This window comes from Coregonus lavaretus (assembly GCF_964263955.1).
Source record: "Coregonus lavaretus genome assembly, chromosome: 10".
NCBI classification, from domain to species: domain Eukaryota; kingdom Metazoa; phylum Chordata; class Actinopteri; order Salmoniformes; family Salmonidae; genus Coregonus; species Coregonus lavaretus.
The window spans coordinates 17,309,968-17,373,547 of NC_139997.1; the positions used below are offsets into that span (position 1 = coordinate 17,309,968).

The 63,580-nt window shown below is 43.6% G+C and overlaps 2 protein-coding genes across 3 annotated transcripts; both read right to left on the reverse strand.

The window, feature by feature from the left end:
- Nucleotides 1-4,520: 4,520 nt before the first annotated feature.
- Nucleotides 4,521-12,672, reverse strand: LOC311136032 (hepatic and glial cell adhesion molecule-like; the record flags this gene model as incomplete). The annotated part of the gene is made up of 7 exons (XM_084170095.1): nucleotides 12,574-12,672; nucleotides 7,675-8,019; nucleotides 6,666-6,947; nucleotides 5,804-5,897; nucleotides 5,302-5,396; nucleotides 5,152-5,222; nucleotides 4,521-4,856 (listed from the first exon to the last, which is right to left on the reverse strand). The coding sequence occupies exons 1-7, from the start codon at nucleotides 12,659-12,661 to the stop codon at nucleotides 4,521-4,523; spliced, it is 1,311 nt and encodes a 436-aa protein (XP_084026221.1). The 5' UTR covers nucleotides 12,662-12,672.
- A 15,069-nt stretch (nucleotides 12,673-27,741) lies between these two features.
- Nucleotides 27,742-41,146, reverse strand: nrgna (neurogranin (protein kinase C substrate, RC3) a). 2 transcript variants are annotated; one of them, XM_084169908.1, is made up of 3 exons: nucleotides 40,994-41,146; nucleotides 33,649-33,795; nucleotides 27,742-28,547 (listed from the first exon to the last, which is right to left on the reverse strand). In XM_084169908.1, exons 1-3 carry the CDS (start codon nucleotides 41,006-41,008, stop codon nucleotides 28,527-28,529), a joined length of 183 nt encoding a protein of 60 aa, XP_084026034.1. In that variant the 5' UTR covers nucleotides 41,009-41,146; the 3' UTR covers nucleotides 27,742-28,526. The 2 variants fall into 2 exon arrangements, with proteins under 2 accessions (XP_084026034.1, XP_084026033.1); XM_084169907.1 differs by lacking the exon at nucleotides 40,994-41,146 and adding an exon at nucleotides 38,371-38,447.
- Nucleotides 41,147-63,580: the final 22,434 nt, after the last annotated feature.

Below are 63,580 nucleotides of genomic sequence, written 5' to 3' on the forward strand. Positions count from 1 at the left end.
ACCCTTTGCCTTGATGACAGCTTTGCATACTCTTGGCATTCTCTCAACCAGCTTCATCAGGAAGTCACCTGGAATGCATTTCAATTAACAGGTGTGCCTTCTAAAAAGTTCATTTCCTTCTTAATGCATTTGAGCCAATCAGTTGTATTGTAACAAGGGGGGGGGGGGGTATACAGAAGATAGCCCTATTTGGTAAAAGACCAAATCCATATTATGGCAAGAACAGCTCAAATAAGCAAAGAGAAATTGCAGTCAATCATTACTTTAAGACATGAAAGTCAGTCAATACGGAACATTTCAAGAAACTGAACGTTTCTTAAAGTGCAGTCGCAAAAACCATCAAGTGCTATGATGAAACTGGCTCTCATGAGGACCGCCACGTGAATGGAAGACCCAGAGTTACCTCTGCTGCAGAGGATAAGTTCACTACAGTTACATCAATGTGTAAGTCGCTCTGGATAAGAGTGTCTGCTAAATAATGTAAATGTAAATGTAAATGTTACCAGCCTCAGAAATTGCATCCCAAATAAATGCTTTGCAGAGTTCAGGTCACAGACACAGCTCAACATCAACTGTTCAGAGGGGACTGTGGGAATCAGGCCTTCATGGTTGAATTGCTGCAAAGAAACCACTACTACAGGACACCAATAAGAAGAAGAGACCTGTTTGGGCCAAGAAACACGAGCAATGGACATTAGACCGGTGGAAATTTGTCCTTTGGTCTGGAGTCCAAATTGGAGATTTTTCGTTCCAACCGCCATGTCTTTGTGAGACACGGTGTGGGTGAACAGATTATCTCTGCATGTGTAGTTACCATCGTAAAGCATGGAGGAGGAGGTGTTAGGGTGTGGGGATGCTTTCCTGGTGACACTGTCTGTGATTTATTTAGAATTCAAGGCACACTTAAACAGCATGGCTACCTCAGCATTCTGGAGCGATACGCCATCCAATCTGGTTTGGGCTTAGTGGGAGTATCATTTGTTTTTCAACAGGACAATGACCAAACATACCTCCAAGCTGTATAAGGGCTATTTTACCAAGAAGGAGAGTGATGGAGTTCTGCATCAGACGACCTGGCCTCCACAATCCCCCGACCACAACCCAATTGAGATGGTTTGGGATGAGTCGGACGGCAGATTGAAGGGAAAGCAGCCAACAAGTGCTCAGCATATGTGGAAACTCCTTCAAGACTGTTGGAAAAGCATTCCAGGTGAAGCTGGTTAAGAGAATGCCAAGGTTGTGCAAAGCTGTCATAAAGGCAAAGGGTGGCTATTTGAAGAATCTCAAATATAAAATATATTTTCATTTGTTTAACACTTTTTTTGGTTACTACATGATTCCACATGTGTTATTTCAAAGTTTTGATATATTCACTATTATTCTACAATGTAAAAAAATAAAATAAAGAAAAACCCTTGAATGAGTTGGTGTGTCAAAGCTTTTGACTGGTACTGTATATATCCCAACCAGAAGCCTTGGATTAGAGGTAACATCCGCACCGAGCTAAAGGCTAGAGCACCCGCTTTCAAGGAGCGGGACACTAATCCGGACTCTTATAAGAAATCCCGCTATGCCCTCAGACAAACCATCAAACAGGCAAAGCGTCAATACAGGACTAAGATTGAATCCTACTACACTCGTCGGATGTGGCAGGGCTTGCAAACGATCACGGACTGCAAAGGGAAACACAGCCGCGAGCTACCCAGTGACACGAGCCTACCAGACGAGCTAAATGCCTTTTATGCTCGCTTTGAGGCAAGCAGCACTGAAGCATGCATGAGAGCACCAGCTGTTCCGGACGACTGTATGATCACGCTCTCCGTAGCCGATGTGAGCAAGACCTTTAAACAGGTCAACATTCACAAGGCTGCGGGGCCAGACGGATTACCAGGACATGTACTCAGAGCATGCGCGGACCAACTGGCAAGTGTCTTCACTGACATTTTCAACGTCTCCCTGACAGAGTCTGTAATACCTACATGTTTCAAGCAGACCACCATAGTCCCTGTGCCCAAGAAAGTGAAGATAACCTGCCACGCTGATCCTCAACACGGGGGCCCCTCAGGGGTGTGTGCTTAGTCCCCTCCTGTACTCCCTGTTCACCAATGACAGCGTGGCCAAGCATGACTCCAACACCATCATTAAGTTTGCTGATGACACAACAGTGGTAGGCCTGATCACCATCAACGATGAGACAGCCTATAGTGGATTGGATCGAGAGTTTCAAGTTCCTTGATGTCCACATCACCAACAAACTATCATGGTCCAAACACACCAAGACAGTTGTTAAGAGGGCACGACAACACCTTTTCTCCCTCAGGAGACTGAAAAGATTTGGCATGGGTCCCCAGATCCTCAAAAGGTTCTACAGCAGCACCATCGAGAGCATCCTGACCGGTTGCATCACCGCCTGGTATATCGCCAAAGTCATAGACTATTCTCTCTGCTACCGCATGGCAAGCGGTAACAGAGCGCCAAGTCTAGGTCCAAAAGGCTCCTTAACAGCTTCTACCCCCAAGCGATAAGACTGCTGAACAATTAATAAAATGGCCACCCGGACTATTTACATTGAAACACCCCCCCCGACTAACCTGTACCCCCGCACATTGACTCGGTACCGGTACCCCCTGTATATAGCCTCGGTATTGTTATTTTATTGTGTAACTTTTTTATTTATTTTATTATTTATGAAATATTTTCTTAACTCTATTTCTTGAACTGCATTGTTGGTTAAGGGCTTGTAAGTAAGCATTCCCAGACTGCCTCCAATCTTTAAAATGTTCCTTAAGGTATCTAGTATTAGTGTACCAAGTTTGATACTTGTATCATGAAATGGAACAATTACAGTATTTCACATGTCTGCTGGACTATACTCAGAGAGTGGAGGAATGTAAGCAGTGCATGTGCCAGTACCCGAGGCCCGGGCTTTTGCGGTACAGGTCATGACCATAGGGTTGTGATGCTTTGCTCTGCGCTACAGTCCCCCATTTCAGCTGTTGTCACTCTCTCTACACTGGTCGGCTACAAATTCATTTAGTCAAACTCTTCTCCAGTAGCTGAATCAAGCTAGATTGGCTTGAAATACTTTTGCAGATAAATTGCTCATTTACATATATGGAAATAGGCTGTTTGATTTAGGCCCACTGAAAAGTCCAAGTACAGGGAGTGACATCGTTTTCTAGTGAGAATACATGGTAACAACACGTAATTGTTATCCAGGCATGTGATAATCTGTCCCTGTTCTGTGGACAAATTGTGTAATGTCTCCACTCTCCAATTTATACATTAATGTATATGTTGGGATAGGCAGATGAATCACTTTCTTTCTTCTCCATGCCTCAACTACACAGCCGTAGTGGTCACTGAACAGGCATGCTATTGTCCTCTTGGTGAAACTGTGAATCAGCAAACAGATTCTCTCTGTGTGTGTGAGAACAGATTGAGGAGCATTAGACAAAAAGGAACAAATTACATAAAGCTTGTACTGTACTGTGTTGAAAGTATGTCCCCTCTGTTTTATTGCAGGGCACAACCATTCTCTGTGAACAGAGATTAAGAGATTGCATTGATGTCGACCACGATGGGTGCAGTCTACCACTGTCTGAGGAAACCCCATGTAAGCTGCATGGATAAATGACAAAAATGCATGCTCGCCTCGAGTCACCTGAACATACAAAACCAACAATATTGAGGACAGTGTCTGAAACATTCAACATTTCACTAAAGTTTAACTTTAAGTAAAACAAATGTAGAAATGACAACAAATATTTCCTCATCATACGTTTATTGAACATCTCTACTGATATGTACAATGCATCCTTTGATTTTCTTAACAATTCTATGAATCTATACAAAGGAAAACAAATATTGAATGATTATTCAACTATGATACCCAAGAACACAGACAATTATTAGTTAAATTACAAACATCCACACCATACAAAATGTACTAACAAGGAACTTGTATCTTTAAAGAGAGGTTTTATACATTTTACAGTTTAGGTCTTAAGAATGGGACATAATTAAATGTAACATAAAGAAATAGGCTAATGTGTCAGAACTTAAAAACTAAAACTGACCCATACAGCTGTAGAGGATGACAGTGTATTTACAAACCCATTGAGGAGAGAATGCACTATAACGTCATAAAAAAGTATTTACATACATACAGTCACCATGTGAGCATACAGAAATATACACATCTCTCTGCAGCACCAAGGCATGGAGGGGGGAAAGCATGTAGGCCAGGGTGGACAACAGGGGCCACAGTGTGTGCCAGCTTTTTTCCTGGCCCAACTTCAACACACCAGGGTCGTTTTCATTAGGGCACTGAAAATTAACTGTTTTAAAACCTTTTGCAACGAAAAAATAAAATGAATGTCCAGTTTGTTCCCTTTGGTGCCTAATGAATACGATCCTGTTTCAACTAATCATGGACTTAAATTTAGACCAGATGTGTTAGTGCTGGGCTGAAACTAAAGCCAGCACACACTATCCCTCCAGGACTTGCATATAGACAATCAGGGCTGAGTGGTGCTGTTGCTCTCCAGTGTGGGGGCGGGCTCTTCCAACTGAGGGGCAGGCAGTATGCCCACTGGGGCGCGGAACATGCGCCTGGAGCTTCGAGTGTGGGGGGGGGACGGGGTGTAGGATTTGTTCTGCACCTTGTTATTGTGATGTGAGGGGGGGGAGCTGACTGGGGTGCGGGGGTACCTGCGAGAAGAGCGGGCAGGGGGGTCAGGGGAGCGTGTGAAGGGGGGCAGGGAGCTGCTGTAGCTGGGGGGGCTTCTGGGTGGTTCAGAGTGGGGGCCCAGGCCTATGTTGCCGGGTGAGTCATGGTCTTCCTGAGGGGAATCCTACAAAGAGGGAACCCAGTCAATACTCACACATACACACACAATGCTCTCTGAACAGGTCCAAACAATACCTAAGGTGTATTGGCTGTATTATTTTCTAAATTGAGATATTGTAGTTATCCTAACAGCTGAATGAGGGTTGAGAAATATACACCTATAAACCCCCACAGTATCTATGGGCATTTTATCGATTTATAAAATGTACATTTATTCAGACAAGGGTATATTTAGTTATGTTTTGAGTCAGATACTGATGGTAACAGCTTTATATCTTTTTAGTTATTTAGAGAGGTACCTTTTTGAGGATGTAGAGTGCCACTGGATTCTTGCGTTCATGTTCAGTCATAATTTTTGGTAAAACTCTAACTGAACAGGATGAAAAAGACATTGGATGAACACCATTTCAAAATTATTAAAAATAAATAGTTATTATTAGGTTTCTTACCTGCATGACTGATTTGGGAATAATCAGGGTGTTCTATTAAATGCTTTGGCAGCACTGCCAAACCTCTGGGCTTCATTTGGCGTTTCTGCCGTTCTCTGCACAATAAACGTACAATATACGTGAGGAGGGGGGGCATTACTGCTATTAGCCAATAGAAACTCATTGAATAACAGATTCACTTCATGGAACAACAGATAGTCCAAAACAAAATAAAAAAGAAGTTTGTTCTGAAGTGTCTGTCCTATATCTTACATGTATTTATCCCCTTATTTTAGGCACTAAACTATCTCCATATATACCCGCATAAGTTTTTTAAACTGGTACCGGGAACCTTCAGATGAGTCTTGTGAGGCTTGTGGGCCTTAATGAAATTGACTATCAATATGCTTCTGCCTTTTACCGCTCTTCTCACTGTTTTCCCCACCCATAGGACCATGTACAGACAGAGAAGCACCCAGAAACATGTAGAGAGTGAGACAAACGTCAATAAGCCAGTTCCTACTTCTTGGATGGCCCCCAGCAGGCGCACACCGTAACCAAGGTGATGAGGAGAAAAATACCCCCGGTGGAGAGAATGATGTAGAGGGAACTCCTCCCTGTGGGGGGAACATAGGAGGGTCAGGAGGATAGTAGTGTCACAGGTTGTGTCCCAAATGGCACGTTTCCCTATTCAGTACACTACTTTTGACCAGGACCCATAAGGCTCTGGTCAAAAGTAGTGCACTTTATAGGGAATAGGGTGCCATTTGGGTGGTAACCACATAGGAAAACAAATGGCACAGTAGAGCTACTTAACAGTATGTTCAAGCAGAATTACAGTGTGTACTTTCTCCCCCGTCCTCCCACCTACACACTCATGTCTCTGTGATGTAGTCATGTACTGTATGTATAGCCAGTGATCGACTTCCCTCCCACTCATTATCTGTTTGCTGATGGTACATTACAATTAGGTTTTTTCCCCATCTAGGGTGAGGGCTTTGTTTTTATTTTATTTTACAGAAACTATCTATAGCTTGCATTTGCCTTTTTTTCACCCTTTCCCTCACGTACAAGAACTTGCTTTTCAGGGAAGGATTTGTTTCATGCCCTAGGCTTGAACCACTGACTTGTACACCTAAGAAAGCACTCTGAGATGAAATAATGAAAATAATTAAAATTTTATTTAGTGAGTACTTACTAAAGAAGCCTATATCATGGGTTAGAGATCGCGAGAGTATTACAGGAGTTAGCTAAATTTCTCCAGCCCGATCCCTCAACTTTATAGCAAAGCAAGTGGTGTGGATGCATTTGATAGAAAACCATATTGCAGATTGTGGCTTTAAATTGCCACTGGTTCAAGCCTATAGTACCACTGTATAGCCTACTGTAGATAGTGAGTTTAATGGGCAGGCTCTTCATGCTGCCAATAGGGTTCTCCACCACGCAGCCGTAGATGTCATCATCCACCATCAGCACCCGCACGATTGTCAAGAGCTTCTGGTCAGGTGACAGTTGCAGGCGCGTCTCATTGGTCAGCGGTTTACCGCCTTTCTGCCAGCTGTACTTGGCATTGGTTCCGTTGTCGTGGGAGCAGTTGAGGGTAAAGCGCTCGCTGAGCTCCAGCACTGAAGAGGCCTCCATGTGGACATAAGGCCTGGATATGGGCTCTATGGAGAAGAAGTATAGTAGTCAGACATGTCAAGACATGTCTCTGAAATACCCCCAATGAAAAGATTAGGATCTCTTGTTCATTCAGGGTCAAAGGTTATGCTGATATGATGGTTTAAATATATATATATATATATATATATATGTGAGTCACACATGAGCTAATGAACTCGGGTGTACATAAACAACTTCTCAGGTGACCCTTCTCAGGTGACCATGTGACAATGACTTTACAGGAACAACACTGTTTGGACTATTGTCCCCTGCACTTTCCTTGACAATTCAGACAATTCATACAAATTCAGCCCATTCATACAATTCAGCCCAGTCACACAAATGAGAAATATAAACAAAAAGGGCAAAAAGCCTTAGGTTTTATCACAGACAACGCCAGCAGTCCCTGCAAGCAGCGCCTCTTTAATGCAAGTCATTTCATAGAAGACTATTCACCAACCAACTTAGTGACCTTAGTGTCCACCCTGAAATTGGTAGAGTCATACCAAAGACTAAAAATGGTAGTCGATGCCTCTCTGCTTGGCACTCAGCATTAAGGAGAAGGATTAGAGATAAGGTCCTGCGATAGACTAGCGTCCTGTCCAGGGGGCGTACTTATACATCAAACTGCCTAACGCTACAGAATAAGGACATAGGCTACTACCCTATGGTCCGTTATGGCATGGACAAGGCTTACTTTTCCAAGGCTTACTTACACTATGAACCACCTACCATCCACAGTCAGGTCGATACTCCCCTCTCCAGTGAATGTATCATCCGTAATGGAGATCTCCACTTCGTAGGTGCCCTCGTCAGAGAGCTTGAGGTTGTGGAGCAGGAGGGTGCCATTCTCAAACACCAGGATGCGGTCCCGGTACTCTGGCCTCAGGTTCCCAATGATCTCGGTGCCGATGGACTGGACCACGGTGACAGGCTTGTCGTCCCTCTTCAGCTGCCACTTGATGACAGGCGCGTCGGGGCTGGAGCTGCTGTAGCGGACGGAGAGGAGTGCCTCCCCGCCCAACGTGCCTCGGATCAGGGAGCCAGGGCTGGTGATGTTGACCCCCTCGACACTTCCTGGTCATAGAGGAGATGGAACAGACTGGATGTATAAGATCCACTTTATTGTATCTAGTCAATTTATTCAGGTTATAGTATGTGTAAGCACCACCATACATATTATATTTAGCATATTTCTATTCATATTTCTATTCTTTATCTAATCAGATTAGCGTCTCTGTTTATACGAATGGAACTTACACGCATGTGAGACATAGATAAACTGATACATTAAACCACAATAGGGCACAGGTGTATCCTACCTGCAATGCCACTTCAGGATGCTACAAGTGTCTTTTAAATAGGCCTAGTAGCAAACTATCTGTCACGATCATTGGAGGAAGTGGACCAATGCGCAGCGTGATGAGTGAACATACTTTAATTATTTTCCACCACACGAACAAAACAACAAAACGATACGTGAAGTCCTTGGTTTACAGACACAAACCATACACGTGCGGGGAGCAGGAACAGGCCGGGTCGGGCTGGCTGCGCGCACCATTGGCTTGGTGCGGGGAGCAGGAACAGGCCGGGCCGGGCTGGCGACGCGCACCGTAGGCTTGGTGCGAGGGGCAGGAACAGGCCGGGCCGGGCTGGCGACGCGCACCATTGGCTTGGTGCGGGGAGCAGGAACAGGCCGGGCCGGGCTGGCGACGCGCACCGTAGGCTTGGTGCGAGGGAAAGGAACAGGCCGGGCCGGGCTGGCGACGCGCACCGTAGGCTTGGTGCGGGGAGCAGGAACAGGCCGGGCCGGGCTGGCGACGCGCACCGTAGGCTTGGTGCGAGGGAAAGGAACAGGCCGGGCCGGGCTGGCAACGCGCACCGCAGGCTTGGTGCGAGGGGCAGGAACAGGCCGGGCCGGGCTGGCGACGCGCACCGTAGGCTTGGTGCGAGGGACAGGAACAGGCCGGACTGTACTGGGAACACACACCACTGGCCTTACACGGGGATCAGGAACAGGCCGGGCCGGGCTGGCGACGCGCACCGTAGGCTTGGTGCGAGGGAAAGGAACAGGCCGGGCCGGGCTGGTGACGCGCACCGTAGGCTTGGTGCGAGGGGCAGGAACAGGCCGGGCCGGGCTGGCGACGCGCACCGTAGGCTTGGTGCGAGGGACAGGAACAGGCCGGACCGTACTGGGAACACACACCACTGGCCTTACACGGGGTTCAGGAACGGGCCGGACCGGACTGGCAATAAACCTCAGTACCTCTCGCCGTGCCTCTACATCTTCCTTCCCTCTTCTCACCAATGGCTCCCGTAACCCGGTGGCCTTCTCTCCTCGTCCACGAACTCGCCCCTTATCTGCCTCCAGCAGCCCCGTCGTCCATGCCATGGGCCCCCCCCTAAAAATGTATTGGGGGTACCTCTCGCCTGTCCGACCACGGCCCGGTTGGCGCCGCTTCTCCTCTCCTGCCTGGGTCTCCCCCTTCATAGCCCTCCGGCAACGGACGGCCTCCTCCTCCGTGATCTGCCCCCAACCGAGGAGGACATCCACCAACGTCACCTCCTGCGTGTGCTCCTGGACACGCTGCTTGGTCCTGTTTTGGTGGGATCTTCTGTCTCGATCGTTGGAGGAAGTGGACCAATGCGCAGCGTGATGAGTGAACATACTTTAATTATTTTCCACCACACAAACAAAACAACAAAACGATACGTGAAGTCCTTGGTTTACAGACACAAACCATACACGGAACAAGATCCCACAACACACTGTGGAAAACAGGCTGCCTAAGTATGGTTCCCAATCAGAGACAACAAGCAACAGCTGATTCACGTTGCCTCTGATTGAGAACCACACCGGCCAACATAGAAACAAATGAACTAGATAAACAACCTAGCACACAAAACATATAGAAACAACACACCCTGGCTCAACATAACAGAGTCCCAGAGCCAGGGCGTGACACTATCCAACAACAAGCTTTATCCAGATTGTGTACCCAAGGAGACTTGGCCCACTTCATGATGGAAATGTACTGCCTTTCCTATTCCATTACTCTGTGAATGTTAATATTCTGAAGAATATTGGACTGTCCACAATCTCCACACCAATACCAGCCGTGACTAGACCTTTGTTGATAAATTGGTATGCTTTTATTAATTGTAAACAGGTCATTGTCCAGGCATATGCTAAGCTTCCTCCTCTCAGCCCCTTAGCTAGTTCAACAGCATATTTCAAACAGTCTAACTTATGGCCAACAGATTTTGTAGCAATACTTTCAGAGTTCATTGACCAGAGGTTTCTTCTCTACAGTATGTGTTCAGATTGGGCTTATAAAGTGAGAGCCAAATGACTAGCTAGTTCTGCTGGCTGTTGTTGTGGGCGGTAGGCTGCTGATGACTCGACTGTGGGCACCGGGCCCCCTCCTCCATTGGGGGAGAGTGTGCTGGAGCGAGCCTGCGTGGCAGCACTGCACCGCCGTGGTAATGGCTCGCAGTTCTCTGGGACGGCTGGGATGAGCTGACAAAAGGCGGAATTGTTTGGACCAATTTCCTCCCTGGCAGTCCATGAAAAGAGCCCTCAGAGCAACACAAGCTCCCCGATTGGCTGAGCCCGGAGACAGGGGCCCCAGTGATTCTGCTGATGACAACACAACCGCACCTCTTTCTATGTTTGTGTCTGCACACCTAATGTACAGTTAGAATTATATATTTACAAAAGTATAGATTCTTCGTATAGCTTTCCTTTTATGTTTCTAGGTCGCACCTCAATACCCTGAGCTCAGGTCCTTTGCCAACCTCGTACCAACCAACATCTGCCCTCTCACCATGATCCTCTCTGCTTGGAGGATCCTCTGATTGTGCCATTCTCACAGAGCAGTTTGGCTCCATGACATCAGCATTCATACTGGTGGAGGACTTTGGCTAACCTGCTAAACCATCCGGAAGACATCTGAGTAGTGTAGTGCCCACATGGGCTCTACAGAGGTCAAATACAAACACTTAAACTCTCTAAAGTCTAAACCTTGTGGGCTGGTTTCCTAAACCCAGATTAAGCCATCCTGGACAAAAAATAGTTCTCAACAGAGAATGTCCATTGAAAGTACATTTTACTCCAGGACTTTATCTTGGTCCCATTGTGACTGCTTTCTGCCAAATAATATATCTTCATCAATCTCTTATTAAATCCACAGATTATGTGTCGTATTATGAGTGTCATCAGCTTGACCACAAAATGGTTTTCTAGTCATTTAGGATTAGTAATATAACGAGATGTACTGTGTGGCATTGTGCAGTCAGATTGAACGTTTTAAATAGGTTTTTATCTGAATATACACAGAGTGTACAAATAATTAGGAACACCTTCCTAATATTGTGTTGCACCCCCTTTTGCCATCAGGGGGGCATGGACTCAACAAGGTGTCAAAAGCGTTCCACATGGATGCTGGCCCATGTTGACTCCAATGCTTCCCACAGTTGTGTCAAATTTGCTGGATGTCCTTTGGGTGGTGGACCATTCTTGATACATACGGGAAACTGTTGAGCGTGAAAAACCCAGCAGCGTTGCAGTTCTTGACACACTCAAACCTGTGTGCCTGGCACCTAACTGCATACCACAGGAGGTTGGTGGCACCTTAATTGACAGACATACACAATCCATGTCTGAATTGTCTCAAGGCTTAAAAATCCTTCTTTTACCTGTCTCCTCCCCTTTATCTACACTGATTGAAGTGGATTTCACAAGTGACATCGTTAAGGGTTCATAGCTTTCAACTGGATTCACCTAGTCAGTCTCTGTCATGGAAAGAGCAGGGGTTCCTAATTTTTATTTATTTAACCTTTATTTTATCAGGGAGTCATACTGATACTGAGACCAAGGTCTCTTTTACAGAAGAACCCTGAATTACATGAATTACAGAAAATACACACATCAAAATATAAATACAAAATGCAAGCAGAAAGAAAGAAAGAAAAACGGTCATAAAAAACAAACACATTCATCAGTAACAAGGTCATCAATCAGCTTTCTGAATTGGCCTAGAGTCACCAAAACATCAAATTTAAGAACGTTTTGAAGATTGTTCCACAGATAACATGCAAAACAACTTAAAGCAGAATTACCTAAGTCAGTAGAGACCAAAGGAAACCAAAGGATTGTTATGTACACTCAGTGTAAGCTAGTATACAATAAGGAAATGTTTATTTGCTTGTTTGACATGGAAATTGTGTTTAATGTAATAGTTTTTTGTAACTTATATGGTACTAATGCATTAATGATAATCGAATTAATGAATATTCAGAAACATGTAGATTCATAATAGGGGCCTTAATTGGCTGCTGTTGAATTACTTGGAAAATCATATTTTTAATTGAATATATGCATTTACATAAACACATTTACAAGCAAAAGTAGGCATAATTTAACATATTTTTGCAAGTAGGACATGAAAAACACAAAATGTATGTGTCCAACCTATCAGACAAACAAATCTCTCAGTCACAAACCGTTTACTTGTCCACTCCATTCCAAATACCTCCCACCCACATTGCCTTGCCTTGCAAGTGTACACTACACATTGCTTTAAGTCAGCACAGATGTGTTTCCCAAAAACAGGGGAAAGTTTTCCTTACCTGACTGGGACAGAACAAGGAGACACCAGAGCAGCAAAAGTTGAGGAGCGGCTATGGCTTTGGAGAGAGCTTCCCTCTCTGCCTTCATCTTGGGTCTAACGCTCTGTTTCTGTCCCAGACAATTAGCATGATTTGTTCACTCTGGCCACGTCCCCCAAGAGAGCGCACAGCCATTCCTCCAAGGCAGGGCTCCACTAGGACTGGGTGCACTGCACAACAAAGTAACGCACCAGCAGGCAAGACAGAGCGATGTGTGTGGGTTGGTTCTTCTACCCTTGTGGGGACCTAAAATCCCCAAAAGTCCCCACAAGGATAGTAAAACAAGGAACGTTTGCCCTCGTGGGGACATTTCCCACATCCCCATGTGGACAAAGGCTATTTTAAGCTTAGGGGCTAGGTTTAGGGTTAGGGGTTAGGGTTAGTGTTATGGTAAGGGTAAGGGTTAGGGTTAGGGTTAGGGTTAGGGTTAGGGTTAGGGTTAGGGTTAGATTTAGTGTTAGGGAGAATATAATTTTTTATGGAAATACATTTCAGTTCCCTACGAGGATAGAAGAACATAACATGTGTGTATGTGCGTGTTTAGTAGAACAATCGTACAGAAAACAAAGCACACATCTTGTTAATTTTCTGTGCAATTCTGGATTTGCAGTTAAACTACTTTTAAAACTTGCATAGTAAGCTACTCCAGTGGACAATTTGCAACATGCAACTTCCAACCACGAAAACACGACAAGTGTCTACTACCTACACTCAAAAGAAGCAAAACAGCATAAGTGAAATTCCAAGTACATTACATTAATGAATACATACATTTAGAATTTAGAACAGCACTTGAACTTGTTCAAATACTCCTGAAATGGATATGGCCAAAATGAGCTGACAATGCTAAGGGGAGACCTAGGCTATGGGGAGACCTAGGCTATGGGGAGACCTAGGCTATGGGGAGACCTAGGCTATGCACTACAGGCTTTACTGGAGCCACTGAACGCTCTGCCTCTGTCTGGAGCCACTTGTTGTTGTTCCTCTGCTCTCAATATAAGGGAAAGACAAGGTCTACATCCCAAATGACAACCTATTCCCTATATATACTGAACAAAAATATAAACTTAACATGCAACAATTTCAATGATTTTACTGAGTGACAGTTCATATAAGGAAATCAGTCAATTGAAATAAATAAATTAGGCCCTAATCTATGGATTTGACATGATTGAGCAGGGGTGTAGCCATGGGTGGGCCTGGGAGGGCATAGGCCTACCCACTGGGGAGCCAGGCCCAGCCAATCAGAATTAGTTCTTCCCCACAAAAGGTCTTTATTACAGACATAAATAATCCTCAATTTCATCAGCTGTCCGAGTGGCTGGTCTCAGACGATTCTGCAGGTGAAGAAGCCGGATGTGGTCTGCGGTTGTGAGGTCGGTTGGACGTACTTCCAAATTCTCTAAAACGACGTTGGAGGCAGTTTATGGTAGAGAAATTAACATTCAATTATCTGGCAACAGCTCTGGTGGACATTCCTGCTGTCAGCATGACAATTGTACGCTCCCTCAAAACTTGAGAAATCTGTGGCATTGTGTTGTGTGACAAAACGGCACATTTTAAAGTGGCCTTTTATTGTCCCCAGCACTAGGTGCACCTGTGTAATGATCATGCTGTTTAATCAGCTTCTTGATATGCCACACCAGTCAGGTGGATGGATTATCTTGGCAAAGCAGAAATGCTCACTAATATTGATGTAAACAATTTTTATTTCAGCTCATGAAACATGGGACCAACATTTTACATGTTGCGTTTATATTTTTGTTCAGGATAGTTCACTACTTTTGAGCAGGGCCCATGGACAAAAGTAGTGCACTATATAGGGAATAGGGTGCCATTTGGGACACAGCCAGGGTTTATGGGCCAAATACACTTCATGGGGAAAGGGGATTTTTGATTTTAAAAAAAAAATTAAACTCAAAAATGCCATCTGTAGTTTTTGAGGATAATAAATATTATTCTGTCTGGTATTTGGACGTCAACATGGTTTATGGGTGGTGGCGAGAGGTATGCTAGTAAAATCGGAAAGCCTGAGAAAACTGAACAGGAGGCACTATCCTTTGTTGTTTTGACTGTTCTCATTTACATTTCTAGACCCAATTTGTCCATCATCTGTATAAAAAAGAGCACTTCTGTTAGCCCCCACATCCATTCTCACTAAACACAGACAACAGCATTCTTGATGAATGGAAGGGGGATTGATAGCATTTGAAGGTGGGTTGTTAAATGGCATTTATTTGCAAAATAATCTAGGTATGTGAGAGAGATTTGGTTGCCTTAAAGGGACATTTCACTCATAAATGGAAATATTTTCATACCTCAAAAGTAGAGTAATGTCAAGTTGAAACCATATCCCACAACATTAGAATACATTAGAGGTCTGAAAACATCTGACAAACTTTTAATGTCCCTTCATGTAGCCTACTCATTACATTAAGTGCTCATCAAATAAACTATGATTACAGTAGTACAGATTAAGGTCAGAGGTGATAGAAAATGGTTAAAGTTATAGAGAAGTGTTAATGTTGCAGTTTCAATCCGCTGAGGAGCTGCAAGGGCATCAAGTGTTCTTACTAATCAATCACTGATGCAGAAACTGATTGTAAGGACAGGGTGTTGTGAATGAATGCCTAAAAAGTCAGCGGCGATGCGTTGCGCTACAAGTCACAGCCAATGTGCTGCACACCACACACACACTCCTCCTCCCAGACCCACACACACTCCTCCTCCCAGACCCACACACACACACTCCTCCTCCCAGACCCACACACACACTCCTCCTCCCAGACCCACACACACACGCCTCCTCCCAGACCCACACACACACTCCTCCTCCCAGACCCACACACACACTCCTCCTCCCAGACCCACACACACACTCCTCCTCCCAGACCCACACACACACTCCTCCTCCCAGACCCACACACACACTCCTCCTCCCAGACCCACACACACACACACTCCTCCTCCCAGACCCACACACACACACTCCTCCTCCCAGACCCACACACACACTCCTCCTCCCAGACCCACACACACACTCCTCCTCCCAGACCCACACACACACTCCTCCTCCCAGACCCACACACACACTCCTCCTCCCAGACCCACACACACACTCCTCCTCCCAGACCCACACACACACTCCTCCTCCCAGACCCACACACACACACACTCCTCCTCCCAGACCCACACACACACTCCTCCTCCCAGACCCACACACACACTCCTCCTCCCAGACCCACACACACACTCCTCCTCCCAGACCCACACACACACTCCTCCTCCCAGACCCACACACACACTCCTCCTCCCAGACCCACACACACACACACTCCTCCTCCCAGACCCACACACACACTCCTCCTCCCAGACCCACACACACACTCCTCCTCCCAGACCCACACACACACTCCTCCTCCCAGACCCACACACACACACACTCCTCCTCCCAGACCCACACACACACTCCTCCTCCCAGACCCACACACACACGCCTCCTTCCAGACCCACACACACACACACTCCTCCTCCCAGACCCACACACACACTCCTCCTCCCAGACCCACACACACACTCCTCCTCCCAGACCGACACCCACACCCAAACATGAGCCAGCCAGAGCACTGTATCATATCATCACTAATGGCACTGACTGACTCTTCTACCGGACTGAAAGTTTAAACAAGCTTTAGGCGAAATATCCATGCCATTTTTTGGTTCCAACGGTCATTGCTGTGGCCTACAGAAAATGTGATGTCGGTTGTCAAAAAGTTATAAGACAAAGGATTCACATGTGGGTATAAATAAGTACTAAAGGACAATAAGACACACAAGCAAGTACAAATGAGTCAACAGTTGAGTTATCTATATACAGTGAGGGAAAAAAGTATTTGATCCCCTGCTGATTTTGTACGTTTGCCCACTGACAAAGAAATGATCAGTCTATAATTTTAATGGTAGGTTTATTTGAACAGTGCGGAAAAAAAAACTTATGTCAAAAATGTTATAAATTGATTTGCATTTTAATGAGGGAAATAAGTATTTGACCCCTCTGCAAAACATGACTTAGTACTTGGTGGCAAAACCCTTGTTGGCAATCACAGAGGTCAGACGTTTCTTTTATTGGCCACCAGGTTTGCACACATCTCAGGAGGGATTTTGTCCCACTCCTCTTTGCAGATCTTCTCCAAGTCATTAAGGTTTCGAGGCTGATGTTTGGCAACTTGAACCTTCAGCTCCTCCACAGATTTTCTATGGGATTAAGGTCTGGAGACTGGCTAGGCCACTCCAGGACCTTAATGTGCTTCTTCTTGAGCCACTCCTTTGTTGCCTTGGCCGTGTGTTTTGGGTCATTGTCATGCTGGAATACCCATCCACGACCCATTTTCAATGCCCTGGCTGAGGGAAGGAGGTTCTCACCCAAGATTTGACTGTACATGGCCCCGTCCATCGTCGCTTTGATGCTGTGAAGTTGTCCTGTCCCCTTAGCAGAAACCCCCACCCCCAAAGCATAATGTTTCCACCTCCATGTTTGACGGTGGGGATGGTGTTCTTGGGGTCATAGGCAGCATTCCTCCTCCTCCAAACATGGCGAGTTGAGTTGATGCCAAAGAGCTCCATTTTGGTCTCATCTGACCACAACACTTTCACCCAGTTCTCCTCTGAATCGTTCAGATGTTCATTGGCAAACTTCAGACGGGCATGTATATGTGCTTTCTTGAGCAGGGGGACCTTGCGGGCACTGCAGGATTTCAGTCCTTCACGGTGTAGTGTGTTACCAATTGTTTTCTTGGTGGCTATGGTCCCAGCTGCCTTGAGATCATTGACAAGATCCTCCCGTGTAGTTCTGGGCTGATTCCTCACCATTCTCATGATCATTGCAACTCCACGAGGTGAGATCGTGCATGGAGTCCCAGGCCAAGGAGATTGACAGTCTTTTGTGTTTCTTCCATTTGCGAATAATCGCAACAACTGTTGTCACCTTCTCACCAAGCTGCTTGGCCATGGTCTTGTAGCCCATTCCAGCATTGTGTAGGTCTACAATCTTGTCCCTGACATCCTTGGAGAACTCTTTGGTCTTGGCCATGGTGGAGAGTTTTGAATCTGATTGATTGCTTCTGTGGACAGGTGTCTTTTATACAGGTAACAAACTGAGATTAGGAGCACTCCCTTTAAGAGTGTGCTCCTAATCTCAGCTCTTTACCTGTATAAAAGACACCTGGGAGCCAGAAATCTTTCTGATTGAGAGGGGGTCAAATACTTATTTCCCTCATTAAAATGTAAATCAATTAATAACATTTTTGACATGCGTTTTTTCTGGATTTTTTTGTTGTTATTCTGTCTCTCACTGTTCAAATAAACCTACCATTAAAATTATAGACTGATAATTTCTTTGTCAGTTGGCAAATGTACTAAATCAGCAGGGGATCAAATACTTTTTTCCCTCACTGTATATACTTTACGAAATTACAGCCTGATGCGCTCACATCTGTGAATTCAACCGCTGCTTTCTTGTGTCCCATTTACCACCTGCAGTAGAGGGAAAGTGTACAGACACATGTGCAACAAAACACCATGCAAAGGAGAAACATGTAGGCCTATTACAGCAACATTTGAGCAGTAGGTTAAGCTGGCTACTCAACTACAATACATTTTGACTGCACAATACAGCAGAGGACGCTGGTGGGAGGAGCTATAGGAGGACATGCTCATTGTAATGGCTGGAATGGAATTACTGTAAGTATCACACAGTGGTGGAAAAAGTACCCAATTGTCATACTTGAGTAAAAGTAAAGATATCTTATTAGAAAATGACTCAAGTAAAAGTAAAAGTCAGTAAAATACTACTTGAGTAAAAGTCTAAAAATATTTGGTTTTAAATATACTTAAGTATCAAAAGTCAATGTAATTTCAAAAATATACTTAAGTATCAAAAGTATAAGTATAAATCATTTCAAATTTCTTACATTAAGCAAACCAGAAGGCAGAATTTTCTTGTTTTTTATTTTATATACAGATAGCCAGGTGCACACTCCAACACCCAGACATTTTTAAAAAACGAAGCAAGTGTGTTTAGTGAGTCTGCCAGATCAGAGGCAGTAGGGATGACCAGGGATGTTCTCTTGATAAGTGCGTGAATTTGACAATTTTTCTGTCCTGCTAAGCATTCAAAATGTAACGAGTACTTTTGGGTGTCAGGGAAAATGTATGGAGTAAAAAGTACATTATTTTCTTTGGGAATGTAGTGTAGTAAAAGTAAAAGTTGTCAAAAACTTAAATAGTCAAGTCAAGTACAGATACCCCAAAAAACTACTTAAGTAGTACTTTAAAATATTTTTACTTAAGTATTTTACAGCACTGCAAACACATCAAACATATGGAAACCACATTTGACTCTGTTCCATTTATTCCATTACAACCACGACAATGAGCCTGTCCTCCTATAGCGCCTCCCACCAGCCTCCACTGCCATACAGCAACGCTGCATTCAACCTTACAGGTGATCCATGATAGTGCAAAGAAATTAAAACATGTTTTAAGTTTAGATGTTACAACAACCTAGCTCCGTTTTTGTTATTTGGAGTTATGAAATACTTTTTGATTAGGGTCACAGCATATAATGCACATCTGCAAGCATAGCAGCAAAGGCTGGACAACAATTATTTATCTCTTATTTTTGCTTTAATATGTTAAAAATGTGCATTCGGAAAGTATTCAGACCCCTTGATTGTTTCCACATTTTGTTACGTTACAGCCTTATTCTAAAATGGATGAAATTGTTTTCCCCCCCCCTCCTCAATCTACACACAATACCCTATAATGACAAAGCATAAACAGGTTTTCAGAAATGTTTGCAATTTTTTTTTTTTTTAAGACAGGAAAAAAAGGAAATTACATTTACTTTACTCAGTACTTTGTTGAAGCACCTTTGGAAGTGATTACAGCCTTGAGTCTTCGTGAGTATAACACTACAAGCTTGACACACCTGTGTTTGGGGAGTTTCTCCCATTCTTCTCTGCAGATCCTCTCAAGCTCTGTCAGGTTGGATGGGGAGCGTAGCTGCACAGCTATTTTCAGGTCTCTCCAGAGATGTTCGATCAGGTTCAAGTCCGGGATCTGGCTGGGCTACTCAAGGACATTCAGAGACTTGTCCCGAAGCCACTCCTGCGTTGTCTTGGCTGTGTGCTTAGGGTTGTTGTCATGTTGGAAGGTGAACCTTCCCCCCAGTCTGAGTTCCTGAGTGCTTAGGAGCAGGTTTTCATCAAGGATCTCTCTGTACTTTGCTCTGTTAATCTTTCCCTCGATCCTGAATAGTCTCCCAGTCCCTGCCGCTGAAAAACATCCCCACAGCATTAACTGCCAACACCATGCTTCACCGTAGGGATGGTGCCAGGTTTGCACACTTGGCATTCAGGCCAAAGAGTTCAATCTTGGTTTCATCAGACCAGAGAATCTTTGCTTCTCATGGTCTGAGAGTCTTTAGGTGCCTTTTGGCAAACTCCAAGTGGGCTGTCATGTGCCTTTTACTGAGGAGTGGCTTCCGTCTGGCCACTCTACCATAAAGGCCTGATTGGTGGAGTGCTGCAGAGATGGTTGACCTTCTGGAAGGTTCTCCCATCTCCACAGAGGAACTCTGGAGCTCTGTCAGCGTGACCATCGGGTTCTTGGTCACCTCCCTAAACAAGGCCCTTCTCCCCGATTGCTCAGTTTGGCCGGGCGGCCAGCTCTAGGAAGAGTCTTGGTGGTTCCAAACTTCTTCCATTTAAGAGAGATGGAGGCCACTGTGTTCTTGGGGACCATCTTTTTATTTTATTTCATTTATTTAACCTTTATTTAAGTCAATGCTACAGAAGGTTTTTGGTACCCTTCCCGAGATCTGTCCCTCGACACAATCCTGTCTCGGAGCTCTACGGACAATTCCTTCGACTTCATGGCTTGGTTTCTGCTCTGACATGCACTGTCAACTGTGGGACCTTATATAGACAGGTGTGTGCCTTTCCAAATCATGTCCAATCAACTGCATTTACCACAGGTGGACTCCAATCAAGTTGTAGAAACATCTCAAGGATGATCAATGGAAACAGGATGCACCTGAGCTCAATTTCGAGTCTCATAGCAAAGGGTCTGAATACTTATGTAAATAAGGTATTTATGTTTTTTATTTTTAATACATTTGCAAAACATTCTAAAAACCAGTTTTTGCTGTAACACTCTGGCTCCGGGACTTTTGTATTTGAGCCAGGGTGTATTGTGTTTTGTTGGGTTTTGGGTGATTTTCTATGTTGGTAGTTCTGTTGTGTGTGTTTCTAGGTTTGGTCATTGACTCCCAATCGGAGGTAACGAGTGTCAGCTGTCGGCTCGTTATCTCTGATTGGGAGCCATATTTATTCTGTATGTTTTCTTGTGGGCATTGTGGGTTATTGTTCTGTTCCTGTTTAGTCTTTGTCACTATTGGACTTCACATTCGTCGCTTTGATTTGTTGTTTTGTCGTGCTTTAACTTAATAAAGTACCATGTTCGTTTCACACGCTGCGCCTTGGTCTCCTTCACTCCTCGACGATCGTGACAGAATAACCCACCTTAAAAGGACCAAGCAGCGCGTCCAGGAGCAAAGGGTCTGGACATGGATGGAACTGTTGGACGGTAAAGGGTCCTGGACTTGGGAGGAGATCCTGGATGGTATGGATCGCCGACCATGGAACGAGACGGTGGAGAGGCGACGGCGAGAGGAGCAACGGCATCGGCAGGGCCATCGTCGGAAGGACGAGAGGCAACCCCAAAAAGTTTTTTGGGGGGGGCACATGGCTTGGGCGACTGAGCAGCAGGAGGCTGCCACAAGGCAGATTCAGAAGGCTACCAGGTTAAGGGGGCTGACGGAGGCAGAGAAGGGACGGATTCAGGAGGCTACCAGGTTAAGGGGGCGACTGGGAAAGGCAGGGAAGGAAGGTGTAGAGGCACGGCGAGAGGTACTGGGGTGTGTAACCAGTCCGGTCCGGCCCGTTCCTAATCCCGAGGTACAGCCAGTAGTGTGTGTCCCCAGTACGGTACGGCCTGTTCCGGCCCCTCGCACTAAGTGTACGGTGCGCGTCGCCAGCCCAGCCCGGCCTGTTCCTGAGCCTCATACGAAGCCTACGGTGCGCGTCGCCAGCCCAGCCCGGCCTGTTCCGGCCACTCGCACCAGGGATACGGTGCGCGTCGCCAGCCCAGCCCGGCCTGTTCCTACTCCACGCACCAGGGATACGGTGCGCTTCGCCAGCCCGGCCCGGCCTGTTCCGGCCACTCGCACCAGGGATACGGTGCGCGTCGCCAGCCCAGCCCGGCCTGTTCCTACTCCACGCACCAGGGATACGGTGCGCTTCGCCAGCCCGGCCCGGCCTGTTCCGGCCTCTCGCACCAGAGATACGGTGCGCGTCGCCAGCCCAGCCCGGCCTGTTCCTGCTCTCCGCACTAGGCCTTATGTGCGTCCCCAGGGCCAAGCATGCCCTGTTGCTTCTCCCCGCACTAGCCCTGAGATGCGTGTCCTCAGCCCGGTACCTCCAGTTCCGGCACCACGCATCAGGCCTACGGTGCGTCCCCAGGGCCAAGCATGCCCTGTTGCTTCTCCCCGCACTAGCCCTGAGATGCGTGTCCTCAGCCCAGTACCTCCAGTTCCGGCACCACGCACCAGGCCTACGGTGCGCCTCAGACGGCCAGAGTCTGCCGTCTGCCCAACGGGGCCTGAACTGTCCGTCTGCCCAACGCCGCCTGAACTGCCCGTCTGCCTAAAGCCTGCAAAGCCGCCCGTCTGCCATGAGCCATCAGAGCCGTCCGCCAGACCAGAGCCGCTAGAGCCTTCCGCCAGACAGGATCAGCCAGAGCCTTCTGCCAGACAGGATCAGCCAGAGCCTTCTGCCAGACAGGATCAGCCAGAGCCTTCTGCCAGACAGGATCAGCCAGAGCCTTCCGCCAGACAGGATCAGCCAGAGCCTTCCGCCAGCCATGAGCAGCCAGATCCGTCGGCCAGCCATGAGCAGCCAGATCCGTCGGCCAGCCATGAGCAGCCAGATCCGTCGGCCAGCCATGAGCAGCCAGATCCGTCAGCCAGCCATGAGCAGCCAGATCCGTCAGCCAGCCATGAGCAGCCAGATCCTTCAGCCTGCCATGAGCCGTCCAGCCAGGATCCGCCAGAGCCAGCCAGCCAGGATCCGCCCCTTAGCCAGGTGCTGTCCCTTAGCCCGGTGCTGCCCCTAAATCCAGGTGGAGTAAGTTGGAGGGTGGTCATGTGGAGGAGGCTAGGGAAGCGGGTGGTGACTAAGGTGGGGTGGGGACCACGACCAGGGCCAGAACCGCCACCGTGGACAGACGCCCACCCAGACCCTCCCCGAGACTGTATGCTGGTGCGCCCGGAGTGCGCACCTTTAGGGGGGGGTACTGTAACACTCTGGCTCCGGGACTTTTGTATTTGAGCCAGGGTGTATTGTGTTTTGTTGGGTTTTGGGTGATTTTCTATGTTGGTAGTTCTGTTGTGTGTGTTTCTAGGTTTGGTCATTGACTCCCAATCGGAGGTAACGAGTGTCAGCTGTCGGCTCGTTATCTCTGATTGGGAGCCATATTTATTCTGTATGTTTTCTTGTGGGCATTGTGGGTTATTGTTCTGTTCCTGTTTAGTCTTTGTCACTATTGGACTTCACATTCGTCGCTTTGATTTGTTGTTTTGTCGTGCTTTAACTTAATAAAGTACCATGTTCGTTTCACACGCTGCGCCTTGGTCTCCTTCACTCCTCGACGATCGTGACATTTGCTTTGTGGTTATAGGGTATTGTGTGTAGATTGATGAGGATTTTTATTTATTTAATCTATTTTAGAATAGGTCTGTAACGTAACAAAATGTGGAAAATGGAAGGGGTCTCAATACTTTCCGAATGCACATAAGTGGACATTATAAAGGGCCATATTTCTTTTTAATGAAACAATGGGCAGTTTGGGTCACAGTTGTATGCACCTTTTTTAATAAAAACTAACATAATAGGCTATGTCCGCGAATTTGTTGTGTTTTTTCAATATGGCCCTTGCGCTGATTGAGTTTGACACCCCTGATCTACAGTACCTGTAAATAAATGTAAACAAAATTAATTAATTAATGCGTTTGAGCCAATCCGTTGTGTTGTGACAAGGTAAGGGTGGTATACAGAAGATAGCACTATTTGGTAAAATACCATATTATGGCAGAACAGCTCAAATAAGCAAAAATAAATGACAGTCCATCATTACTTTAAGAAATGAAGGTCAGTCAGTACGGAACATTTCAAGAACTTTTAAAGTTTCTTCAAGTGCAGTCGCAAAAACTATCAAGCGCTATGATGAAACTGGCTCTCATGAGGACCGCCACAGGAATGGAAGACCCAGAGTTACCTCTCCTGCAGAGCATAAGTTCATTAGAGTTACCAGCCTCAGAAATTGCAGCCCAAATAAATGCTTTGCAGAGTTCAAGTAACAGACACATCTCAACATCAACTGTTCAGAGGAGACTGTGTGAATTAGGCCTTCATGTTCGAGTTGCTGCAAAGAAACCACTACTAAAGGACACAAATAATAATAAGAGACTTGCTTGAGCCAAGAAACACGAGCAATGGACATTAGACCAGTGGACATTTTTCCTTTGGTCTGGAGTCCAAATTTTTGGTTCCAACTGCCGTGTCTTTGTGAGACACGGTGTGGGTGAACGGATGATCTCTGCATTTGTATTTCCCACCATAAAGCATGGAGGAGGAGGTGATATGGTGTGGGGATGCTTTCCTGGTGACACTGTCTGTGATTTATTTATAATTCAAGGCACACTTAACCAGCATGGCTACCACAGCATTCTGCAGCGATACACCATCACATCTGGTTTGGGCTTAGTGGGACTATCATTTGTTTTTCAACAGGACAATGACCCAACACACCTCCAGGCTGTGTAAGGGCAATTTTACCAAGAAGGAGAGTGATGGAGTGCTGCATCAGTTGACCTGGCCTCCACAATCCCCCGAACTCAACCAAATTGAGATGGTTTGGGATGAGTCGGACCACAGAGTGAAGGAAAAGCAGCCAACAAGTGCTCAGCATATGTGGGAACTCCTTCAAGACTGTTGGAAAAACACTCCAGGTGAAGCTGGTTGAGAGAATGCCAAGAGTGTGCAAAGCTGTCATCAAGGCAATGGGTGGCTATTTGAAGAATCTCAAATCTCAAATATATTTGAATATGTTTAACACTTTTTTGGTTTTTACATGATTCCATAGGTGTTATTTCATAGTTTTGATGTCGTCACTATTATTCTACAATGCAGAGGAAAAGAAAAACCTTTGAATGAGTAGGTGTTCTAAAACCTTTGACCGGTAGTGTATATCAATTAATTTACATTTCACAGATCCATGGGTGTAAGACCTCTGGGTTACTCTATTTGGTTGTCTTCATCTATCTTCTCTGGCACTTATCACTTTTCTTATGCTCTGATGACACCCCCTGCTGTTCACTTTACACCATAGAAAGTGACCATTTACATTTTCATTTTCTGTTTATTAAATGCTTTGCTAATGTGTGCGTTAATGAATGCCAATCTGCTGTTCACTTTACACCATAGCAAGCTCAAGTGGCCACGACTAGCTACACGAATAGTGGCCAATAGTGACAAAACCAAACATTTTAATTGTAGAAATGTAGAAAACAAGGGAAAACAACAACAAATCCCACAATGTGTCTCCTTATAGAAATATCTGACTCTGATGTTTATAATTAGACACATTGTGTGATTTTTTGTTGTTGTTTTCTTAGTTTTCTACATTTCTACAATGAAAATGTTTAGTTCCCAGTGAATATGACACAGTACTTTGTGTGCACTTAGTAGCCTTGCCTATAAGGGGCTTAGATTGGGATTTTGTAGGTTGTGGTGCTTTTTAATGATAACTCTATTGTAAACGGTTCCATTTCCATTGTGTGGGGTCTCGCAACCTGGAGTGGTACAATTCATTCCATTACACCCCACCCCCATGCTAACTCCTGCAGATACTCTGCACAGGAGTGTGTTTGGCTGTGTCAGTGCTTGTCTGTGTTTTAACATGCTTCAAGTGCCCTGCCTACTGTAGCCATTGACAGGCTCTTCCCATTTGTGGTAGTGGGTGAGTGAGGCCTGAGAGGGGACACCATTATAAACTGTTCCCGAGATACCATCTAGTCTAGCTCGAAACCCACTTTATCCACCTTGACAAATGAGAATAAGCACAATATTAAGCCTTTACTTTTTAATTAGGCTTAATACACACATCCATTGGGATCCATTGTACTGTTCAATGCTACTGTCAAACATTATAAGGCCCTATGGTAAGGGTGCAGTTGTGTTGCTCCACTCATTCCCTCTCTGTTCCTCTCAATACTCACCTCAACCTTCATAAATCCTTCATATGCCCCACCACATCTCAGCAAACGTGCTACGATGACTCTCTTTAAAAATGTGTGTTAATTCACTAAACATGAGCTATACTCACTCGTTCTCCACAACTCCAAGTGGCGTGTTTCAAACCGACAAGACCAGAGGAGGAGGAGTAAAATAACAGTGGCTGTGGTGATTTGCAATTGCAATTGAACTCCCACCTCGGTGAGTCGAGTCTGCATTAGCATCCCAGAGCTGATTCCCACTCCATGGCAGTGAGTGGGAGCCTACGTGGGCGGCCGTTGGGCTCCAAGCGGCTCGAGTGCAAGTCTACATGGGAGGGTTCAACTTCAAGAAGTGCAACATGAAAATATCTGATGTGTGGTTACACGGTGTACGGCTGGGGCTGTTGTGTCTCTGCTATCTTGGTATCTGAGGTTTAGGGTTAAAATTCAAATGGAAAAACTGGCTACATGAGCTATAGTTAGTAATGAGGATATTTTAATGAATATGTTGTGCTGCTTAGTCTGTGGCTATACGCTACAGTGTCTATTTCATGGTGGGGGTTCTGGTTCAGAAATGGAAACACTTGAGGCAATCACCAGCAAACTATTCTTATCCTCGAGAATGAGCAAAGAAACGGTTGCAAAGCTAGGTCACATTTTGTACATCCAAGCATTCCTTGACTGAGATGGCTACCCCAAAAGAAATGGTGATAAAATACACAGCAACTTGGCTTTTTTAGACAACTATCAACCACCAACTCCAGCAACTACAAAGCAACCACCACCACCACAATCAATAGCACCGCAATGATCGGTCTCACTTAACAGTTGCTGATGTGGCTGTATCGGTAGTGTGCTTCAGCATTTGCCCTTTTAGCTGGCGTTAAATATAACTGAGGTTGCTACTGTCAGGAGAGAAGACAGGACGAGATAATTACCACACGCTCCAGTTTCTCTTGTCCTCCCTTTACCATTGTGATTTGTGCATAGTAATTAAAACATGAGAGCTGCTGGTATAAAGTTGCACACAGTGTGTATTAGCTTAGGGAAGGTGCAATGTGTTTGGGAGTGGGTCTTAACATTGCTGTTCTCATGTACATCAGTGGAGGCTGCTGAGGGGAGGATGGCTCATAATAATGGCTGGAACAGAGTAAATGGAATGGCATCAAACACATGGAAACCATGTGTTTGATGTATTTGATACCATTCCACCAATTCTGCACCAGCCATTACCATGAGCCCGTCCTCCCCAATTAAGGTGCCACCAACCTCCTGTGATGTACATTCAGTATGTGTGTGTTGGGGGGGGGGTGTCTATATGTGTGTGTGTGTGTGTGTGTGTGTGTGTGTGTGTGTGTGTGTGTGTGTGTGTGTGTGTGTGTGTGTGTGTGTGTGAGTGTGCGTGTGTGTGTGCGTGTGTGTGTGTGTGAGAGAGACACGGGGAAATAACAAGAGATAAAGAGAGACAGTGAGAAAAAAAAGGGGTGGGCGGTCGTGCATACCTTTGTTGCAGTACGAGCCATATCCTCCAAAAAGCTTTCCAAACAGATTAATCCAAACATGCAGTGTAAATGTGTTATTCTGCAAGACTGCACATAGCGAGTGCATTTCACTGTACACATTTTTAACCAGCATCAGTTCTACATGGGAGACACATTTACTAGATTTAAAAGATTGACAGTCACAACACAAGGAAAGGAAATCAAGCTACGGCAAGAAGAAGGTAACAAACTTGCTTCAATCGTTATTCCTCTATTTATTCATTTTTCACAGCAATCAAGCCAGCCAAACACCATACAGACTTTCACACTTAGCAGTTGTCCCTATATATACAGGGACAACCAAAGAAAGAAAGTCAAAGAAAAGAGTAAGTGCAAAGAAAATGGTTCCATTGGGTCTTCCCGCCATAAATAATGAAACATTAACATAAATGAATATGTTACATACTGAGCAGTTCTATCAATTCTACTTCAATCAATTTCACTTTATTAGAGTGACACAAAACACAAACATAAAAAAAGTTATTGAACTGTCAGATTAGAAAATGCATACTTTTATATTGTAAAATGTATACGATTATATAGCCAGTTAAGTGAGCACAAACATACATTTCCCCAAATCAACTGTCCACACCTTGCCATTACCTTACCACCTTGCCATTACACTTGCTCTGGAAGGAGCAAAGTCCCACTTCACCCTTCATCAAACATACTTTTCACTTGAGTGCACAAAAAAAAATCATGCTGTGAAATATTATTTTGGGTCAGAGACATCTACCCTGATACTAGTGGAGGAAAGGGAGTGTGTTTGTGAACAAGAGAGTGCGTGTGAGTGTGTGTGTGTTAGAGAGAAGGAGAGAGTTCACTGATCAGTGGGGGTACTCCAAACCTACATCTAGTTAGTTCTATTTGTGTGGTACGGTGACGTTTTTTCTCTTCATGATAAGAGGTCTTGATATTGTAGTAGCGTGTGTGTTTCTGCCAGGATCCACGACCTCACAGTAGAGGCACCTCTCTCTCCTCTACTTCTGCTCCCGTCGCTTCTGAAAAGTATGCACACACATGCATGCACACACACACACACACACACACACACACACACACACACACACACACACACACACACACAGACACAGCATTACATGGTGGAATGGCAGGATATGAATGGTCCAAACTCATTAGCATAATGATGGTGATCTAAAAGACAGCTTTTAAACGGTTCACTGGATGATGAGAGCATATAACCACCAGTACTTTAGCAAAAAAACAAACAAACAAACAAACAAACAAACAAAAGAAAGAAAGAAAGAAAGAAAGAAAGAAAGAAAGAAAGAAAGAAAGAAAGAAAGAAAGAAAGAAAGAAAGAAAGAAAGAAAGAAAGAAAGAAAGAAAGAAAGAAAGAAAGAAAGAAAAAAAGAAAGAAAGAAAGAAAGCTTTTTTGAACATGAATGACACAGGTCAATCCTAGATGCGCACATTTAAATCTGTAGTGCTAAAAGTTGTGAGGAGAGGACATTATGACACCAAAAGTGCAGCATGTCCAAAGAAAATGATATACTAAATATCCACTCTATTATAACTAACCATCATGAATGGTGCCTTATCAAATGTTATGAAGTAAATAATATTATGGAAAACTTTCAGACATGATGTTATAACTTAAATTATAGAAAATACTGTATGTGCAAAACTCCTCTTTGTCTTCAAATGTACAGTATGTGACTGGTGTGAGTGTTCATTACTCAGTGGAGATCTTGCACTCTCATGACATTAACTCGATGCCATCTGTATTATTGCCTAGCAACATGCAATTAAGTCTGCATCGCTCTGAAAGCTTTTTTTCCCCATCTGGGGATTGGGCGATAGGAGGCTGGCTGGGTTACTGATTCCTTGGGGAACACACACAGCAGATGTGTCATGCCCATAGGGGGCACAAGGGCACGTGCCCCCTCATATTTTCCCTGTTTTGGAATTTTTCTGATGTCAAATGAATTATTTTATCATAATTATTTATAAAAGATCTGTCAGATGTATTTTGCAGAGGGTGCACACTGATTGGACCAGGCAAAGAGTACCCCCCCCCCATTCTCCCTAAGTAAGTTGTTCCTTCTAAGGTGCACCACAGAGCAAAGCAAAGATATGCTAGGCAGGACGCTAGACACTCTAGTGCGTGCAGACAGTATCGTCAGTGGAGGAGGAGAGAGAATGTAGAGTGACACACACATCATTTGATTTGATTTTAGCTGACGGTGATGGGCAGGACTCGCAGGAGGTATATTTGTAAATGAATTTGATCAAGCTATGTAGCCTATTGATTCCTTCTTGATGAATAAATAAAATTTTATGAAGTTGGCTTTAGCTAGCCCAGATAGGTTCCCAATCTCCCAACCTCATAACTAGCTACCAAGAAGCCATTTCAGGCTGTCAATCAGGTTAGAGTAGCTAGCTTGTCTAACTATCTTAGCTGGCATGCCTGCTGGCAAGGTTGGTAGATTTACAAAAGCAAGCAATTACTAAATGTATTGAATAAGACTCACATTCCTTTCCAACTTTCACCCAGATTTTAGCAGAGATGCAGAGAAGCATATTTAGTTTATTAGAAAAAAAATAACCACCAGTCAGGAGGATACAGACAGCTTAAGGGGTATGCTTAGATATGCAAAAGATACTTCGTTTAAATGTAATCTGGCAACTTATGATAATCATGATATTTGTGTATTAATTATGATGCCATGATAAGTGCCTGTATTGATGATGTGTGTTATGATCCCATGTACTGTGTTGTAATTTGGATGTAATATCCTAGGCATGTTAGTGCAGTATATTGACATATGTGATTTACAACAGTCAGAATGACACCCTCATTAAAATGACAATTGAACAGAGGTATGCTTAGATAACATATGCAGAAAAATAGACATACTTTTTTTTCATAGAATTAGGCATAATGATTATGGCTCTAGAATGCAGGAAAAAGCAGTTTCAGGTTCTGGAAAAATGCACAATTCTCTAACTTCCACCAATAACTGACTTTGGTGCAGGTCATGTTCTTCACATTACCGTCTCTGGTAAACACATACTATATAAAATCAAAGTTGATTTGTCACTTCAAAATCAAATCAAATCCAATTTTATTTCCCACATGCGCCGAATACAACAGGTGTAGACCTTACAGTGAAATCCTTACTTACAAGCCCTTAACTAACAATGCAGTTTTAAGAAAAATAAGTGTTCACTTCTAACGATCGGACCCTTTTTTCAATTTTCGCCTTAAATTACATACTCAAATGTAACTGCCTGTAGCTCAGGACCTGAAGCAAGGATATGCATATTCTTGATACCATTTGAAAGGAAACACTTTGAAGCTTGTGGAAATGTGAAATTAATGTAGGAGAAATATAACACATTAGATCTGGTAAAAGATAATACAAACAAAAAAACATGCATTGTTTTTTTGTGTTTTTTTGTTTTCTTCATCGTCTTTAAAATGCAAGAGTATGGAAAATGTATGCACTCACTAACTGTAAGTCGCTCTGGATAAGAGTGTCTGCTAAATGACTAAAATGTAAATGTAAATGTAAGAGAAAGTAGTAGTTATAGTTGATAGTTATGCACGTTCAAGTTCTGTTTTTTTGTCTTTTTGGTTGTTTGTCTTACCCCAAAAAATATTTTGCATCTTCAAAGTGGTAGGCATGTTGTGTAAATCAAATGATCCAAACCCCCAAAAATCAATTTTAATTCCAGGTTGTAAGGCAACAAAATAGGAAAAATGCCAAAGGGGGTGAATACTTTCACAAGCCACTGTAACTATAGAGAACATACAAAAATGATATGGTAATACAAAATGTACATTTACACACTCCCAGGAATGTCATACATGATGGATTATTAGCTTATACACTAACTTTCTATCTAGATGGCTGGGCGTGGTGGGTGTGGAGCCAGAGACAGCAGGGGTTCAAACTGTAGAACCCAGTGCCTACATTTGAATATAAAAATTGATTTTATCAAAAAAAAATATGCTACATTTTATCTCTGGGACCCTTAGGATGACAAATCAGAGCAAGATGACTGAATGTAAGTACATTGTTTACCTTCAGAGGTGAATGTATCAAACCAGTTGCCGTGATACGTTTTTTGTTGTTGTGCCCTCTCCTCAAACAATAGCATGGTCTTTTTTCACTGTAATAGCTACTGTAAATTGGACAGTGCAGTTAGATTAACAAGAATTTAAGCTTTCTGCCCATATAAGAAATGTCTATGTCCTGGAAAGTTTGCTGTTACTTACAACAATGCTAATCACATTAGCGCACGTTAGCTCAACCGTCCCGTACACGGGACACCGATCCCGTAGAGGTTAAGTAAAAAATTGATAAGTAAAAAAAAAAAAAAAATACACTTAAAAAAAAAAGTTTAATAACAGTAGGGAGGCTATATACAGGGGGTACCAGTACAGAGTCAATGTGCGGGGGCACTGGTTAGTCGAGGTAATTGAGGTAATATGTACATGTGGGTAGAGTTAAAGTGACTATGCATAGATAATAAACAGAGTAGCAGCAGTGTAAAAGAGGGGGTGGGGTGGGGTGGGGTGGGGTGGGGCAGGGGGGACAATGCAAATAGTCCGGGTAGCCATGATTAGCTGTTCAGGAGTCTTATGGCTTGGGGGTAGAAGCTGTTAAGAAGCCTTGCACAGGATACAAAAGGTGTACTGAAATGGTTACTTACATAGTAGAGTATTTTGTTTAGACATGTAGCTAGCTAGCTAAACAATTAACCATAATCCCAACTCATAACATTACCACCCTGCATGAATCTGCAGTTAGCTAACCAACCAGGTTCATTGTTAGCTAGCTAGCTAACATTAGGCTATAACTAGTAATGCAAATGGCTCTGAGATACGAATTATATTACTACACAGATCATACACGTAACGTTAGCTAGCGAGCCAGCCAGCTAACATTAGCCAGCTAGCTAACAGTAGGCTTTATCTTGAAATGAAAACAACTTTTTGACAAAATTTGAAACGTATAATATCTGAAAATGTAGCTAGCTAGACAATCTTACCCGTATACATGGATGGATGCGTCTCCCTCTCTGTCACAGATGCCATGGTTGCCCTTAGTTTGAAGATGTAATCCAGGGACAGGTGTTTTATACAATAGCCTTCTGTGTGTTCTCTTTTCAACTCCCTCTGCATATCTACAATCAAACGGCATAATTTTCTACATCTCCTTAGCTATCGTACTCTAATTCCACCAGGCAATCCATTGATTTCAAAACTCGGTCCTCCAGAAAGTGGAGAACAACACTTTTGCAGCTCTACTACATGATATCTTTCAAAAAAGCCACGTTAGAAAGGATTACCTACATACTGACCAGCTCATGCTGTAGACAGAAGCGTGCTACATGGCAGACCAATCCGAACTCATCTCTCGACATGTCCAGCCCATCCATTATCTCAGCCAATCATGGCTAGTGGGAAGGTTCCTGTCTCTTTCCGTGGCTAAACCAATTAGGCTCGTAATTTAACCATTTTATTCGTATATACAGATGGCATACAAATATGTTATTAAGGCACATGAGAGTTCACATGTTACAGAAGGCATTTCTGCCAAAAAAATAGCATTTTGATAAATAAAGAAAAGTGCCTGATTCAGAGGGGTTGGGTTAAATGCGGAAGACACATTTCAGTTGAATGCATTCAGTTGTACAACTGACTAGGTATCCCCCTTTCCCTTTCTCTCCTGTGAAGTAGCGACATATGCCTATTTTCCTAAACAAGTCACAATTTCGCTACTGAAGGATTAATGACTAGTTTCTCTACCACCTAAATTCTTACAACAATAGTAAATAAACACCTAAACCACTGAAGCCCCATTCCTTATAAGAACAACTGTTGAGCCAAAATGGACGCTCAATACACCCTCAGTTTCCCTCCTAAGACCAAAGTTCTTAACCTTATCCCTCTCTCTTACAGCTCTTGTGACAACTTGTACTACACACATACACATTTCTATTAACATTGTTGATGGCAATTACAGTTTTTATTTCTGATTCTGATTAGGGTTACAAAATTCTGGTAACTTTCCCAGAATTCCCATGGTTACCAGCATTTTGCAAACCTAATTCTGCTAAAGCTCTCACCTCCTCCCTGGGTTTGTCTTCCTTCATTTTCTTGCGAGTCATGTGACCACGGAAGCTGGCCTGGATCTTGGCAGCAGCCTTGTTGGCCTCAGGGTCATCCAAGGGGATGTCCATGATGTCCTCCTCGTGGGTCTTGGGACACCCGTCCTGCGGGGGACAAACAACAGTGTTGGGGTCAGTTCCATTTCAATTCAGTCAACTGAAATTCCAATTCATTTTTTTAAATAATTTAAACAAGAAGGCCAATATCAGCTGTTCTCATCCCATTCACTGATTGAATGTTGTACAATGTGAAAGCCAGCCTGGGTGCCAGCCTGTCTCTGCTTTAGCCAAGCCATACAATTGAGGCAATGTGTAATTCTGAATAGAGTAACAGATACCCAGGCTATAAAAAAAGCTATTTTTATTTGGCGAACCAAGTTGTCTATACAGTTGTGGCAAAATATATTGACACCATTGCACTTTCCTTAAGTAATTCCCTATTTCTTCTAAAATAAGTTGAAATTTAAAAAGATATATTTTGGTCACCACAACTTGTTATTGCATTTTCAACATTGTAGAACCAATTGTATTTTTCTAAACTTAAGTTTACAATTTAAATTAAACAAATAAGAAGAGTTTATTTCCGAAACGCGATATCCACAAATGTTTTACGTGTTTTTTCCATCAGCTTATGGGTACCTTAATTTGTGTGTAAAATATGACTGTTCTCAGGTGTTTTATTCATAGTTTTAACATGTGTATGAAAATATGTTTTTTTTGCAAAACACTATACCTTTAGCCATTGTTTAGCTGGAATGGAATGTTAATGTCCTGTACATTTGACTGTGATATGTGGTTGTCTCACCTAGCTATCTTAAGATGAATGCACTTACTGTACAGTGGCTTGCGAAAGTATTCACCCCCTTGGCATTTTTCCTATTTTGTTGCCTTACAACCTGGAATTAAAATTGATTTTTGGGGGGTTTGTATCATTTGATTTACACAACATGCCTACCACTTTGAAGACGCAAAATATTTTTTGCTTGTGAAACAAACAAGAAAAAAGACAAAGAAAACAGAAAACTTGAGCGTGCATAGCTATTCATCCCCCCAAGGTCAATACTTTGTAGAGCCACCTTTTGCAGCAATTACAGCTGCAAGTCTCTTGGGGTATGTCTCTATAAGTTTGGCACATCTAGCCACTGGGATTTTTGTCCATTCTTCAAGGCAAAACTGCTCCAGCTCCTTCAAGTTGGATGGGTTCCGCTGGTGTCCAGCAATCTTTAAGTCATACCACAGATTCTCAATTGGATTGAGGTCTGGGCTTTGACTAGGCCATTCCAAGACATTTAAATGTTTCCCCTTAAATCACTTGAGTGTTGCTTTGGCAGTATGCTTAGGATCATTGTCCTGTTGGAAGGTGAACCTCCGTCCCAGTCTCAAATCTCTGGAAGACTGAAACAGGTTTCCCTCATCCATCATTCCTTCAGTTCTGACCAGTTTCCCAGTCCCTGCCGATGAAAAACATCCCCACAGCATGATGCTGCCATCACCATGCTTCACTGTGGGGATGGTGTTCTCGGGGTGATGAGAGGTATTGGGTTTGCGCCAGACATAGCGTTTTCCTTGATGGCCAAAAAGCTCAATTTTAGTCTCATCTGACCAGAGGACCTTCTTCCATATGTTTGGGGAGTCTCCCACATGCCTTTTGGCGAAAACCAAACGTGTTTGCTTATTTTTTTCTTTAAGCAATGGCTTTATTCTGGCCACTCTTCAGTAAAGGCCAGCTCTGTGGAATGTACGGCTTAAAGTCGTCCTATGGACAGATACTCCAATCTCCGCTGTGGAGCTTTGCAGCTCCTTCAGGGTTATCTTTGGTCTCTTTGTTGCCTCTCTGATTAATGCCCTCCTTGCCTGGTCCATGTGTTTTGGTGGGCGGCCCTCTCTTGGCAGGTTTGTTGTGGTGCCATATTCTTTAAATTTTTAAAGAATGGATTTAAGGGTGCTCCGTGGGATGTTCAAAGTTTCAGATATTTTTTATAACCCAACCCTGATCTGTACTTCTCCACAACTTTGTCCCTGACCTGTTTGGAGAGCTCCTTGGTCTTCATGGTGCCGCTTGCTTGGTGGTGCCCCTTGCTTAGTGGTGTTGCAGACTCTAGGGCCTTTCAGAACAGGTGTATATATACTGAGATCATGTGACAGATCATGTGACACTTAGATTGCACACAGGTGGACTTTATTTAACTAATTATGTGACTTCTGAAGGTAATTGGATGCACCAGATCTTATTTAGGGGCTTCATAGCAAAGGGTGTGAATACATATGCATGCACCACTTTTCCGTTATACATTTTTTTCATTTCACTTCACCAATTTGGACTATTTTGTGTATGTCCATTACATGAAATCCAAATAAAAATCCATTTAAATTACAGGTTGTAATGCAACAAAATAGGAAAAACGCCAAGGGGGATGAATACTTTTGCAAGGCACTGTAAATCGCTCTGGATAAGAGCATCTGCTAAATGACTAAAATGTAAAACGTAAATGTTTTACATACAGATCTCATATTACTGTATTAACTATTGATGCCACAAATGTATCATTTGCACAGTTCTTACATTTTTAAAAATGAATGTATTACATTTGACTGCGTAAAACCAAGCAGTACTAGGTGAGGCAGATATATAGCATTTAGCAAAAAAACATGATTATTTATCTTTCTGAAATGAAACCATCGTGATAGATTTTAAACAAATACATGGATGTCATTGAACAACCCCATGCCATGTTTAGATAGTGAAAAAACACACCAATCTCTTTCACAACTTTTTTAAACAACAAAAGCGAATTTTCCAACATTTCTGAAAATGGATATATACCGTTTTGGAATGAAACTCTTCATAAAGACAAATTATTGGCACCCCAGAGCTAGTATTTGGTTTCACAGCCATCGGCCAAGATAACTGCAGACAAACGCTTCTTGTAACCATCAACGCGCTTGCTGCACCTTTCTACTGGCCATTTTCTTAGCAGCAAACTGCTCTAATTCTTCAATGTTTGAGGGGTGCCCTCCACCAACTGCTGTTTTCAGATCTCTCCATTGGTTTTGGATGTGATTCAGATCTGGACTCTTCGCTGGTCACTCCAGAACAGTCCAGCATTGCTTCTTGAACCATTCCTGGGTGCTTTTTTATGTGTGATTGGGGTCGTTGTCCTGTTGGAATACCCACAACCTTCAATTGAGACTAAACTTTTTGACAACCCCACAGCGTTATCAACCCTCCCCCATCTTTGATTGTAGGGAAGGTGTTCTTTTCATTGAATGCTTCATTTGGTCATCAGTAAACACAGCGCTAATATGTATTGCCAAAGAGTTCTAATTTTGTTTCATTGGTCCACAGAACATTTCCCCCAGGATTTAGGCTTGTTTAGGTGGGTTTATGAGAAGTTCAATCACGCTTTCTTGTGTCTCCTTCAGCAGTGGGGTCTTCCAATGTTTACCAATGACCAAATGAAGCATTGAAAGAATATAACACCCTCCCCACAATTAAACATGGGGGAGGTTTGATAATGCTGTGGGGTTGCTTTGCTGCCTCTGGTACTGGGGGCCTTGAATATGTGCAAGACATCATGAAATAAGCAGATTATCAAGGTGTTTTAGAGTGTAAAGTTCAAACCTGTGTCCAAAAACTCTGCTGAAGGTTGTGGGTCTTCCAGCACAGCAGGACAACCTTAAACACATATCAAAAGCATCTTGGAATGGTTCAAGATGAAATGCTGGACTGTTCTGGAGTGGACAGTGAAGAGTCCAGATCTGAATCATATCCATAACCTATGGCGAGAACTGAAAACAGATGTTGGTGGAGGGCACCCCTCAAATATTGAAGAATTAAAGCAATTTGCTGCTGAAGAGTGGGCCAAATTGCCAGTAGAAAGGTGCAGCAAGCTCATTGATGGCTAGCAGAAGCATTTGTTCGCAGTTATCTTGGCCAAAGGCTGTGCATCCAACTACTAGCTCCTGGGTGCCAATAATTCGGTCCATGCCAATTGTCTTTAATTTCTAAATTAAAATTGTAAACTTAAGTTTACAAAATTAAAATTGGTTCTGAAATGTTGAAAATCCAATAACAAAGTATAGAGACAAAAAGTTGTAATTTCTGCTTATTTTAGAAGAAATAGGGAATTATTTAAGTAAAGGTTCTGATATATTTGGCCGCAACTGTATCTGCCTAGGGCAGTTGTAACTTACTGTAGTAATCTATAAAGACAGCTGATAAACGTTTAGGTTGCTATCTAGCTATGATAAGACGGTGTGATGGTCCGATATTGAAAGTTTGAATATGTATGATCTGCATGAAGGAGAATTGGGCATGAAGTATGGCTATGAGTCAAGTGGACCAAATATTATACTCCATGTAATGAGGTATAATTTCCAAACACTTTGATACAAATGAAAGTGGAGCACAAATGGTGCTCAGAATTGACTTAAAATAGAAAATAAAATAGAAAAGACATCAGAGTGACAAGGGCTAGAACACAGTATTGGTATAGTATACCAGTAGATAGGTTATCACAGATACCTGCTTATCAACTTGTAATGATTATTCTGCACATGTAAAATATGAGTTATTCAACGTTAATAACCTCTACCCTACAATATATATAAAAAACAAAATACTAATATGTCAATTTATCATTCCATACAAATAACATAGAGTGACATGAAACATTGTACCGTCAAATCATTGCTGAGCGGATAAACAGACTGTCTCATAGTGCGTTGTTCACCTCTAAGGAATATGCTAAGGAACAGAATCCCTCATGCTTTGTTTATAAGCACACTAGCCTCCTGTGCTCTGTCTGTGCCTCTCCACCCAGGTCCTATGGGAACTTCAGTTTCCGTCAGCACATCTATTTCCTCTTGGCTGTTAGGGGATTCTACGTCCCAAATGGCATCCTATTCCCTATATAGTGCACTACTTTTGACCAGAGCCCTGGTCAAAAGTAGTGCACTATATAGGGAATAGGGTGCCATTTTGGACATAACTGATGTTTCAGTGTCAGGGAATCAGAGGCCAGAAGACTTTCTCGTACAATGAGGCTTGCTAGACATGAAGGTAGTTTAGTGAAATGAAACTATACATGAGTTTCATGTACTATAACTAAGCCGAGGAAACCAAGGGTATGTTATACAACAAGTGTGGCCTAAACTATCTGACTTTTCCAGAGGCAAATCGGTAGACCACTCTAGTGGGTGATGTTTCCTTTTCTTGATATTGGCCTCCAACTCTTTACTTAAAGACAAATGATATAATGCATTATGGTGCATTAATAATGCATAAGCATTATGCATTATTGACATGAGCACATATGACCCCTTATGATGTCTTAGCATTATTTCACAATAATCCTGAATAATCAGCCATATTGAGTAAGGCATAGCATGTCATGACTGCGTAATTAAACATGATAAGGGTTCATACATACTTACAACAAGTAATAATGCATTATACCTGTTGACCTGAGTTATTTCAATTATGTGGTAACATAACCAAAACCAAAGACGAGAGAGTTATTTGAGTAGTGGTTATCACTGAAATATATCGGTGGCAGTTACATTTGCCAAGAACCATTGTTCACTTAACAAACACATATCTTAGGGTATACTATGAATGGAAACAAGAGATTGAAGAGGGCATATTTAAGTTGAGTGTCACCCCATCTCTTTTCAATATTTCAATAGAATGCTCTAGGGTGGAAACACAACAAAAGATGTACACTAGCTAAAAAAAATCCAAGCTCTGTGTCAATATATACACTTTTAATGTAATGATCAATCATTGTCCAAGTCATCTCTAACATTATGGATCTTCAAACTATGCAGGTCAGATGACTGTTGAGAGTTAGTATGCAAATGACCATCTGTCTACTCAGTCACAAGCAAGTCTTCAAATTATACACAGATAATGGCTGTTTCTTGAAAACTCGAAAGTCTAGGGTCCTCCCAAAAACACACAACCTTCAAGCCCAGGCAGTTCAGTAAGGATGAGTTGTGTAGCGCACCAACTGGTGCTATCCATACCAGATTTTTTTTTAAGCCAAACATTTTGCAAGAAATCCTCCACCCCTACTGAATATATCTATCTCCCTTTGCCTAAGTCCCAATAGAATAAGTTGTCTATGTTGGATTGCTTTTGAACATCTCATTTTCTAAAATGATTCACAGAGTCCAATTCAGTGAGTACAACGTGGTCTCAGGGCAATTCGTATTATTCTGTATGTAAATCTGAGACACTCCATTTAGTGTGATATATTATGTTACGTTAGGTTATATTATGAATGGAATAGCGGTCATAAATTATGTGAATTATAGGACGTATAGTATCTTACGTCCTACTCAGTTACACAATAGCATACGAATTGGATGATGTACCTACTTATATATCTTGGAAGACGTATTGTATTACTCTGTATTTCTGAGACCAGGTTGCTTGGTCAAATATAATTTTAACTTAGTCAGAATAATTTTGTCAGAATAATTTTGAAATCATAAGACATTATAAGGTGTCATGCATGCTTATGACAAGTCATACGATGCATTATAATCGTGTTATAATGCATTATACCTGCATTATCGCACAAACCAGTCATTGGAGTAGGCCTACAGGTAATACAGTATGTCCTCATTCTTTCCTGAGTGATTTGCACACGCCTATGCTTATTATACTAAAGGTCAATAAGCTCCCCACAAGATCGTTTCACGACCCCCAATCAAATTTTGTCACTTCTCATCCAATCTTTCCAATAATTATCAAGCAAATGAACATTGGACTGAAAATGACATACAGCTGAAACCACAGTTGACTAAAACAGTACAAAAACAGTTGAGAATGTAAAATAAATACATCTGAGGAGTTAAACACATCTGTCAACAGTTCTATGCACGTTTGATATTAAAATAATCACATAATGCCAGTCTGAGCCTGCAGCTGCTCTCACACCTCCATGATTAGCAGGCTAGCCCAGCCAAATAATTACATGGTCTCATTATTGTCTCTACATGGATCCAAATGTATGGTGCAATTTTGCGTTGAGTCACAGGTCAGCTTATGTTTTTGAGAGCAAAAACACATTGATTTTGGAACGTCAATTTTGTTGGACTAAACTGTGCCTGAATGCCAGAATGTTCTTTTATCAGATTTATTTAGGACTACTATATCCATTATTTAAACTTGTCTCCCGTTATTTTCATAATGAAATACATCTAACAAAGTAGCCTAAAACATAAGAAATAAAGTTCAACATTTAAAATGCTTGCACTTCATAATTTTGACAAAATAGCCTAGATCGATACTTACATTTCGACATTCCATTGCAAGAGAATGGAAAAGAAAAATCCTATATAGAAACGTAAAGTTCCCTTTTCAGAGTTTTTGGTTGATATTTATGAACAATCCCTGTCTCCCTTCGTGCGCTTCTCTCCAGTACCTCTTCTACTCCTGTATGGCAGTACCTGTGTGAAGCTAGCCACAATAAGGTTTAGCCATCAAAATAAAAGTCCCCCATTGAAAGTGATTCAAACCGATACAGTAGCCTACGCACATCGGGATTCATTCCCCAATCAGCTGATAGCATTGCAGGCACGACCTCTGACGTTCTTCCTTGCTCTACCCTCAGAAATCACAAAACAGAACATTACAAAAGTAAGAAAAAGTTGTGGTTATGACTAATTAAAAGCAATGATGGGAATATCACATATGAACAGAAAATATCTATTGTAGAATTAATTATCCCTCATAATCCTTATAATATGACATACTCATAGCCTATTAACAAGTGATTGCCAAATACAGTGCATTCGGAAAGTATTCAGACCCCTTCACTTTCTCCACATTTTGTTACATTACAGCCTTATTCTAAAATGTTCCCTCATCAATCTACACACAATACCCCATAATGAAAAACAGAAATACCTTATTTATAAGCAAAAATAGGTTTTTAGAAATTGTAGCTAATTTATTAAAAATAAAAAACTGAAATATTACATTTACATAAGTTATCAGACTCTTTATTCAGTACTTTGTTGAAGCACCTTTGGCAGCGATTACAGCCTAGAGTCATCTTGGGTATGACGCTACAAGCTTGACACACCTGTATTTGAGTTTCTCCCATTCTTCTCTGCAGATCCACTCAAGCTCTGTCAGGTTACATTTACATTTTACATTTTAGTCATTTAGCAGACGCTCTTATCCAGAGCGACTTACAGGAGCAATTAGGGTTAAGTGCCTTGCTCAAGGGCACATTTACGTCATTTAGCAGACGCTCTTATCCAGAGCGACTTACAAATTGGTGCATTCACCCTATAGCCAGTGGGATAACCACTTTACAATTTATTTATTTATTTATTTATTTATTTTTTTGGGGGGGGGGGGGGTAGAAGGATTACTTTATCCTATCCCAGGTATTCCTTAAAGAGGTGGGGTTTCAAATGTCTCCGGAAGGTGGTGAGTGACTCCGCTGTCCTGGCGTCGTGAGGGAGCTTGTTCCACCATTGGGGTGCCAGAGCAGCGAACAGTTTTGACTGGGCTGAGCGGGAACTATGCTTCCGCAGAGGAAGGGGAGCCAGCAGGCCAGAGGTGGATGAACGCAATGCCCTCGTTTGGGTGTAGGGACTGATCAGAGGCTGAAGGTACGGAGGTGCCGTTCCCCTCACTGCTCCATAGGCAAGCACCATGGTCTTGTAACGGATGCGAGCTTCAACTGGAAGCCAGTGGAGTGTGCGGAGGAGGGGGGTGACGTGAGAGAACTTGGGAAGGTTGAACACCAGACGGGCTGCGGCATTCTGGATGAGTTGTAGGGGTTTAATGGCACAGGCAGGGAGGCCAGCCAACAGCGAGTTGCAGTAATCCAGACGGGAGATGACAAGTGCCTGGATTAGGACCTGTGCCGCTTCCTGTGTAAGGCAGGGTCGTACTCTCCGAATGTTGTAGAGCATGAACCTGCAGGATCGGGTCACCGCCTTGATGTTAGCGGAGAATGACAGGGTGTTGTCCAGGGTCACGCCAAGGCTCTTCGCACTCTGGGAGGAGGACACAACGGAGTTGTCAACCGTGATGGCGAGATCATGGAACGGGCAGTCCTTCCCCGGGAGGAAGAGCAGCTCCGTCTTGCCAGGGTTCAGCTTGAGGTGGTGATCCGTCATCCATACTGATATGTCTGCCAGACATGCAGAGATGCGATTCGCCACCTGGTTATCAGAAGGGGGAAAGGAGAAGATTAGTTGTGTATCGTCAGCGTAGCAATGATAGGAGAGGCCATGTGAGGATATGACAGAGCCAAGTGACTTGGTGTATAGGGAGAATAGGAGAGGGCCTAGAACTGAGCCCTGGGGGACACCAGTGGTGAGAGCACGTGGTGCGGAGACAGCTTCTCGCCACGCCACTTGGTAGGAGCGACCGGTCAGGTAGGACGCAATCCAGGAGTGAGCCGCGCCGGAGATGCCCAGCTCGGAGAGGGTGGAGAGGAGGATCTGATGGTTCACAGTATCAAAGGCAGCAGACAGGTCTAGAAGGACAAGAGCAGAGGAGAGAGAGTTAGCTTTAGCAGTGCGGAGAGCCTCCGTGACACAGAGAAGAGCAGTCTCAGTTGAATGACCAGTCCTGAAACCTGACTGGTTTGGATCAAGAAGGTCATTCTGAGAGAGATAGCAAGAGAGTTGGCTAAAGACGGCACGCTCAATAGTTTTGGAAAGAAAAGAAAGAAGGGATACTGGTCTGTAGTTGTTGACATCAGTGGGATCGAGTGTTGGTTTTATGAGAAGGGGTGCAACTCTCGCTCTCTTGAAGACGGAAGGGACATAGCCAGCGGTCAAGGATGAGTTGATCAGCGAGGTGAGGTAGGGGAGAAGGTCACCGGAGATGGTCTGGAGAAGAGAGGAGGGGATGGGGTCAAGCGGGCAGGTTGTTGGGCGGCCTGCAGTCACAAGTCGCAGGATTTTATCTGGAGAGAGAGGGGAGAAAGAAGTCAAAGCATAGGGTAGGGCAGTGTGAGTAGGACCAGCAGTGTCATTAGACTTAACAAACGAGGATCGGATGTCGTCAACCTTCTTTTCAAAGTGGTTGACGAAGTCATCCACAGAGAGAGAGGAGGGGGGGGGGGGGGGGGGGGATTCAGCAGGGAGGAGAATGTGGCAAAGAGCTTCTTAGGGTTAGAGGCAGATGCTTGGAATTTAGAGTGGTAGAAAGTGGCCTTAGCAGCAGAAACAGATGAAGAAAATGTAGAGAGGAGGGAGTGAAAAGATGCCAGGTCGGCAGGGAGTTTAGTTTTCTTCCATTTCCGCTCCGCTGCCCGGAGCTCTGTTCTGTGAGCTCGCAATGAGTCATCAAGCCACGGAGCTGGAGGGGAGGACCGAGCCGGCCGGGAGGATAGGGGACACAGAGAGTCAAAGGATGCAGAAAGGGAGGAGAGGAGGGTTGAGGAGGCAGAATCAGGAGATTGGAGAGAGAAGGATTGAGCAGAGGGAAGAGATGATAGGATGGAAGAGGAGAGAGTAGTGGGAGAGAGAGAGCGAAGGTTGCGGCGGCGCATTACCATCTGTGTAGGGGCAGAGTGAGTAGTGTTGGAGGAGAGCGAGAGAGAAAAGGAAACAAAGTAGTGGTCGGAGACATGGAGGGGAGTTGCAGTGAGATTAGTAGAAGAGCAGCATCTAGTAAAGATGAGGTCAAGCGTATTGCCTGCCTTGTGAGTAGGGGGTGACGGTGAGAGGGTGAGGTCAAAAGAGGAGAGGAGTGGAAAGAAGGAGGCAGAGAGAAATGAGTCAAATGTAGACGTAGGGAGGTTGAAATCCCCCAAAACTGTGAGGGGTGAGCCATCCTCAGGAAAGGAACTTATCAAGGCGTCAAGCTCATTGATGAACTCTCCAAGGGAACCTGGAGGGCGATAGATGACAAGGATATTAAGCTTAAATGGGCTAGTGACTGTGACAGCATGGAATTCAAATGAGGAGATAGACAGATGGGTTAGGGGAAAAATTGAGAATGTCCACTTGGGAGAGATGAGGATTCCTGTGCCACCACCCCTCTGACCAGATGCTCTCGGGGTATGCGAGAACACATGGTCAGACGAGGAGAGAGCAGTAGGAGTAGCAGTGTTTTCAGTGGTAATCCATGTTTCCGTCAGCGCCAGGAAGCATAGGCTGGGATGAAGTCAGCTTTGTTGGCAGCAGAACGGCAGTTCCAGAGGCTGCCTGAGACCTGGAACTCCAGGTGTGGGGTGCGTGCAGGGACCACCAGGTTAGAGAGGCAGCAGCCACGCGGTGTGAGGCGTTTGTGTAGCCTGTGCGGAGAGGAGAGAACAGGGATAGGCAGAGACATAGTTGACAGGCTGTAGCAAATGGCTACAATAATGCAGAGGAGATCGGAATGAAATGAACTAAACATCTGGCAAAGGAGAGAGTAGGGCCTCCCTCACCAAAACTTCCACCTCAGAAACTATAATTGTTTCACTGAACCACCCGAACAAAAACTCTCCCAACTTCCACTTTTAGAAATTAGAATTGTTGTGAACTACAGCGGTTCAATGTTTCAAGGAATAGACTCAACTTACTTTATTCAGCTAGCTAACTATGACACCATAGCTAACTAACTGGCTGTGTTCTTAGCGTCGTTGTCCTGTTGGAAGGTAAACCTTCGCCCCAGTCTGAGGTCCTGTGCGCTCTGGAGCAGGTTTTCATCAAGAATCTCTCTGTACTTTTCTCCGTTCATCTTTCTCTCGATCCTGACTAGTCTCCCAGTCCCTGCCACTGAAAAACATCCCCACAGCATGATGCTGCCACCACCATGTTTCACCGTAGGTATGGTGCCAGGTTTCCTCCAGACGTGACGCTTGGCATTCAGGCCAAAGAGTTCAATCTTGGTTTCATCAGACCAAAGAATCTTGTTTCACATTGTCTGAGAGTCCTTTAGGTGCCTTTTGGCAAACTCCAAGCGGGCTGTCATGTGCCTTTTACTGAGGAGTGGCTTCCGTCTAGCCACTCTACAATAAAGGCCTGATTGGGGGAGTGCTGCAGAGATGGTTGTCCTTCTGGAAGGTTCTCCAATCTCCACAGAGGAACTCTGGAGCTCTGTCAGAGTGACCATCGGGTTCTTGGTCACCTCCATAAACAAGGCCCTTCTCCCGCGATTTCTCAGTTTGGCCAGGCAGCCAGCTCTAGGAAGAGTCTTGGTGGTTCCAAACTTCTTCCATTTAAGAATGATGGAGGTCACTGTGTTCTTGGGGACCTTCAATGATGCAGACATTTTTTGGTACCCTTCCCCAGATCTGTGCCTCGGAACTCTACGGACAATTCCTTCGACCTCATGGCTTGGTTTTTGCTCTGACAATCACTGTCAACTGTGGGACCTTATATAGACAGGTGTGTGCCTTTCCAAATCATGTCCAATCAATTCAATTTACCACAGGTGGACTCCAATCAAGATGTAGAAACATCTCAAGGATGATCAATGGAAACAGGATGCACCTGAGCTCAATTTCAAGTCTCATAGCAAAGGGTCTGAATACTTATATAAATAAGGTATTTCTGTTTTTCATTATGGGGTATTGTGTGTAGATTGATGAGCAAAAAAATGTATTTAATCCATTTTAGAATAAGGCTGTAACGTAACAAAATGTGAAAAAAGTGAAGGGGTCTGAATACTTTCCAAATGCACTGTACATTAGGTAGGCCTATAACTTCTCTCAACTTTCAATTTATTACAGAAAATAAATTGATAAACACAATATGTAGGGAAGGTACTGCACATGTGAAATAGTCCCCTTTATTCACCTGATCTTCAGGCATCTTATTATAATTTTGTAAGCCTACACAATGCTGGGTTATTTTGCTGATAAAAAAACATGATATTGGATAATCATAAATAACATCTGTTTTTTGCCTTCATCATTCAGGCAGAACAGTACCACAGTAGAAGTGAAAACCTTGTTTCCCATGGGATCTTTCCGTTCTCTGTATGATGTTCATCATGAGTAACTTCAGCCCCCATGTTCCTCCACTAACTTCTCTACCCTGGGGTGTTATGATAATATATGATTCCACTCCCGCTTTCATTTCTCTTCTTCTGTGGTGTTATTTTAGGAACAATCATCACACAACGCCCTTAGACAGTGCAGTTTGTTGAATCTGAGTGGGCAAAGGTTCACTTTTACTTCTCACTTAATGGAGTAAATATTGATTGTAATTGCATTGCAGGAATGCTATGTCATACAGGTCCTATGCAAAAATGTTATATCCAAAGCATATCTGTGCATAATTAGGCTAAAGTGCCTACTCTGTGTGCAAGCATTTTGTTGAATCAGTTTTCTAAAAACAAAAATACACATCATATGATATAAAACGGAAGTGACAGGTTCATCCAAATATAGCATTCTCCCTTGAGAACGCAGACAGACTATCACTTTGTGATGCTCACACATCCCTAGAAGTGCATAAGTAAAGATTCCAGATTTAGTGTTGATGCTGCCACGAACGCATCATACTTCTAGTCAAGAATCTGTGCTCCGGCCTGGTGTGTGTGTGGTGTCCAGGGGTTGAGAAAATACTTAGAAAAGACAGGTTTTTGTTTCACAGTGGACCAATGAAGGACATGCTATTGCTATTGTTTGCTAGCCATTTAATAGTCATATTGCATTAGATAGTAAATTGGCTTGTGGCTGCAATAACATTTGGTGAACAAATATTGTTGAGCTTTCACTTCAGGAGGTGCTACTTCACTCTGCATGTATCTATGGTAATATACTCACATGAGTAACCCAATCCCTCATTGTTCCCTGCCAATTTCAACAGAGCCTACATCAGATGCCTAGGCAAAATGTTCACATATGAGATTACAAATTGGTTGGATTGGATGGTTTGATTCTCTCTCTCTCTCTCTCTCTCTCTCTCTCTCTCTCTCTCTCTCTCTCTCTCTCTCTCTCTCTCTCTCTCTCTCTCTCTCTCTCTCTCTCTCTCTCTCTCTCTCTCTCTCTCTCTCTCTCTCTCTCTCTCTCTCTCTCTCTCTCCCACACACACACACACATATGCACGCACACACGTCAGATCTCGATAAAGTGAAACATCAATGTATGTGACAATCAGCACATCCACATTGATGTGCCTGTGTTTGAACCACAAGTTATTTCTGAGGACACTTATAGTTCTCTTCATTTGGGTGTAGAGTGAATCATATCAGTGATATGATATCATCCAATACACTATGGGACGTATATGTATCAAGCATCTCAGAGTAGGAGTGCTGTTCTAGGATTCAGTAGGATCAGCTCCCCCCTGTCCATATAATCGTATTAATTGTGATGAGATCTAAAAGGCAAACTGTTTCTAAGTCAGCACTTCTACTCTGAGATGGTTAATGCATATGGCCCTTGATTCATAGTGATCAAAAAGGCTAAACTGATCCTAAGTCAGCCCCATGTCTTTGACAGTAATACTGTATGTTGTACATAACTACATCATGAAAAGAGGAAATCCTAGCGGTGTTGAAATACAAAAATGTGAACGTTTCAAGTAGGTGGTGGGCCGAAGCCAAAAAACTTGAAGTTGTTGTTTTGTATCTGACAGTAAAACATTCTCATGATGATGATAAAATTGGTTGGCACCTTCAATTCTTGCACATTTGGTCATAAAAAGTATATTTCAACACTCTGTCTGCTCAGGCAAATTAGTCGAACTGCTAAACTTGGAACCAATCAGAACTCCCGTACATACCCCTCGTGATGAAGGCAGCCAATGGCCTGCTTCTATCTGACAAACCACCCTACTTTTGTTTTCTTTGCCTTAAGTAACCTTCTGTCTTATGTAACCATACCAAACGTAACATATCATACTCATTTGTGTGTCCCGGATTTATGTTTACTATGTTACGTCTAGTCTATGAGACCAGGCTGTAGGAACAGATATAGCTAGCTCCCAAAGACTGAAATAACACAGCATGCAATTCGAATTGTCTTGATCGTATGAATAGGTAACTCTGTTGATCATTTAGCCAATTTATTGAAAGCTAGCCAATGTTACAGTTTGAGTAGCCTAGCCAGCTACTGTAAATGTACATTAGTGTTTCATTAGCTATCTGTCAATGAATTACATTTTTGAATCATGTTTTGGCATGATTATACTGTATGTCTCATTTCAAGTAACTAGCTGCAGGCTTAAAGAAACATTAAATCATATACTTTGCATAGAAACCCAAATAAAAACATGTAGATAGAAAGATGTGTGTGTGCCATGTATACTAGAATGGAGGTTTAAAAACGACAGCTGCATATGCAAATTAGCCAATACATATGGCATAGCCTACACATATAGCATACATTGCAATACAATCTTCTCTAAAAACAGTTGTACAATGTGCTCTGCAATAAGATAACCAGAGTTTGATTTCTAAACCAGATTAGTTGTCAAATAGCAGCTGCCCAATACCATGGTGGGCATGCATAATGTTGGATGCAATGGAATACAAGGTATAGAGAATGATAAAGAGCCCCTAGGATTATAGAAAAAGCAGTTGCGAAATGAATGTTTGATTGTCAAATACTAAATGTTCAGTGAATGTGAGTATATTTAGGTGGTTAAAATGATTAACTTTCCTACTAACCTTCTAAAAGTTGGCAGTGCCAAAATCTTGTCAATCGATTCATTAGCCTACTAACTATGACTGAGTGTGAGACATGTTTTCCATAATGTATGTTTCATGCATATATATTCGAACAAAGAACATCACAAATAGTGTTTCACCATTTATTGAGTACGGAGACAAATAACAAAAGTGTCTAAGGCAGTATTTTAAGGATCTGCAGTAAATACAGTATAGTGTAACCTACCAATCAATGTATATCAAGTGCCGTGGAGGGCACAATCTTACAATGTTGCAGTCCAGAAATGAGAGCTTTACCATCTATGCCAAAAGACTGGGCCTCTGAAAGAAAACTGTAGAACTGTCATCAACACATCTTCAGTATTCCCCCTTCTCTGTAGGAGCCCAGGCCCCGTAGGCGTATCGAAAGCATCCCACCCTGGTCACCAATGTAGCTGACCGAAAAAAAAAGTATTTTATTTTTTACTTTAGTTTATTTTGTAAATATTTTCTTAACTCTATTTTCTTAAAACTGCATTGTTGGTTAAGGGCTTGTAAGTAAGCATTTCACGGTAAGGTCTACACCTGTTGTTATCGGCACATGTGACAAATAAAATGTGATTTGTTTTGATGTAGAGAGAGGCAAGTGCCTTAGCAGAATGCGATCTAAAGCTTGTGTGGTCAAGAGATGAGAACTCTACCATATATGACAAAAGCCTGAGCTCCTGACAGGGACAATAGAATTGTCCCCACTGCATGTTACAATAGTAAAATAATATTTTAGTCACCTGTTAAACTGTTTCTACATTGAATTTAGTCTTTGAGATGCTCAAACAAGCACATGTATCTATAGTTGGTGTTCTTCAACTCTAAAATGCACTAGACTGTAAGACAAAACCCACAAAGAAAATACAACAAGCAAATGCATATGTGGTCCCAACGTCTAAATAGTGACGGCAGGGCTAGTTCAAACTGCAGTAGGAAGGTTCTCCTCACAGGTGAGTGAATCAGCCCATGCTTGGTGAATAGCACTTGGTTTATCTCTGGGAGCAGGACACAGGAGAGCTGAATTGATCATGTGAGACAAAAGTAAGAGACAAGAATTAATCAAATAAATCACAGCAAAGGAATGTCGTTTTCGAGCTAGAAAATGAACACCCTGACAGTCAGAGGCAGGGTGTTCTTCAATCATCCTACTCCAACTGTTGACAGGGTGTATGTGGCATTACTTATTTGTCAGTATGAATTAAATTAGTGGGTGACTGTATTAGATTTACATTACTTGTCCTATAGATATTTGTAGTCTTAAATTATTATTTGTAATAAACTGATAGCTAAAACGCTCCTTGTCCTGGAATGACATGCTAGCTAGTGATAAAGCTATCTGCTCTGGCTAGCTAGCAACAGATCTACTTGTTGTAACTAGCTATCTAACTAGCTAGCAACATTACTAAGGTTGCTGTGTTCTAAGTTGGGAGTCATTTTACAGCGTGCATTGATGGTATTACGTTTCTATAACTAAATAGATAGATTACAAATAAATAAAAAATACTTTACCTGATAGCAGTTTGCCGGACAGAGACGTTAGTAGGAAGCTGGACCTTAGAAGGACCTACCTTAGATATGGATAACGTGATCAGCAAAGATAGTACCATGGATAGTAGCCGGGTTTTGATTGGTTTACAGTTTAGTACTCTGCGGCATTTGCCTGTCCATCTTGTGAACATAAAAGTAAGTATTTTGAAAAAAATTGCAAGAATTTACATTGCCAACAAACAGAAATGAGTTCAGAAAAAATACATATACACAATACATATACATATACCCTCGACAGAGATCGATAGCTTGCTATGGCCCACCACCTAATTGCAATAATACTGAGATTGGCGAGGATCCCCAAACTGAATGATTCAATGTCCACTGATCTTTCTGACCAATTGAGCCCCCCTCTGGAAACAAGTGTTACTGCAGGCACAAGTGTATGATGGTGAGTGACTGATCTGTGCTAGTAGTCAGCTTTAAAGATGGAATCCGCAGTACGGGGGAACAGCGCCAATGGCCGCCCCACCACCATTGTTATTGTTTTTGTAGCTGAGCTGAGGAGCGTTGCGCAGCATGGTAAAACAAATTGCAGTACATATAGTGCTCTTCTATCGTGCGTGGGGAAAAACTGTGTTTGTTGTTTGCAGTAACTTCTTGTTGTTCTTTCAATAGGCACTGTACTGTATGTCCCTTAAAAGGTGCTGGGTTAGAAAAATAGATAATTGTTAGTGAATTATACTAAAGAATATGAGTGAAGCACTATTCTATGAATGTTACTTTTTGAGTTGGAGTTACAGAAATATCGTTTTTGTAAATATGAAGGATGTTGAAGATTTTAACAAAATAAAATTACCCCAAATTATTTGTCCAAAAAAAAACTTTAAAAAATACATATTGTTGTTCTAATATCACAAACGGCGTGGATGTTTCACCATGAAGGATTCCAGCTTTATAGATTCAGATCTTAATGTATCAAAATGACCACAGCCGCACTAAGGAAAGAGTCACAATTAGCTGCCAGTTGATTGCAGCCCTCAAATGAGGACATAAACAGACTGCAGACTTTGAGTGTAGAGTTGGCAACATTGTGGTCAAACTGTTCCATCCACAGTCACCATAAAGCAAAGATCCTGGTAGTAGTCTCGCATAGCACCACACACCGTGTTATTGCCTCTGACCACCGATCATCGGCCGCCAATTTCTATTCATTTTCGAACGGTTCTACCTGTTGTCGACACCCATCAGGTGATCTAATGCACGGCCAGCGTTCTTTCCTATTAGAGAAGGTTTCGCATACGCATTTATGATTCAATACATTTTTTACTTTCACTTTAAGTGCAATTATCTAAACTCTGAATAGGGCCCTTCGGGAAGGTTTCGCATATGTACACATTTACATTGTGTTTTTATAATTCACTTACTTCTACTGCAACTGTGGAACTTAGGCCTACATTAGGGAAAGAATAACCGCCTCAATCACACACCTTCCCTTGACCCAACCACACCTCTTATTGCCAAGACAATCTCTTATTTCCAAGAAACTAAACACAGAATAGCAGAGTCTGCTACTCATCCCCTTAATAACAGTAACTGGTTGAGTAAGTACTGTGACTTCCCCAAATTCTGCTATAAGAATGGTGAGTTGGAGATAAGGTTTAGACATGATCCCTGGTCATACAGATTACAGCATCCTCCACACCATCTGATCTTCTTTCTAATTTGGTAATTGTCTGATCTGATAGGAGGGTTTATGGGAGGTGTGAGTCCCTGAATTGGTACCTTGTGACCATCTTGATATCCTGCTATAGTCTGTTTCTCACAGGTTCACCATGGAGAGAACAATCCTGCTTTGTTGCTGCTTTCCCTGGCCTTAGTCTCTACAGACAGCATTGTCCTCAACTCCCTCAAAGACCTTCGCAACATTTTGTTTGGACACAGCTTCCCACGTCACGGTATCATGCTGCTCCACTTAATTGCTAACCATATCCTCATTGACCAGAATAACGTGGTGTCACTCCTTTCCGTGCCTTCCAGGAGAAACTACGGTTTCCACTTTTTTCATAACTTTGAAGAAGTATTTCCACCGCTGCTTAGTCAAAACACAGAGACCTACTCTCCAGTAGGGAACCTCAACACACAGACAGCCTCTGGGGGGGTCAAGGCAACTTTATCCTTACGTCACTCAGAGCCATTACCTTACCCTAGGCAATAAAGAGAATAACAGGGACAGGTTAGTCCTACGAATGTGTCGGGATTGTCATGTGTTAGAGGCAGTCTACATAACACAACACCTTCCAATAGGCGACCACAGGAGAAATCAGTACAATCGCGATAACACCTCCTGAGAACAGGGTGGACAGTGCACCTGTGTTTCTGTTTGCCACCACACTGTAAAAATAGAAAGATTCAAAACACCATGATTGTATAATGAAACTATGAAAAGTAGTGCACCTAACCTGAGATCTGGTGTTTGGAGGGTGTTTGAATGTAAACCCAATGTACTGTAAGTGTTAAGATACACAGAAAATGTTTTAAACCAGAATAGAAATACTCTGAAACACCCAAAGTGGTTCTCCAATCTGAATATTTGTGTTAAGAGAGTGTTGTGAAAACACTGGGGGGTATCAGTGCATGTAAAAGGCAGCATCAAAACACACAAAAACTACAACATTTTTGCAGACTGTCTCTCATATAATCAAATGGTTAAGAAATGCAAATGATTTATAGCTTAAAAATTTATTGATGACAAGGGCCTGTGAAGAATAGTTTTGGTGAAATCCACCTTAATTTTTTCAATGCTTTATTTAGACAGATTAGAAACAGGAGGAGACAGAGAAGGAGTGAAAGTGGGACTTGCGGAAGTGGGAATTGAACCCCCAACTTCTGGGGCAGTAAGCTGGTACATTTAATTGGAATTTAATTGAAATTTTACAAACTCAACCACACAGCCACACTGTAAAAATACGTAGAGTTCTGATCATGTGCCCTCTTACATGGTAGGAGTACGGTTTGTAGAAGAGGAGCGGGTGACCCAAATGCCAAACTTGAGGAATCAGTTTTAGATATTTAAACTGGTGGAAAAAGTATTAGGTGAAGTTCAAGCTGTGAGGATCATGAGAAGTGGGGTAGTTTTGATTTCTTGTACTTCTGCAGAGCAGAAAGAGCATGTCTTTCAGCTCCTCCATTTTGAGAAGCATGCGTAGCTCTTCGGAGAAGAGCACCCGTCAAGGGGGTAATTTCGGGCGTTTCAGGGGAAGTTGATGTTTAAGAAATTAATAATATCCCTGCAGTGGTTGATGCACGTCGGATGAATCTAGGGGTTAATGGTGGCACGTAGTGGGATGGCATCATGGTAGCGGGTGGAGTAGTCCATGATTACCAAGATGTACCTATGTCCTTGATTGGACTTGGGCAGAGGTCCCACTATGTCCATGGCTATCCTCTGAAAAGGGGTCTCAATTATTGGTAAAGGTATTTTGATAGGTTACCTTTGGGGCTGTTTTCTGGCGTTCCTCGCACTGCCGGCAGTAATCCTGGACAGCCCTCTTCACTCCGGGCCAGTAGAACCGAGCCAGGATCCGATCATATGTTTTCTCCACTCCTAGGTGTGCTCCAAGCAAATGTGTGTGCTAGGTAGAGGACTTTGGAGATGTAACATTTGGGCACTAAGAGTTGTTCTACCATTTTGTCTCCCACTTTCACAACCTGATAAAATAGATTATTTTTGACCGCAAAATGTGGAAAGGAATGATCACTCACCCCCTCTACTGGTTTTCCACTGACAGCTCCCACTCTCGTCCTCGCCTGCTCCAGGTTGGGATCGGTGAGTTGTGCGGGGAGTTTCCCTTTCCCTCATCAGCAAAGGGAAAATATTTAACCAGGGGAGCTCTCCTCCCCGGGGTTCTCTTCATCTCGGTCGGTGCCGGTGGGAGCCGAGTGGGGATCAACTGGGGCCTCCACAGAGTCTGAGGAGGTGGGCAGGGAAGCGGCGGCACAGGCTAGTATGACGCTAGTATGTCGGGGGAACCGTTCTCCTTTTTCCCGAAGCTGTTCTCCTAGGGGCTGTGGCCCTTCTACTCCAGAATCTCTGACTGCCTATTTTGACGGGGTTCTGGGTGGCTGCCATTGCTTCGTGGGCCCAGCAGGTTGTGAGGTCGTCGCACCTTCTGGTGGTCTTCTCTGCGGGACTGGACGTCGGTATGGACTTGTCGTTTCCCGGGCAGCTCCAGGCCAGGTGTCCCTCCTGGCCACAGGTGCAACATCTTCTCTGGTCCCCACTCACTAGCGGTCGCTGCCTCGGGGGTGACCTGGGTTCAGTAATAGGAGGCCATCTTGAAGCGGGGTTCAAATAGGAGTCTCCCTTTTCACCACGCGTTGGTTCGGCCTTGACTTCAGGCATACTGCACCCTGGACTACTGCTTTGCAACATCTACAGTAACCTGATGATTTTCGAATAAAGCGACCAGGGCATCAACTGACAGGGTGTTGCTCTGGGCAGCATGGCACTTTGCATTGGTGGGGAGGCCCCGGATACATTTGTCCATTACCAGTTGATCTATTGCTGATGGCCCGTCCCCCGTGGTAAGCCAACTTCTAGTTAGTCTCACCAGCTCGGCTATTTAAGGTCTTACTGGGGCGTGGCCATCATAGGCCCAGGAGTGGAACCGTTGGGCCCGGGTTGGTAGGTTGTGCCCATAATGGGCCAAGATGGCAGTTTTCAGAGCAGCATAGTTGTCGATGTCCGCCAGTGCCAAGTCCCTACAGGCCTTCTGGGCTTCTCCAGTCAGAAAGGGGGCCCCTTTGCCAGCCCAGTCCTCCTTGGGCCATTGCTCTCTTTCTGCAGTGCGCTCAAATACCTCTAGATAAGCTTCAATGTCATCTTCAGCAGTTAGCTTAGTGAGGACCTTGCTGGTTCCATCATTCGGTCCGGCCGGATCATGGCTTTGCTAAGCTGTATGACGGCCTCCTGATGGGCAAGTAGGCTTTGGGCTTGCTGAGTTTAGGCTTGCACCAGCTGAGTTACAGCGTCTTCCATGATTACCACCGGCTTCTTATTTTATTGTGAGTTCAGAGCATGGGAGGGTTGTGCCTGCATTCTCCACCAACTGTGGCAGCCCAGGGGAGTCAGAGGTGAAACTCACAATACAATAAGACAGCGGGATACCGTTTTGCGGTGCTCAAACAAAAGTTGTTCTTTAATAAAGGTTGGGGGGAACGGGGAGGGTAGAAATACAACTGAAAGGCCTCTCAGGTAACGGGTGGGTCACTCTGTGTCCAGTGTGGCGGCTCCTCGGACCGCCTGTGGTAATAAACAACAAAAGAGAGTGAGAGCAATGAGTCCGGGGTTTCAGTACTTGCTCTCAACTTACGCCGGGTGGCGTGCTGCCCCAGAATGGGTCCTCTTCCTTTGGGGGCAAAGAAAAGGAAGTTCGAGAGACAGGTGAGTCAAACATTGCCTAGTATCTTCTTTGGCGTTTGAACAAGGTGCTTATAATACTCACTCCGGTTCTTCTAAGGTCTAGGCGTACCCTCTGCCTGTCTGCCTGAGTGACTGCACCTCTACTTATACCCATTTGGGTTAATGAGGGACAGGTGGGACCAATTCCAGGTGCCAATTGGTTGCAGCACCTGGACTGTGTAGTATTGGTGTTGAATCACCAGCCCCAGTTGGTGCCTGTAGAGTTGTCCATGGTGCTGACTCACCTTGGCCTCTCTAGCCCTCTGGAGCTGACCAAGGTCCTGCTCCTTCCTTTGTAGCTCCCTGCTGGCCCCAGGGTTGCCACAATGGAGAGAAAGTGTAGTCTGTCTGTTGTTTTTTGAAGCAGAGTCCCTCCCTACCCTGGTGAAGTTGGGATATACAGTGAGGGAAAAAAGTATTTGATCCCCTGCTGATTTTGTACGTTTGCCCACTGACAAAGACATGATCAGTATATAATTTTAATGGTAGGTTTATTTGAACAGTGAGAGACAGAATAACAACAACAAAATCCAGAAAACCGCATGTCAAAAATGTTATAAATTGATTTGCATTTTAATGAGGGAAATAAGTATTTGACCCCTCTGCAAAACATGACTTAGTACTTGGTGGCAAAACCCTTGTTGGCAATCACAGAGGTCAGACGTTTCTTATAGTTGGCCACCAGGTTTGCACACATCTCAGGAGGGATTTTGTTCCACTCCTCTTTGCAGATCTTCTCCAAGTCATTAAGGTTTCGAGGCTGACGTTTGGCAACTCGAACCTTCAGCTCCCTCCACAGATTTTCTATGGGATTAAGGTCTGGAGACTGGCTAGGCCACTCCAGGACCTTAATGTGCTTCTTCTTGAGCCACTCCTTTGTTGCCTTGGCCGTGTGTTTTGGGTCATTGTCATGCTGGAATACCCATCCACGACCCATTTTCAATGCCCTGGCTGAGGGAAGGAGGTTCTCACCCAAGATTTGACGGTACATGGCCCCGTCCATCGTCCCTTTGATGGGGTGAAGTTGTCCTGTTCCCTTAGCAGAAAAACACCCCCAGAGCATAATGTTTCCACCTCCATATTTGATGGTGGGGATGGTGGTCTTGGGGTCATAGGCAGCATTCCTCCTCCTCCAAACACGGCGAGTTGAGTTAATGCCAAAGAGCTCGATTTTGGTCTCATCTGACCACAACACTTTCACCCAGTTCTCCTCTGAATCATTCAGATGTTCATTGGCAAACTTCAGACGGGCCTGTATATGTGCTTTCTTGAGCAGGGGGACCTTGCGGGCGCTGCAGGATTTCAGTCCTTCACGGCGTAGTGAATTGTTATCTTGGTGACTATGGTCCCAGCTGCCTCGAGATCATTGACAAGATCCTCCCGTGTAGTTCTGGGCTGATTCCTCACCGTTCTCATGATCATTGCAACTCCACGAGGTGAGATCTTGCATGGAGCCCCAGGCCGAGGGAGATTGACAGTTCTTTTGTGTTTCTTCCATTTGCGAATAAATCGCACCAACTGTTGTCACCTTCTCACCAAGCTGCTTGGTGATGGTCTTGTAGCCCATTCCAGCCTTGTGTAGGTCTACAATCTTGTCCCTGACATCCTTGGAGAGCTCTTTGGTCTTGGCCATGGTGTAGAGTTTGGAATATGATTGATTGATTGCTTCTGATTGATTGATTAGGAGCTCCTAATCTCAGCTCGTTACCTGTATAAAAGACACCTGGGAGCCAGAAATCTTTTTGATTGAGAGGGGGTCAAATACTTATTTCCCTCATTAAAATGTAAATCAATTTATAACATTTTTGACATGCGTTTTTCTGGATTGTTTTGTTGTTATTCTGTCTCTCACTGTTCAAATAAACCTACCATTAAAATTATATACTGATCATGTCTTTGTCAGTGGGCAAACGTACAAAATCAGCAGGGGATCAAATACTTTTTTCCCTCACTGTACTGTATGATTTATCATGTTAGAGCGTTTGTCTCAATAGTGATGCAGTGTGAAGCTTTTGGGCATGTCTGCAGAAGGGAAAAGCAGAGATGTCCATGTTGTGGAGGAGATAATCTAATGTGTTGTAGAAGTGAGGAGAATATGAAGTGTTGCAATTGTGGTGGAAACCATGAAGTGACGTCTTTGGAGTGCCTGATGAGAGTGAAGGAGGTTGAGGTGGCTAGAGTCAGGGCTAATCAGAGTATCTCATATGCATCAGAATTGAGAAGGGTTGAGGGATTGAGTGGTCCTGAAGAGCCCATGGTGGTGGATAGTCATTCTCTACAGGCGACAGGGGTGGCCACTCACCAGCAGGACCCATAGATGTTGCACGTAGTGTTGTGCCAGTGTTGGTCAATGGCACAGCTAAGGTGAAGAAGAGTTCCAGAAAGATGGACGTTATTGTGGATGTGGCAGAGTGGTTTCTGGGACTGAAGGATTTTTCAGCAAAAGATTTACATGAGGTATTGGCATGAGCAGTACCATCCTCAGGCCCCGGAGCCTGGGGAGGGGGTTATGGAATTTTGAAGGACTGAAGGAGTGGGAGTTAGAGCTTGTACCATAAACATTGGATGCCAACTGCCGTTAAAGGGGCAATCCGCAGTTGCCACATACCCCCCCCAAAAAATGCTAATCTCCCCTGTTATTGTAATGGTGAGAGGTTAGCATTTCTTGGGGGTATGATATTTGTGTCTGTAACTTTCTCATTCATCATTATTCATGATTCATTCAGGAGTATCCGTAATCATGGTAGCATCCACATTAATGTAGTGTTTAGAAACATATTCTTACAACCAAAACAAACAGCAAATGCATCCAACAAATTTGTAGAGTCACAAGCTAGATGTAGTCATTGCGTGCTGTGAATATGAAACCAGGTACTTAACATTTACATTTACATTACATTTTTTAACTTTTTACTTAACTTTTTACTACTTTAATACACATAAGTTAAGTTGTCCCAATACTTTTGGTCTCCTAATTTCTAAACTGTTCACCTAAAATGGATGAAAATATCCTAAAATTAAAGCTGACGGTCTACACTTTGAACTCATAGTCATTGTATAATTTCAAATCCAAAATTCTGGAGTACAGAGCCAAAACAACAAACAAATTGTTTCTTTCCCAATACTTTTGGAGTTCACTGTAGCACCAAAAAGGGATCTGCTATGGTTACAACCCTTATTTGGCACTATATAGAACCATGTATTTTTAGTGTGTACGTAGATTTACATTTTTGTCATTTAGCAGATGCTCTTATCCAGAGCGACTTACAGGAGCAATTAGGGTTTAGTGCCTTGCTCAAAGGCACATCAAGAGATTTTTCAACTAGTCAGCTCGGGGATTCGAACCAGCGACCTTTCGGTTACTGGCCCAAAGCCCTAGGCTACCTGCCGCCCTCTACTGACCTCTAATGGAAATGAAAATGTTGCACCTGAACTTGCCATGGCCTGCATAGAATCCCTTTTAAATCACAAACACAACAGACAGTTTAAACTATCCAGTCATTGTGTGGTGGTAAAAGAAAGACAACTATAGCATCAAATTATAGCATCATGTAATAACACACAAAATCCTAAAATGGAAGCTGAGGTGACTTGTGGTTTAGTGCCATAGGTAGTCAATAAGCCAGGATGTCAGGCAGTGGCTCAAAAGCAGAGGTGGTGGGAAGGTAGTCATTTTCTCTTTGACAATGAGTGGGCTAGATTTTGCTCCGATGAGAGTAAATATCACTTTGAAATGTAAGGTGACGCCGTGGCCAAGATATCAGTCTATATAAGTTAATGGTCTACTTCTGCTTTCTTTGCTCCAGATGGTTACAAGACTAGAGTGACTTGAGAGTTTCCTCAAATATTCAAGCCTGTGAACAAAGTCATTGATCACGGAAATTGAATGGCCTTTTGTGTAAATGGAAAAAGATGTATACATTTTCTAAGCATTGACCAAACAAATTACTATAGACCATAAGACTTACATTTGTAAATACTTATGGTGACAGTGACAACCATAATTATGACACTGTTATGGTGTTAAAGTGCTACCAAAAGCTTATAACTAAATCAACAGGTTTGTTAACCTTTAACATGACACCATTTTATTTTCCATTCACTTCTTGAATCACTTGAATCACTTCTAGACTTTAGATTAGCGCAGTGAAGCTGCTATATGTCACACCAGCACAATCTTGGCCTAGATTTTTTTTATCTGTGAGTGTTTTAATTGGCCTATTTAAAAAAATGTATTCACAGTCCAGATAGCCTACATGGCCAGGCCATTTCCTGTCCAGCACAGCTCAGCTCAGCTCAGCACAGCTCAGACTTCAATATGACATTATACTTTCCACAACCTTGCCATGCAACACAACAGAGGTGTGAAAACTAAAGCTGAGCTGAGCCACCAATGCGTTTCTAGGTAGCAAGGTGTCAATCAGTCCACATGCAAATCAAATCAAAGTTTATTGGTTGCGTACACAGTTTAGCGGATGTTATAGCAGGTACAGCAAAATGCTTATGTTACTAGCTCCTAACAATGCAGAAAGATGTTTAACAAGTGCACAGATAATTTCAATTAACAACCAAAATAGCACTGTAACAGTCAGGGACGCAACTTTGGTTTTAGAAGTGTGGGGGGGGGGGCATAATAACAATATATATTTTTTTTTTATCCAGTCGGATAAACACTCCATACAGCCTACCCGACTGCTCGGAGGCGTCAGCATGGTCCAAAAGCACACTGTTGCCTCGTTTTGTATCCCATTCCAATGATAAAACTGGGGGGGACAAAAGTGAAATTTCAGAATGTGAGGGGGACACAGTGAAAGTTGCGCCCCTGGTAACAGTAATCCAAATGCAATCTATACCTACAGTGGGGAAAAAAAGTATTTAGTCAGCCACCAATTGTGCAAGTTCTCCCACTTAAAAAGATGAGAGAGGCCTGTAATTTTCATCATAGGTACACGTCAACTATGACAGACATAATGAGAATTTTTTTTCCAGAAAATCACATTGTAGGATTTTTAATGAATTTATTAGCAAATTATGGTGGAAAATAAGTATTTGGTCACCTACAAACAAGCAAGATTTCTGGCTCTCACAGACCTGTAACTTCTCCTTTAAGAGGCTCCTCTGTCCTCCACTCGTTACCTGTATTAATGGCACCTGTTTGAACTTGTTATCAGTATAAAAGATAACGACAACGCCAACGGGACCAACCGCTGACGAAGCCCGGGAAGCAACCCCAAGAAAATGTTGAGGGGGGGCTAGAGGGGTGGTCGGGATTCGAGAGATAAGAGCCCCGACCACTGCACCCGGTGGGGTTCCAGTTGGAGTCCCTACAACCATGGGAACAGGAATGGGAACAGTTTTGCACGGAGGTTCTGTTCCCTAACTCGTGGGGGCTCCCGGAGGAGTCCTCACTGGAGGAGAATTGGCGAGAGAGAGTGAAGGACTGGAGCAGTCTGAGAGAGGAGGCCACCATGTTACGGGGGCTGTTAGCTCAGAGGGAGCAGGAGTTATCCATTCAGAAGGGGGCGCTACAGGAGCCTCAAAGGGAGAAGGAAGTAGTGGAGGCACGGAGAGAGGAGCTGGTCAGGCAACAAAAGGAGCGTGTGTTCATTGAGGAACCTAGGTATGCGGAGATACGCACTGTGTCGCCAGTGCGCATTCACAGCCCAGTGCGTCCTGTGCCAGCGCCCCTCACGTGCCGTGCTGGTACTGTCACGCCCTGACCTATGGAACTCTTGTTTGTTGAGTCAGGGTGTGAATGTCTATTGTAGTTCTATGTTATGTATATCTATGTTTACGATCTAGAATGTGTATTTCTAGGTTTGGCCGGGTGTGATTCCCAATCAGAGGCAGCTGTCACTCGTTGTCTCTGATTGGGTATCATACTTAGGTAGCCTATTTCCTACGTTGCATTGTGGGATCTTGTTCCGTTTAGGCTTGTATGTGTATAGCCGGAGGACTTCACGTTACGTTGTTTCTTGTTTTGTTGTATGTTTATTGAGTTAATAAACATGTACGCTTTTCACGCTGCACCTTGGTCTGACCCGTCTCTCAACGATCGTGACATCCACAAATTTCTTGTTAACAAACTATAGTTTTAGCAAGTCGGTTAGGACATCTACTTTGTGCATGACACAAGTATTTTTCCAACAATTTTTTACAGACAGATTATTTCACTTATAATTCACTGTATCACAATTCCAGTGGGTCAGAAGTTTACATACACTAAGTTGACTGTGCCTTTAAACAGCTTGGAAAATTCCAGAAAATTATGTCATGGCTGTAGAAGCTTCTGATAGGCTAATTGACATCATATGAGTCAATTGGAGGTGTACCTGTGGATGTATTTCAAGGCCTACCTTCAAACTCAGTGCCTCTTTGCTTGACATCATGGGAAAATCAAAAGACCTCAGAAAAAAAATGGTAGACCTCCACAAGTCTGTTTCATCCTTGGAAGCAATTTCCAAACGCCTGAAGGTACCACGTTCATCTGTACAAACAATAGTATGCAAGTATAAATACCATGGGACCACGCAGCCGTCATACCGCTCAGGAAGGAGACGCGTTCTGTCTCCTAGAGATGAACATACTTTGGTGTGAAAAGTGCAAATCAATCCCAGAACAACAGCAAAGGACCTTGTGAAGATGCTGGACGAAACAGGTACAAAAGTATCTATATCCACAGTAAAACGAGTCCTATATCGACATAACCTGAAATGCCGCTCAGCAAGAAAGAAGCCACTGCTCCAAAACCGCCATAAAAAAAACCCAGACTACGGTTTGCAACTGCACATGGGGACAAAGATCATACTTTTTGGAGAAATGTCCTCCGGTCTGATGAAACAAAAATAGAACTGTTTGGCCATATTGACCATCGTTATGTTTGGAGGAAAAAGGGGGGCGGCTTGCAAGCCGATGAACACCATCCCAACCGTGAAGCACGGGGGTGGCAGCATCATACTGTGGGGGTGCTTTGCTGCAGGAGGGACTGGTGCACTTCACAAAATAGATGGCATCATGAGGAAGGAAAATTATGTGGATATATTGAAGCAACATCTCAAGACATCAGTCAGGAAGTTAAAGCTTGCTCGCAAATGGGTCTTCCAAATGGACAATGACCCCAAGCATACTTCCAAAGTTGTGGCAAAATGGCTTAAGGACAACAAAGTCAAGGTATTGGAGTGGCCATCACAAAGCCCTGACCTCAATCCCATAGAAAATGTGTGAGCAGAACTGAAAAAGCATGTGCGAGCAAGGAGGTCTACAACCCTGACTCCGTTACACCAGCTCTGTCAGTAGGAATGGGCCAAAATTCACCTAACTTA

Excerpts from the sequence above, each read along its gene's own strand:
- nrgna (XM_084169907.1), bottom strand. The coding sequence starts at position 38,409 with ATGAGACAGTCTGTTTATCCGCTCAGCAATGATTTGACG. Across the intron at positions 33,796-38,370 it reads CGCTCAGCAATGATTTGACG|GACGGGTGTCCCAAGACCCA; the intron begins GTACAATGTTTC and ends TGTCCCCCGCAG. Across the intron at positions 28,548-33,648 it reads AAGACAAACCCAGGGAGGAG|AAGCGACGGGAGCAGAAGTA; the intron begins GTGAGAGCTTTA and ends CATACTTTTCAG.